This window comes from Oncorhynchus mykiss, chromosome 1 (assembly GCF_013265735.2).
Source record: "Oncorhynchus mykiss isolate Arlee chromosome 1, USDA_OmykA_1.1, whole genome shotgun sequence".
In the NCBI taxonomy this organism is placed as follows: Eukaryota; Metazoa; Chordata; class Actinopteri; order Salmoniformes; family Salmonidae; genus Oncorhynchus; species Oncorhynchus mykiss.
The window spans coordinates 33,356,277-33,428,365 of NC_048565.1; the positions used below are offsets into that span (position 1 = coordinate 33,356,277).

The 72,089-nt window shown below is 45.6% G+C and overlaps 2 protein-coding genes across 5 annotated transcripts in view; both read left to right on the forward strand.

Annotated features, from left to right (window-relative positions):
• The first annotated feature begins 15,191 nt into the window (after window positions 1-15,191).
• On the forward strand, window positions 15,192-46,500 carry LOC118964465 (protein piccolo-like). Its single transcript, XM_036976108.1, has 8 exons — window positions 15,192-15,340; window positions 18,104-19,343; window positions 19,916-20,878; window positions 32,899-33,867; window positions 34,550-35,950; window positions 42,030-42,947; window positions 43,083-44,693; window positions 45,163-46,500. The coding sequence occupies exons 2-8, from the start codon at window positions 18,312-18,314 to the stop codon at window positions 46,300-46,302; spliced, it is 8,034 nt and encodes a 2,677-aa protein (XP_036832003.1). The 5' UTR covers window positions 15,192-15,340; window positions 18,104-18,311; the 3' UTR covers window positions 46,303-46,500.
• Window positions 46,501-65,241: 18,741 nt separating this feature from the next.
• The window catches only part of LOC110532225 (protein piccolo), a 59,847-nt gene continuing 52,999 nt past the window's right edge, over window positions 65,242-72,089 (forward strand). For 2 of the 4 annotated variants that reach the window (XM_036976084.1, XM_036976089.1), the window contains exon 1: window positions 65,242-71,722. In XM_036976084.1, the coding sequence (XP_036831979.1) occupies window positions 65,482-71,722 (6,241 nt within the window). In that variant the 5' untranslated portion in view covers window positions 65,242-65,481. The remainder of the gene's footprint in view (window positions 71,723-72,089) is intronic. The other 2 variants (XM_036976091.1, XM_036976094.1) reach the window with 1 other exon arrangement.

The window sequence follows — 72,089 nt, forward strand, 5'->3', positions numbered from 1 at the left end:
TAGAATTAGTTACTTATTAGGTAGGCTATATATCGGTGTGTGTCAGATGCTGCCCCTCATCTCTGATTCTCCGCTGGGTGCACAAAATCAAATGTGCCTATAGGCTATTTAGTGTGGTGTCAATCAAACAATGCTTAGCCTATAGGCTCCAGGCTACAAAGTGCATGCTCAGAGAAGCACAGAGCTAAGTTACAGTATATTTCTAAGATATCTGCTGTGATGGTGAAATAAAACTAGGCTGCATTACACACTGCAATGGATAGTCCAACTCTGAGCCCTGGTCTGCTCTGCTCTTGCTGATAAAAAAATTAAATAATGTTTTTGTGTGCTGCCTAACCAATGGCTGTGCTGTGTAGGCCTACAGTGGCAATTCAAGAAGAGTTCAAGAATGTTCTGTTCAGTTTGAGAAATAGAGCACGAAGATGAGAAGGCGGACCGGGGGTAAACTTTGATAGCTTGCTACTACTATAATTGGTTTGATTAAACACAATATGTTTCTTGACTATGATGTAATTATCAGAGTTACTGACCTCACAATAAGCCAGGTTCAAGTAACTTACATTGTGGTGCTGAAACTTGAAGCAAGCAGTTTAAATCGGAAATGGACAGCTCATGGTGCTGAAAGTAAGCAAACTTGAAGGGGGCATAATTCATTTAAACTGTCTTCATTTCAATTAGTCTTTAATAACAACAACAGTGCTTTGTGTTGGAGAATATTTCTTCCTATGAAATAATAAGTGACGATTTTAGCATGTAAACTTGGTGGGGCAAAAAAAGAAAAAGTGGGATGCAAAGCCACTACACAACACAACACTAAACAATACATTAATATAACTATAACGGTGACAAATGGTGCCCACAAACTGTTAGGGCCTACATAAAGCTGTCCCAACAACAGTCCCAACATCTTACCATTTCTACACCTGGCTATCAGAGGAGCCTTGTCTGGCAGGGAAACAATTCATTCAGCCTCGTTTATGCCTTTTTTTAAACATAGCTGATGTGGCTGACTTGCTTAAACAAATGTGTCTTCTAATGTCAATTGATATGTACTAACTATGGAATAAGGGGACGACAAGCGTATAAGAGGCAATCCGTAATTTCGATTAAGACATTATTGAGCGAGCTAGGACGGACATAGTCAATATAACTATTTGTTTAGCACTTATGAAATGTACAGCGACAGAATTCAGAACATGGGCCGTTCTTACAGTGTTCTCCCTGTACACAAAGTCAAAACCGTAGGCTAAATAAAGGGGGCTTATAAGCAGACAATTAAAGCTCTTACAAAATTTGATGATTACATTTCAGAACAGTAGGCGAAATTAAGAGGGGTAAGTAACAAAATGACAAAAGTCAAGTTTTCACAGTTCCGAGTTAACAGTTGTTTTGAGTGTCGGCACAAATCATGCTTCATTGACATTATGGCCAATGTTGAATGTTTATCATCTAAAACTTGGAAACAAGACACCTGAACCCAGATTTGGGACCACACAGCCACTCCACTGAATAGCAGGCTAGATATTGCTTTGCAATGCTTGCAGTTAGCCACTGTCACTGATTACTCCCAAACCACTTATTGGTGAATTTGTGATTTCCGACTTGTTGTCTAATGTTTATGTCCAATGGCCGGTGAGCACCGGTACATTTTATCTATAATTTATTTTAATTATTTATCTTCATATGACAAGGATTAAAAAGGATTTACCAGTAGATTGTCAACTTGATTCATGATGATGACTGCTAGCTAAAATTTGAAAGTATGGCGTTGACATGATCAGTCCAATCATAGCTACCGTAGATATAACGTGAATTGACGTCATTTTATCTGTGGTCAATGACCTTGAGCCTTCTTTGATGGGCACTTCTAATGTCACTCTATGGCTGCACCCAAGGGGCTTGAATTTTCGAGGTCTCCCTTAGACTTGGCGGTGACGTACTGTCCCCACCAGTGACAGAACACTGAGCTAATCATGGCGCAACTAGAAAACATTACCAACACCTATGCTTCGTATTTTCCATTGGCTGCCCCACCACCACAGAAATTACTGAGCTAGGCTGAAACACCTTCATTTTGGAGCTGCCTTACTCAAGAAAGCAAAAAAGAAACCGTGTTAGTATTTGGCTTTATTAAGTCAAATATTATTATTTATTTGTTTACATTGTTTGCAAACTGATATGTGACACATATTGATGCCAATATAATATGCCGTTTTTTATTTGATTTTTTAGCAAAAAATGTATGGCTCAAAACAGAGCCCCACCTGCCCTGAATGATGGGTCACCACTGCCTGTTTGACAGATTTGTCTGTAAATTCCTCCACCCACCATGCACTCTTTCAATAGCTTACCTCCCTGTCAGTGAAGGGCTGTTGAGTCAAGAATCGAATTGAGGGGGTATGAGAGGGTATGACATAGGCCTACCTTTTATTAAGGAACACGGCAAAAAGCACAGACCGAACCCTTGTTAGCTTAAGATTTCCGATTATAAAGGCATCCGATTATAAAAATGAATCTATTACAGAGCTTTGGTCCGTGATGCATTATACTAGAAACAAGCTGTAAAATACGTGGGAAAGACATGACTCTGATGCATATGGGGATGTCATTGCTTCGTTTCTTTGACATTCAGAAGCTGATCTAAACTTCTATAGCCGATGAGACAAAAAGTGACTTTGCATGGGAAGTGTAATCTAATTATGTCATTATCAATTGATTAAGCTGTTAACTTTCTATACAATAGATGATGTTTAAACTCAGACAGCACTAAGGGAAACATCGGTACAACTACTCTGTCTGGGGAGGAAAGGTAGGCCTAACTTTTGAAAGTACCATTCTCAGATTCCTAATGGCTCTCAGATGTAATTATCTGTAAACAGGGACAGTTTCATTGCAAACAAGACACACTGATTTGGCATTGGAGAAATATGATAAGATAAACAAACATATAGGCCTATCTCTCTGTCCATTCTTTGCCTGTAAGTTAATTTAATTAATGTATGTGGTATTAAAAAATATTCTGCTAATATGTAAAATTATATAGAAGTGCATGAAATCTTTATAAAAAGGCTGTTTTCTTGGACCTGCAAATAAAATGATAGATTCATGCAATGCTTTTTTATTATGAAGTAAATATTTGAACCCCTACTCTTATCCACTGTGGTCTGCAAACCCACAACCTTCTGGCCTGCAGTCCTGTGTGCTATCAAAAATCCTGCGTTGCCATGTAAATGTTTACAGGACAAAGAGCAGTTTCTAAAACTGCATATCTAAGGCTCTGGTCTGTCCATTAAGTGAAGGTAAATGGTAGACATGTTCTCTGCTATCCTCTTTGTTTTAATTGTTATTTTTGGTATAGTTTTTCTTTTTTCAAGTATTCAAGAAGAGTTTAGGTAAAATATATTTTGCTGACAGGATACATTTTAATTTCAGAGAGGTCTGATTTTATCCATGTAACCCTTATTATCAATAACGTTCACTCCCTTACACTCCAAACATACTAAAACCAGTAGTATTCATGTTAGTATATGTACTGTAACTATAGCCTAGGGTCTTACAGAATGACATGTACAGCTGAGAACACAACTATATTGCGTGGTGCCAGTGGCAGTAAGTAGAATTAGTGGTAGTAATACTTAATCCCGCTCCTCCTTCTAAGCAGCTGGAGCAGAAGCAGCATTACACTGTACAATCATCCTCAGGCCTCTTATGCTCCGTGCATTCTCTCTATCCCTCTTCTCTCCTGCTAGAGATCACTAATGATTTCCTGCCAGCTCCTGATTCGTTCATGTGGTCGAGAGGAGATTAGGGGGCTTGCTCCACATTATCACCTGGATTCTCCCAGGAAAGTAGGAGAAGAGGGGGAGCGGAAGAGATTGGGATGAGAGGGATGGAGGGAGATATGATTGAGGGAGGAGGGGACAGTGAAAATGGCTAGTAGGATGCTGGCCCTTTAAGAGTATGTTTAATATGGCAATAATAATTGGTCATTGTTCAGGAAAACATTAGCAGGGGCATGAGACTGACACTTTTCACTTCCTAAAAGTGAAGTAGAGGGACAGGAGGAAAATACATTCCACTGGCACTGTAGCAAAGCTTGGTACTTTTAACCAAAGCCTACACTTTTAGAGTTAAGGGTAACTCAAGGAACCCTTGAGCTTGCTAGTAAATGCTGCAAAATGTGCACATTTTGGTTGTTTGGAGGGGATCTTGGAGGAACCGTTAAAGGCCCTGTGAGGTCAAAAAAACTGATTTACCTGTGTTTTATATATACACTGAGGATACAAAACATTAGGAACCCCTGCTCTTTCCATGACATATCAATCAATCAATCAAATGTATTTATAAAGCCCTTTTTACATCAGCCGATGACACAAAGTGCTATACAGAAACCCAGTCTAAAACCCAAAACAGCAAGCAATGCAGATGTAGAAGCACGGTGGCTAGGAAACACTCCCTAGAAAGGCAGGAACCTATGAAGGAACCTAGAGAGGAACCAGGCTCTGAGGGGTGGCCAGTCCTCTTCTGGCTGTGCCGGGTGGAGGTTATAACAGAACTAGAGAGGAACCAGGCTCTGAGGGGTGACCAGTCCTCTTCTGGCTGTGCCAGGTGGAGGTTATAACAGAACTAGAGAGGAACCAGGCTCTGAGGGGTGGCCAGTCCTCTTCTGACTGTGCCAGGTGGAGATTAAACAGAACTAGAGAGGAACCAGGCTCTGAGGGGTGGCCAGTCCTCTTCTGGCTGTGCCGGGTGGAGATTATAACAGAACTAGAGAGGAACCAGGCTCTGAGGGGTGGCCAGTCCTCTTCTGGCTGTGCCGGGTGGAGATTATAACAGAACTAGAGAGGAACCAGGCTCTGAGGGGTGGCCAGTCCTCTTCTGGCTGTGCCGGGTGGAGGTTATAACAGAACTAGAGAGGAACCAGGCTCTGAGGGGTGGCCAGTTCTCTTCTGGCTGTGCCGGGTGGAGATTATAACAGAACTAGAGAGGAACCAGGCTCTGAGGGGTGGCCAGTCCTCTTCTGGCTGTGCCAGGTGGAGGTTATAACAGAACTAGAGAGGAACCAGGCTCTGAGGGGTGGCCAGTCCTCTTCTGGCTGTGCCAGGTGGAGGTTATAACAGAACTAGAGAGGAACCAGGCTCTGAGGGGTGGCCAGTCCTCTTCTGGCTGTGCCGGGTGGAGGTTATAACAGAACTAGAGAGGAACCAGGCTCTGAGGGGTGGCCTCTTCTGGCTGTGCCAGGTGGAGGTTATAACAGAACTAGAGAGGAACCAGGCTCTGAGGGGTGGCCAGTCCTCTTCTGGCTGTGCCGGGTGGAGGTTATAACAGAACTAGAGAGGAACCAGGCTCTGAGGGGTGGCCAGTCCTCTTCTGGCTGTGCCGGGAGGAGGTTATAACAGAACTAGAGAGGAACCAGGCTCTGAGGGGTGGCCAGTCCTCTTCTGGCTGTGCAGGGTGGAGGTTATAACAGAACTAGAGAGGAACCAGGCTCTGAGGGGTGGCCAGTCCTCTTCTGGCTGTGCCGGGTGGAGATTATAACAGAACTAGAGAGGAACCAGGCTCTGAGGGGTGGCCAGTCCTCTTCTGGCTGTGCCAGGTGGAGGTTATAACAGAACTAGAGAGGAACCAGGCTCTGAGGGGTGGCCAGTCCTTTTCTGGCTCTGCCGGGTGGAGGTTATAACAGAACTAGAGAGGAACCAGGCTCTGAGGGGTGGCCTCTTCTGGCTGTGCCAGGTGGAGGTTATAACAGAACTAGAGAGGAACCAGGCTCTGAGGGGTGGCCAGTCCTCTTCTGGCTGTGCCGGGTGGAGGTTATAACAGAACTAGAGAGGAACCAGGCTCTGAGGGGTGGCCAGTCATCTTCTGGCTGTGCCGGGTGGAGGTTATAACAGAACTAGAGAGGAACCAGGCTCTGAGGGGTGGCCAGTCCTCTTCTGGCTGTGCAGGGTGGAGGTTATAACAGAACTAGAGAGGAACCAGGCTCTGAGGGGTGGCCAGTCCTCTTCTGGCTGTGCCGGGTGGAGATTATAACAGAACTAGAGAGGAACCAGGCTCTGAGGGGTGGCCAGTCCTCTTCTGGCTGTGCCAGGTGGAGGTTATAACAGAACTAGAGAGGAACCAGGCTCTGAGGGGTGGCCAGTCCTCTTCTGGCTGTGCCGGGTGGAGATTATAACAGAACTAGAGAGGAACCAGGCTCTGAGCGGTGGCCAGTCCTCTTCTGGCTGTGCCGGGTGGAGATTATAACAGAACTAGAGAGGAACCAGGCTCTGAGGGGTGGCCTCTTCTGGCTGTGACAGGTGGAGGTTATAACAGAACTAGAGAGGAACCAGGCTCTGAGGGGTGGCCAGTCCTCTTCTGGCTGTGCCAAGTGGAGGTTATAACAGAACTAGAGAGGAACAGGCTCTGAGGGGTGGCCAGTCCTCTTCTGGCTGTGCCAGGTGGAGGTTATAACAGAACTAGAGAGGAACCAGGCTCTGAGGGGTGGCCAGTCCTCTTCTGGCTGTGCCGGGTGGAGGTTATAACAGAACTAGAGAGGAACCAGGCTCTGAGGGGTGGCCAGTCCTCTTCTGGCTGTGCCAGGTGGAGGTTACAACAGAACTAGAGAGGAACAGGCTCTGAGGGGTGGCCAGTCCTCTTCTGGCTGTGCCAGGTGGAGGTTATAACAGAACTAGAGAGGAACCAGGCTCTGAGGGGTGGCCTCTTCTGGCTGTGACGGGTGGAGATTATAACAGAACTAGAGAGGAACCAGGCTATGAGGGGTGGCCAGTCCTCTTCTGGCTGTGCCGGGTGGAGGTTATAACAGAACTAGAGAGGAACCAGGCTCTGAGGGGTGGCCAGTCCTCTTCTGGCTGTGCCGGGTGAAATCTATGATCTTGTCAAGAGGTGCGTAACTGGTGGCATGGAAGTCAAACGCAGGAGAGCCGAACTTGGTACATTTCCGGAGCCGTTTAACGTACATAACTACCAGCATACAAAAATAACAAAACACATGGGCACAAAAACCCGAATCGCACCAGTCACATAAAGCACACATACACTTACAATTAACAATTCCCGACAAGGACATGGGGGAAACGGAGGGAACATATACAACATGTAATTAGGGAATTGAAACCAGGTGAGTGCCACAACCAGACAAAACAAATGGAACATGAAAAATAGATTGATGATGGCAAGAAGACCGGTGACATCGACCGACGAACACCGACCGAACAAGGAGAGGAACCGACTTCGGTAGAAGTTGTGACAGATCTCTTATTGATGTCACTTGTTAAATCCACTTCAATCAGTGTAGATGAGGTGGAGGAGACAGGTTAAAGAAGGATGTTTAAGCCTTGAGACAACTGAGACATGGATTGTGTTTTTGTGCCATTCTGAGGGTGAATGGGAAAGACAAAATATTTAAGGGCCTTTGAACTGGGTATGATAGTAGGTGCCAGGGGGGGCAACTCTACAAATTTAACATGATGATTGACATTATTCTAACAGGTGCTAAAAATAACTATCTGAAAGCCACGCCTCCAATAAGCCACCCCTTTACACAGGGGTTCCTCAAAGACCCCTTTCAGAGGTGTTCCTCAAGGAACCTTTTTGAACTGGAAAGGTAATCCCTGTGTGGCAATTTTTACAACCCCAAAAGGTTATTCCAGGCTCCTTTACTTCTAAGAGTGTAAGATGGCTACATCCATCACATTTTGTTAGTATGGTGGTACTGTTAAACAAGAAATATCAAAAAATTAGTCAAGAATTAAACAAATTAAATATTATACCACAATAGAGGCATGCATAATTCACCTTTACTTGACCAGAGGTGAGGGGTCCAATACTGTCCAAAATAGTGAGGCTCTGTTTTAAAATGCATTCCTAGAATTTCTAGGAATTAATTTTATTCATATTCCTGACAGATTCATTCCATCTTTATGGCATCAGTGAAACAGTTCAGTGTCCCACCTGGTCTCAGTGTCATGGTCTTGTTACTCATCTACAGAGTACTGTTCCGGGTCCATATTTTCCCCTCCTCAGGGCAGATGTAAATTTAATGACGCTGGCAAAGTGTATGTGATCAGGTTACTGTATTGATTACATAGTGACCCTGCTCCGCTCTGCTCTGTCAGAAACTCAGAGACACAGAGACTCAGAGAGACCAACCAGGAGCAGCACTAGTAGCAGGCATCAGCTCCATGCAAGTTACAGCACCACACCGCTCTATTCCAGGGAAAGACATGCCGGGCAAAAACTGCTTTGCCTTTCTGAAAGGCAAACATCAGAGGTAAGATACGATAACCTAAGTGTTTTGGTCGTCGACACAATTGTGGTTAGCAACAACAACAAATATGTTACACGACACAGAACCTGTACACGGCAGGTGACTATTCAACTATTGATTGGGAATGGGTCATTCAGAACTGAATCACCAAGAATAAAGTGTATGTTTTAAACAACTTTATCTCACAAGCTCACATAGCTGCACTGCTGTCAAATAATGTTTTGCTGGTTTGAAGTTGCAGTCTGACTTTCTGTTGATGTGCTGTTGAGTCGATGATGATAGCCAGCTTAATCCTCAGACAGACTTTAATTAAAATGGGAGAGTGAAAAGGAGGGGAAGAGAGATACAGGCAGTGAGTGAGAGAGAATGTGAGAGAGAGAGAAACGTCTTTGTGCTTCATGCTTGAGTGAGCAGTGAAACATTGCTAGTGTAGGCTGGGTTGTGGATCACAGAGGCTGTTTGCCAGAGATGTGCCCCCATGTCCATAACATACTGGGATGACTCTAAAATGGCAGCCAGGTTGATGTAATGACTAGGCCTCAAAGGAAACTCTCTCCTCTCTGTGTCACAGTTATGTGATATGCACTGTAGCTAAAAACTGTAGAATGCAGGAAACTTTAAACGTTTTGTGCATTTGATATTTTTAAAAGAATTCTGACTATTGTAATTTCCACTTTGAAATTTCTAACCTGATTTTCCCTTATGAAAAATGTATCAACCCCAATAAAAATGTCCATTAATTACAATCTACATAAAAAATCATATTTCCTGTTGCTGCAGATGTATTTTCCTGTTGTAGCGACCTGGTTCGAACATCTATATGGAATGGCAAGGCCTACTGCTCATAATTATGTGATTTTGTCAGAAAATGTGTCTGGTAATAGACCAATTTTACTCGGACCTATATCATAAATGCAAATTTCACAGATGAGATATCATTCATATTCCAAACATGAAGACTACTGCTATAATTCCCCATTGCAACCAGCCTTGTGTAAGATAGCAGAACAACAGTCAAACTGACAGTACAGTGACTAATGTCTATTAGTTGTGTACAGTAACAGATGAGGGTGACATTTTGACCCCAGGCCTGTAAGAGGGTGTTATTTAATAATGCTGAAGAACGGAAGTAATTTCAGCCCGAGTGAGCAGGGCAAAGCTTCATCCCCAGATGATTTTGTGTGTGTGTGTGTGTGTGTGTGTGTGTGTGTGTGTGTGTGTAAGAAATATCTGGCCCTTTCCATAGAAAGAGAGAGAGAGAGTCGAGCTTCCTGCTGATCTCACATGACACAACATTTCTTCATGCCCACTCACCACTTGCTCTCCGTCCCTCCCACACACACACACACACACACACACACACACACACACACACACACACACACACACACATACATACACTCCACTCACAATGATGGACTGTGTTTGTGTGTGTGTGTGTGAGTGAGAGTGTGTGTTTGAAATCCTTGCTAAATCCTGTCCCCTGCTGATAGAGTCAGTGGTGCTTTATTATCATCCTCATAGCAGATGAGTGGTCTATAAAGGCTGGGAGCTGGTTTGCCCCTTGGTGCCACATCTCTTTCTTCACAGCTCGCTGGTCAGGGTGCCATATACTGCTCTAAGCTTCAGTACAGCTGAGATAGTCAGGTGCCAGATATTGCTCCTAGCTTCAGAATAGCTAGTGTTTTGTGTAGGTCTTCCCATCACTACCATGGAAAATGTTTCACTAGACTCACCATTTGAGGTATTTGTATGTATTATGGATCCCCATTACTCTTCCTGGGGTCCAACTAAATTAAGGCAGTTATATCAAATTTTAAAAAACATTTAATTTCACAACACATTAAGTGCGTGCCCTCAGGCCAATACTTCTACTACACACATCTACAACACAAAATCCATGTGTACGTGTGTATATAGTGCATATGTTATCATGTGTGTGTGTATGCATGTGTCTGTATATGTGTCTCTTCACAGTCCCATCAGTTCCATAAGGTACATTTTTATTTTTGCAGCCCTTTTGATTTCAGAAGCTGCTTGATGAGTGTAATAAACAAGCAAAAAGAAGACTGATGTCCTAGACTCAGCATTACTTGAGTATTTCCTCTGAGTAACCCCACCTGAGCAGAGAGAGAGAGAGAGATAGTGGAGAAGGCCTTCTGTCACCCACAGCCCATCATAGTGACACTGGGCCAGAGAGGATAGCCCAGCAAGTCTCCTCTCATTACATCTGCACTCTGAAAAAAAAACGAATCTGGGACAGGTGCCAGTGTGCCAGCATGCCTAGGTCTGTAGAGGAGAGGAGGGAGAGTCTAGACTGGAGGAGTTCTAGTGTATGTAGTGCTGGGGCCCTGTGGTTGTTGTCTCTTCTTACCACTGAACACTATAATGTTTCTTCTCCTCCTATTACAGTATGTATTTCTCTGGACTAACCACATTTGCTGACGCTGAAGAGCCGTGTCTCTCACCTAAGACCCAGGAGGGATTGTCTATTTTAAAAATGCAATAGATACCAAAAAATTGGTCACAGAAATAGAGGTACTGTAGATTCTAGATGAGCTGTATTGTGGGCCTGTGGGTGTTCTACTTCACTAGTACTTGATGCCTGTGTGAATGTGATGATGGGCCCAGAGATGGCCCATATTATGCTCACTGTGTAAGCAAGCCATATTAGGGGTGCTGAGGGTGTTGCAGCACCCCCTGATACATTTATATTATTTCAAAAACAATATTAATAATAAAATACAAATATTACTCTTGTGTGAACTAGGACTTTATTACTCCTGTATAAGTAGGAAGAAAAGTTGCTAAAGACAGACAGACTGTTAAAATGCGTACTTAACGCCCCACACTTAAAACATGTTGTTGCATGCTCTGCAGCATTTGTTGCGGCTGAAGTCTAGTCAATTAGGCCTACATGTCGTGATTTTTCAAACGCCATTTGAGAATAATCATTCGGGGACTCGTGTCCAATCGGGTTTCGATGTGACAACACAATCCAGGCATTCTGTAACTTAGGACAGTAAAGTTGTTGTCGATATTTTTCCTGGCAGGCTGGATGCTTGTCTTACTCATGACTTCCGTGTTCTCTCCGGGTTGCCTGCTGGGTGTGCTTGCGCGTGGTTAATAGTTTAGGAATGAGCCTATCCATTGTCACTACCGCGATGGGTGAGTTTACTTTTTAGAGAATATGTCATTCTTATTATACGGTTTGTCACGTTTTCTTTAACTGATAAGTAGGCCTACCTGTTGTAATTTGTCAGGCAAACATTCATGTATTGTGTCGTTTTGTGCCAACAACATGGTAAATAAAGTAAGAGAAAAGTGGGGATAACGTTAGCTTAAGCCACCATATATGGGGACAGTATATTTCACTAGCACGGGCTTCCTGAGACGGAGGCTATTGAAATCAGTTGGAGAACAGACTCCTGCATGGAAGATTAATTTAAAGTTTAAGCCAAAAATGTTTTTGCTACAAGTGAAGTGAGAAGCGACACTAATCCAAAGTATATTTTTTGTAAAATATATCATTTATATTTTTTTCTTCTTTGGTCTTGAGCACATGGATGCAGTAGTCAATGATTATTATTTGCACATGTATTCAATCAACCCTGCACCTATTGGAAATAACCCACTGGGCACAAACATAATTTCAGAATCATAAACACAACCTACTCGGTCTAGGTTTTAATGTCTGATATAAGAGCCCAAGCATGATATAATATAATTATCTGCCTGACCAAAAGGCCAACCAAATGAGCGAGATAATAATATGATCATTTAATTGTTCTTTTCTTTTCTTCATTAGGATCCCCATTAGCCGACGCCAAAGGCGACACCTAGTGTCACGTTCTGACCTCTATTTCCTTTGTTTTTGTATTTATTTAGTATGGTCAGGGCGTGAGTTGGGTGGGCAGTCTATGTTTGTTTTTCTATGTTTTGGTCTAGTTCTATGTTCGGCCTGATATGGTTCTCAATCAGAGGCAGGTGTTCGTCATTGTCTCTGATTGGGAACCATATTTAGGTAGCCTGGGTTTCACTGTGTGTTTGTGGGTGATTGTTCCTGTTTTTGTGTTTGCACCAGACAGGGCTGTTTTGAGTTCTCACGTTTCTTGTTTTTTTTCGTTAGTTTGTTCATGTATAGTGTCGTCAATAAATACAATGAACAACCACCACGCTGCGCTTTGGTCCGCCTCTACTTCACAAGAAGAGAATCGTTACAGAATCACCCACCACAACAGGACCAAGCGGTGTGGTAATGGGCAAAGGAGAAAGCAGCAGCAGGAGCAGCGCGAGGAGGTATGGACATGGGAGGACGAATTAGACGGTAAAGGACCTTGGGCTCAGCCAGGAGAATATCGCCGCCCCAAGGAAGAACGGGAGGCGGCGAAAGCGGAGAGGCGCTGGTACGAGGAGGCAGCGTGGCGTCGTGGATGGAAGCCCGGGAGTCAGCCCCAAAAATTTCTTGGGGGGGGGCTAACAGGGAGTATGGCTACGCCAGGTAGGAGACCTGAGCCAACTTCCTGTGGTTACCGGGGGGCTAGAGAGACCGGGCAGGCACCGTGTTATGCTGTGGAGCGCACGGTGTCCCCAGTGCGGGTGCACAGCCCGGTGCGGTACATTCCAGCTCCGCGTATCGGCCGGGCTAGAGTGGGCATCGAGCCAAGTGCCATGAAGCCGGCTCTACGCATCTGGTCTCCAGTGCGTCTCCTTGGGCCGGCTTACATGGCACCAGCCTTGCGCACGGTGTCCCCGGTTCGCCTGCATAGCCCAGTGCGGGCTATTCCACCTCGCCGCACTGGCAGGGCGACCGGGACCATTCAACCGGGTAAGGTTGGGCAGGCTCGGTGCTCAAGAGCTCCAGTGCGCCTGCACGGCCCGGTCTATCCGTCACCACCTCCACACCCCAGCCCTCCGGTGGCAGCTCCCCGTACCAGGCTGTCTCTCCGGCCCATCCGTCCAGAGCCTTCCTCCTCTCCAGCTCTGCCGGAGCCTCCCGCCTGTCCGGCGCCTCTGCCGGAGCCTCCCGCCTGTCCGGCGCCTCTGCCGGAGCCTCCCGCCTGTCCGGCGCCTCTGCCGGAGCCTCCCGCCTATCCGGCGCCTCTGCCGGAGCCTCCCGCCTGTCCGGCGCCTCTGCCGGAGCCTCCCGCCTGTCCGGCGCCTCTGCCGGAGCCTCCCGCCTGTCCGGCGCCTCTGCCGGAGCCTCCCGCCTGTCCGGCGCCTCTGCCGGAGCCTCCCGCCTGTCCGGCGCCTCTGCCGGAGCTTCCCGTCTGCCCGGCGCCTCTGCCGGAGCTTCGCGTCTGCCCGGCGCCATCGGAGCTTCCCGTCTGCCCAGCGCCGCCAGCGCCGCCCGTCTGCCCAGCGCCGCCAGCGCCGCCCGTCTGCCCAGCGCCGCCAGTGCCGCCCGTCTGCCCAGCGCCGCCAGTGCCGCCCGTCTGCCCAGCGCCGCCAGTGCCGCCCGTCTGCCCAGCGCCGCCAGTGCCGCCCGTCTGCCAGGAGCCGCCAATGCCGCCCGTCTGCCAGGGGCCGCCAGTGCCGCCAGTCAGCCAGGGGCCGCCAGTGCCGCCAGTCAGCCAGGGGCCGCCAGTGCCGCCAGTCAGCCAGGGGCCGCCAGTGCCGCCAGTCAGCCAGGGGCCGCCAGTGCCGCCAGTCAGCCAGGGGCCGCCAGTGCCGCCAGTCAACCAGGGGCCACCAGTGCCGCCAGTCAGCCCAGCGCCAGCGCCGCCAGTCAACCAGGGGCCGCCAGTGCCGCCAGTCAGCCAGGGGCCGCCAGTCAGCCAGGGGCCGCCAGTGCCGCCAGTCAGCCAGGGTCCGCTAGAGCCCCTCCGCCCGGAGCAGCTGTCCCTCCGCCCGGAGCAGCTGTCCCTCCGCCCCGAGCAGCTGTCCCTCCGTCCCGAGCAGCTGTCCCTCCGTCCCGAGCAGCTGTCCCTCTGTCCCGAGCAGCTGTCCCTCTGTCCCGAGCAGCTGTCCCTCTGTCCCGAGCAGCTGTCCCTCTGTCCCGAGCAGCTGTCCCTCTGTCCCGAGCAGCTGTCCCTCTGTCCCGAGCAGCTGTCCCTCTGTCCCGAGAAGCTGCCCCTCTGTCCCAAGCAGCCCCTCTGTCCAGTGGGGTCATTGAGAGGGGTGGGCATGGTGAGTAAGCCACGGAGGCGGACAATAAGGCGGACTGAGACAATGGCGAAGTGGGGTCCGCGTCCCGCGCCAGAGCCGCCACCGCGGACAGACGCCCACCCAGACCCTCCCCTATAGGTCAAGGTTTTGCGGCCGGAGTCCGCACCTTTGGGGGGGGGGTACTGTCACGTTCTGACCTCTATTTCCTTTGTTTTTGTATTTATTTAGTATGGTCAGGGCGTGAGTTGGGTGGGCAGTCTATGTTTGTTTTTCTATGTTTTGGTCTAGTTCTATGTTCGGCCTGATATGGTTCTCAATCAGAGGCAGGTGTTCGTCATTGTCTCTGATTGGGAACCATATTTAGGTAGCCTGGGTTTCACTGTGTGTTTGTGGGTGATTGTTCCTGTTTTTGTGTTTGCACCAGACAGGGCTGTTTTGAGTTCTCACGTTTCTTGTTTTTTTTCGTTAGTTTGTTCATGTATAGTGTCGTCAATAAATACAATGAACAACCACCACGCTGCGCTTTGGTCCGCCTCTACTTCACAAGAAGAGAATCGTTACACCTAGTCATACTGGGGTCTCAAAAAGACATTACAGACAAAATTGTTTACAATTTACATACATTTAAAACATGGACATTATTGATGAGAAATGCAAACATATGGCGCATGCATGCGATATATGTATTTTTTTATCGTTTAATGTGTGGCTGCCGGGGATAAGTCGCCGTGTGCCTTTAATTGAAATGTTCCTGCATGATGTATTGTGATTAACTGGCTGTCAGATGGCAGCGCATGCGTATGCAGAGAGGCGGAATCAGTGGATGCTGTAGACTTGCGTTGCTCTGTGCCCGCCATCCCTCCGCAGCCAGGCAGACCGCAGAAACTGACAAGAGTAGCCGACTGACGGAGGGCTGAGCCAAGATGGGACGAGACATCTGGTACGACAGAGCCAGCACAACAACAGGTAGCATTTGCGTCTTGTTTTTCAGTGAACCGTGTGATGTACATACATCTGTTTGATAAAGTGCCCGCGAAGGGTGAGGAATACTGGACTGAATTATCCTCGGGAATGCCTCTGGCAGGGGGTTTCTTTATGGTGTCCACAGGGATGATGGCGGTTCCGTTTTTTTTATGTTTTTTTTTATTTTTTTACAATAGCTAGACTACGAGATGGGGGCGAATGCAGGTGTAGGCTAAGGGTGCACATTGCTTCGTCCCGCAACGAGACATTGTTTACAGATGTCTCGTTGCGGAAGCTTCCGTAGCCTGGCGTCATTTGGCTCGCTGCGGAACAAGCAAGGGCGCACCGAGCGAAAAACGGCTGAGCGAGGGGGTTCCTCCAACTCAATGCCGGGAGGATCGAGGTTTCAGAGCTGTCATATTTAAGGTCTGGTAGCCTACTGGTAGCCTACTCCACTATGCGGATTGCATCGTGTATACTCAAGTAGAGTTGCAGCTAATACAGCCTGTCTGTTTGACTTACCGACTGATGCAAAATCACGACCAGGCGCGGAGGAGATAATAGGTTAGACCACCCGTGTATCTATTTAAACTCGCATTGGCGACTGCCATGTCATTACTATAATGTTTTAATCTGATATCTAGGAAATTATATAAATATGTATTTCCATATCAGAGTTTAGTTCTCATTCATCATTTGTTGTCACCTGTCCGAATGTGCCTGCGGTTTCTCCAGAGAGCACCAGATTGTGTGTGTATGTGTGTGTTTCCGCTTTAAACCAGACTTTGGATTTAATTTCCTCTACGGTAATACTGGCTGTTGGGTGAAAGCATTCATTCGCCATTTAATGGGGCTACAGAGGTCACACGTTTTATAGTGGCAACAAGCCTATGGGGAACGTGATATATTCCTGTGTAAATATGAATGTGGTTATAACCTCAGTACTTGAATTTGGTATGCAGTCTCCGCCTCCCATGACTGTGTAGGACCGTGGTCTGTATTGTATTTCTGGTTGAAAGGGATCTCTCTGGCTTGATTATGTATGAAACCGTGATGGCTCTATGCTGCTGTCCATGGTGCCGAAAGCCCAACAACAGCCCATGCTGAGTAAATCAAACCGAGACGCAATCATTAAAGCCTCAGCTGAAAGCACGCGACAATTTAATTTGCACATGATCATCGTTTTCAGCTGAGATATCGGTCGACAGTAACTTGGTTTTAATTTACATCCGTGTGCCACAGAATGTATATTCATATCCATTATGTAATTATTTAAAATATCAGTTCATAAGACACCACATGCTGTGATAACATGTTTGCAAAGAAAAGCATAGGTACACTGTCGAGATTCTTGACAAGGGTCATATTACATTATGCTTTTGTTTTACACCTTTCATTCCCTACATTTGTTTATTGTATTTTAGTTAGTATGTTGCCAATTTTAATATCCAAATGTAAGATGTAGGGTACTCACTATTCAGCATGTTGATGCAGCATGTGAGAAGAGAAAGGTGTATCAGGGTGCAGAGCGGTAATAACAAACAGAACTCAGAGACATTAATGGCATTATGTGACCTGTGTCCTCATTACTTTCCAATATATCCTGAGATGTTGCTATTTGTTTACCATCCTCAGCCTGCCTGGGGCAGCATGTTTAATCAGAATATTGTTAATGCTCTCTCTTTCCCTCACCCCACCTCCCTTCCACACTTTCTCTCTCCCTTACCCCTTCTCTCTCAATTCAATTCAGTATACTTTATTGACATGGAAAGTCAACACTTACATTGTAAATGTATACATATAGCGATGGTGAAAGACAGGAATATGCTAGACTGTTTGTAATTAAGCATTAATAATGATAGTGATTGTCGTATTAACAGGAATTACAACAAATAATAATAAAGAATAGGCAAATATAAGTAATCACACTATACTTCTCACTGGCTGTCCCACAGGTTGTGGCACGAGGCCACACATTTGGCTGCTAAAACACAGCATTTTGGTTTGCAGATCTGTCTCTATCACTTCCTGCGGGCAGCATGAGCACAGCCTGTCCTCTGGGGACAGCCAGGTTTGCCTGTGATGACTGGTCTCCATGGCCAGGCTGTGATCAGTGTTTTTCCTACATTTTCTATCATTCACAGTGGTCAGATAGTCTGCCACCTTGCACTGTTTGTTTAGAGCAAAATATATTTTTTTTGTGGTTTCTTTCCAATAGGTGATATATTTTATTTGTGCCCTGTGATAATTTGGTTGGCTTGGTAGTGGTTAGTGAATTGAGACTCAGGACCATCTCGCTGAGAGGACTTTTCTCCGTGGTCACCTCTTGGCAGTTGAGGGCTTTGTAATGGTAGGAGTGGTGGGTCAGTTTTTCTCTACTCTGAGAATGCTCTTACAGAATTACAGAATGTAGGATTTCAATTGGGTGTTTGTCCCATTTGTCAAATACTTGTTTTGTAAGCAGACCCCACATTTCGCTCCCATACAGTGCAATTGGTTCTATTATTGATTTGAATATTTTGAGCCATATCCTAATTGGTATGCCTAATTTTATAGATATTTTAATGGCCTAGAAAGCCCTCTTTGCTTTGTCTTTCAGTTCATTCATGGCCAGGTTGAAGTTCCCAATGGAGCTGATTTTTTGTCCCATATATGTCTTTGTGTGTGTGTGTGTGTGTTCTATCGGTGTGAATCTGTGTGTTTCTCTCTCTCACACACCGCTCCCCTCCCCCCCTCTCTCTGTCACCCTCTCTCTTGTCTCTGTAGGAAGTCTGGTGTAGAAGCTGAACCAGAAGAGAGCCCAGGCAGCAGTAGTAGCAGCGATAGCAGTGGTGGGGCGGTAGATGCCCTCCCCTCAGCCCCAGGCCCAGTTCCTCCCCAGGCCCCTGTAGGAGAGAAGAGAGAGGACAGCTCCTGCTTTGACAGCTCTGTAGACTCCAGCGAGGAAGAGGAGGACAAAGAGGAGGACCCTGCCATGTTCTCAAACTTTCTAAGCGGGGCCAACCCCCTCAGCTCTGTCTCCTCTGCTGTCAGAGGAGGTATTTTTGGGGACAATGGGGAGGTTGACAAACAGAAAGCAGGCCCTCAGCATCCTGGGTCAGTTCCTGGCCCTGGGAATGCCCCACAGCAGCAACAGGGAGGACTCCAGCTGCAGGGGAACGGTCAGGCTGGTCAACCAGCCAAACCTAGCGGGCAGCAAGCCCCCGCTAAGGGTGAACCACAACAGCAAGGACCTCCTAAGGGTGGTCCACAACAGCAAGGACCTCCTAAGGGTGGTCCACAACAGCAAGCCCCTCAACAACAAGGACCTACAAAAGGTGGACCACAACAACAAGCCCCCCAACAGCAAACCCCTGCTAGGGGTGGACCACAACAGCAAGCACCTGATAAAGGTGGATCACAACAACAAGGGTCACCTAAGGTTGGCGCTCAGCCACAAGTGTCCCCTAAGGGTGGACCACAACAGCAAGGACCTGCTAAAGATGGACCCCAACAGCAAGGGTCACCTAAAGTTGGAGTTCTGCCACAAAATCCTAAGGGACCCCAACAGCAAGGACCTGCTAAGGGTGGACCCCAACAGCAAGGGTCCCCTAAGGTTGGAGCTCAGCCACAAGGGTCCCCTAAGATTGGCACTCAGCAGCATGGTTCCCCTAGGACTACACCACAGCAGCAGGGTTCCCCTAGGACTACACCACAGCAGCAGGGTTCCCCTAGGACTACACCACAGCAGCAGGGTTCCCCTAGGACTACACCACAGCAGCAGGGTTCCCCTAGGACTACACCACAGCAGCAGGGTTCCCCTAAGACTACACCACAGCAGCAAGCCGCTGGTAAAGCTGGGCATCAGTCTAAAGCCGGACCTATGGCTGGAGCTAAACCCCTGTGCCCAGTGTGTAACACTACCGGACTCAACCTACACTCCAAGGAGCCACCCAACTATAACACCTGCACACAGTGTAAGACTGTCGTCTGCAGCTTCTGTGGCTTCAGTCCTCCTGACTCTGGCGTAAGTAGAGCTTAATTCCAGAATATACAGTATTTAATACTTTGTTATTAATTTATCATTATTAAACAGTAGGACAAATATTTATATTTTTGACCTAGGATCACCTTGTAGCATTTGTATGAATGACATTCTGTGTCAAATTTGTTTTGTCTTTTTTTGTAAAGTGGAGAATTGAGCATGCTTGAGTCTGGCAAGTGTGGTTTGATAAGTCAGTGTATTAACTCTAGTTACCACTTAGCAGGCTGCTTAAACAGAGTAGACTGATTTAGTGGCAGTTCATTCAGCATGAGGCATTGCCCACTGCAGTCATTCACAGAATATGAAGGTAGTGTTGTACGGTAAAGGCAGTAGCAGTAGATAAAGACACAGTGTTACTTTAATATTCACATCTTTTTTTTTAATGATAAGTCATAACCTTCATTATTTTGTATATAGTATGTACCTAGTATGGATTAAGGATTAAGGAAAAAAAACATAGATATATTGATTGCATTTAACAGTTTTTTCTTTGTTCATCTGTGAGAAAACCAAAAACCTTTATATTATGCGTAAAGCTGTGATTTCTATTGTAGGGTAAGGAGTGGCTGTGTCTGACCTGCCAGATGCAAAGAGCACTCGGAGGCTCGGACCCACCTGGAACCCCAAAGATGAAACCCCAGCCTTCACCCAACAAAGCCTCTATATCTCCTGCACCACAGAAGAAAGACACCTCTACACAAGGCTCCATCCAGAAAAACCCTATTACATCACCAACACAGCCACCCAAGGCAGAGACTGCTAAAGCAGCAGACCCTCAGACACCGGCTAGCCCAGTACCTGCCCAGAATGCACCACAGGAGAACCGGAGAACATCAGGGCCTCAGAAACCGCCAGAGCAGCCAGGCCAACCTGGGCATAAGCAGAGTAATGCCACCCCATGCACACAGGAGGAGCCTGGGAAGCCTCAGCAAGAGCTTCCAAAGGATGGAGCCTCTCCTGCCAACGTTGTGCCACAGCTACAGGCTCAGGCCCCCAAGCAAGAGTCAGGGGGCTTCTTTGGCTTTGGTGGTCCTAAGTCTCAGCCTGCTTCCTCAAAGGCTGAAGATTCAGTGTCTGGTAAGATGTTTGGCTTTGGCTCCTCCATCTTCAGCTCTGCATCCACTTTGATCAACTCAGCTGTTCAGGATGAGCCCCACACCACACCACCAGGTTCCCCGAAGGTGTCTGCAGCAGCTCAGGCCTCTCCCAAGATGCCTACTACAAAGGAGACCAAACCACCTGCTGCTCAGAAAGCAGAGGAGAAGAAAGCAGAGCAACCCCAACAGGCCAAGGTCCCCCCATCAGTACAGGTCAACATGGACAAACCCCCATCAGAGCCTCCAAAGGGAACAGCATCCTACCAACCATCTCCCAAAGCAGGCCAGTCCACCTGTCCACTCTGCAAGGTGGAACTCAACATGGGCTCCAAGGACCCTCCCAACTACAACACCTGTACCGAATGCAAGAACACTGTCTGCAACCTCTGTGGTTTCAACCCCATGACAAATGTTACTGAGGTAAAATGGCTATATCGTTTTAATTCCGCTGTGGCTGTATTTATTGATGAATATTTGAAAACTATTTTCACATCTACAGTCGTTCTATGCTCTGGTAATGCTTTATGTAGACCACTTGGTTGTGTCACTATAGGATTTACAAGATTCTAGAGGTCTTCATGGATCCACCTGTACCCGAATACCCAAGACCTGATCCAGGACCCGAGCGGGTCCGGATCCAGAATTCTAAATAATGTCACGGTTCTGGGTCAGATCTGATAGGATTGTCTCGGGTATGTGTAATTTTAACTGACTTGTCCGGAAAGACCCGTACAGATCCGAACGCAACTGCTACAGTTGAGATAATTGTATAATTTATGCTGCTGCTCTTGCTTTTCACAAGAGTGTCGCTTGTTGTTGGCCAATCATAAGTAATCAAAGCGGCAATAGGCTACAGTCACAGAGCCTCTGTATGTGGAAAAAGTTAGGAGATATCTAATCAATGGAAGATAGAATTAAAATGATGGAATTAAAAGTTAAAGGAGAAGGATAGGCTTCAACGACCAAAAGCCAACAGGTAGGCTGCTATTTAATTTTCTGAATGGATTTATTGTTGTTTGTGACTGTGTAGGACAAGGAAGTTCATGCAGCCTCAATTAACCTAGCTAGCTAGCTTAACTAGCTTCTCCCAGTTTAATGCAGTCAAGACAGGTACTACGTCATCATATTGGATGATAAATAACCTTGCTATGGCAGCTATTAGTCTACTAAAGCACGAGTCAGATTGGTTGGTTAGTGTCTCTCCCTCTCTCCCTCCTACCTGCACCCCATGTCACTCGCTCACATTCACAGTAGCCTACACACACAGCACGACCCATGTTAGAGCGCCATCTCTCTCTACCTCTTCTCCCACGTACTTTATCAGCTCCGGTTGATAAAGTAGCTTAAAAATGGACTTTTCTGCTGCTTCCCCCACTTGGATCGAACCGGGTCTGGATCCGACCAGGTCTATACGGAACGGGTCTAATTGTCCTCACGTCCATTTGGAACGGGTCTCTATATTTAAAAAAATATTTATGCATATCAGGTCCGGATGGGAAAGTCCCATGTCCATTTTGGAACGGGTCCATCTTTTTGGAACGGGTCCACTGTTCAAATTACTTCAAAATTGACTGCATCAATATAGTGCAATGTAATGCTATGTAATATAAATGAACTGCTATCACTTTACTACACGCAATTAAATCTTAACATTTGATGCTGACAACTTATTAAGTTACATTGCATTCAATGCATTGAGATAGAAACTGGGTTTCAGGAAGGATAATGTATACAGGCCCTACATCACACTAAATTCAGATTTCTACACAGTGGTCACTGTCACTCAGACTCACTCATCACTCATATGATGGTTATAAAGTAAAGTATTTTTAGGATATTATGATCTCTATGAGAGTTGTAATGGGCTTGCTTAACAGGGCAATCTGTGATTGCTACATCAATATTTGGAATTATAAATTCATGATATACAGTGCATTTGGAAAGTGTTCAGACCACTTTATATTTTCCAAATGTTGTTACGTTACAGCCTTATTTTAAAATGGTTTAAATTGTTTTATTTCCCTCATCAATCCACATACATTACCCTATAATGACAAAGCAAAATCAGGTTTTTAGAAATGTTTGCAAAAAATATAAAAATAAATATCACATTTACATAAGTATTCAGACCCTTTACTCAGTACTTTTTTATAGCAGCTTTGACAGCAATTACAGCCTTGAGTCTTCTTGTTTATGACGCTAAATGCTTGGCACATCTGTATTATGGGAGTTTCTCCCTTTCTTCTCTGCAGATCCTCTCAAGCTCTGTCAGGTTGGATGGGGAGTGTTGCTGCAAAGCTATTTTCAAGGCTCTCCAGAGATGTTTGTTCAGGTTCAAGTCCAGGCTCTGGCTGGACCACTCAAGGACATTCAAAACTTGTCCCGAAGCCACTTCTGCGTGGTCTTGGCTATATGCTTAGGGTCTTTGTCCTGTTGGAAGGTGAACCTTCACCCCAGTCTGAGGTCCTGAGTGCTCTGGAGCAGGTTTTCATCAAGGATCTCTCTATACTTTGCTCCATCTTTCCCTCGATCATCCCCACAACATGATGCTGCCTTTGGCAGGTCAATGAAGAGGGCAGCAAAATGTTGCCTTTTATACGTACAGTTAACCACAGAATTTATAACTAGGGATGCATAAAATATACTGTTATGACCTGGTCTAAAAACAGACTGATGTACATTTAGAATACATTTCAAAGATAAGAAACATATTGGCTGAGAATTAATTGAGGATTCTAATATTTTAGCTTGGCAATAAAGTTTAGAAATAAGGCGATAATTATTTCGGTCATAACGGTCACCACCTTTGTGAAGGGAGAGTACATTTGTGAAGGGAGAGTACATTTCCTCTTAACCCCTTAAACCACTTGAGTGTTGCTTTAGCAGTATGCTTAGGGTCATTGTCCTGCTGGAAGGTGAATGTCTGTCCCAGTCTCAAATCTCTGTAAGATTGAAACAGGTTTCACTCATTAATTTCCCTGTATTTAGCGCCATCCATCATTCCTTCAATTCGGACCAGTTTCCCAGTCCCTGACGATGAAAAACATCCCCACTGCATGATGCTGACACCACCATGCTTCACTGTGGGGATGGTGTTCTCGGGGTGATGCGAGATGTTGGGTTTGCACCAGACATAGCGTTTTCCTTGATGGCCAAAAATCTAAATTTTAGTCTCATCTGACCAGAGTACCTTCTTCCATATGTTTGGGGAATCTCCCACATGCCTTTTGGCAAACACCAAACATGTTTGCTTATTTTTTTCTTTAAGCAATGGCTTTTTTCTGGCCACTCTTCCGTAAAGCCCAGCTCTGTGGAGTGTACGGCTTAAAGTGGTCCTATGGACAGATACTCCAATCTCCGTTGTGGAGCTTTGCAGCTCCTTCAGGGTTATCTTTGGTTTCTTTGTTGCCTCTGATTAATACCCTCCTTGCCTGGTCTGTGAGTTTTGGTGGGTGGCCCTCTCTTGGCAGGTGCCATATTCTTGTTGTGGTGCCATATTCTTTCCATTTTTATAATGGATTTAATGGTGCTCTTTGGAATGTTCAAAGTTTCGTATATTTTTAACCCAACCCTGATCTGTACCTCTCCACAACTTTGTCCCTGACCTGTTTGAAGAGTTCCTTGGTATTCATGGTGCTGCTTGCTTGGTGGTGCCCCTTGCTTGGTGGTGCCCCTTGCTTGGTGGTGCCCCTTGCTTGGTGGTGTTGTAGACTCTGGGACTCTTTCAGAACAAGTGTATACAGTGCCTTGCGAAAGTATTCGGCCCCCTTGAACTTTGCGACCTTTTGCCACATGGTTCAAACATAAAGATAGAAAACTGTATTTTTTTGTGAAGAATCAACAACAAGTGGGACACAATCATGAAGTGGAACGACATTTATTGGATATTTCAAACTTCTTTAACAAATCAAAAACTGAAAAATTGGGCGTGCAAAATTATTCAGCCCCCTTAAGTTAATACTTTGTAGCGCCACCTTTTGCTGCGATTACAGCTGTAAGTCGCTTGGGGTATGTCTCTATCAGTTTTGCACATCGAGAGACTGAAATGTTTTCCCATTCCTCCTTGCAAAACAGCTCGAGCTCAGTGAGGTTGGATGGAGAGCATTTGTGAACAGCAGTTTTCAGTTCTTTCCACAGATTCTCGATTGGATTCAGGTCTGGACTTTGACTTGGCCATTCTAACACCTGGATATGTTTATTTTTGAACCATTCCATTGTAGATTTTGCTTTATGTTTTGGATCATTGTCTTGTTGGAAGACAAATCTCCGTCCCAGTCTCAGGTCTTTTGCAGACTCCATCAGGTTTTCTTCCAGAATGGTCCTGTATTTGGCTCCATCCATCTTCCCATCAATTTTAACCATCTTCCCTGTCCCTGCTGAAGAAAAGCAGGCCCAAACCATGATGCTGCCACCACCATGTTTGACAGTGGGGATGGTGTGTTCAGCTGTGTTGCTTTTACGCCAAACATAACATTTTGCATTGTTGCCAAAAAGTTCAATTTTGGTTTCATCTGACCAGAGCATCTTCTTCCACATGTTTGGTGTGTCTCCCAGGTGGCTTGTGGCAAACTTTAAACAACACTTTTTATGGATATCTTTAAGAAATGGCTTTCTTCTTGCCACTCTTCCATAAAGGCCAGATTTGTGCAATATACGACTGATTGTTGTCCTATGGACAGAGTCTCCCACCTCAGCTGTAGATCTCTGCAGTTCATCAGAGTGATCATGGGCCTCTTGGCTGCATCTCTGATCAGTCTTCTCCTTGTATGAGCTGAAAGTTTAGAGGGACGGCTAGGTCTTGGTAGATTTGCAGTGGTCTGATACTCCTTCCATTTCAATATTATCGCTTGCACAGTGATCCTTGGGAAATCTTTTTGTATCCAAATCCGGCTTTAAACTTCTTCACAACAGTATCTCGGACCTGCCTGGTGTGTTCCTTGTTCTTCATGATGCTCTCTGCGCTTTTAACGGACCTCTGAGACTATCACAGTGCAGGTGCATTTATACGGAGACTTGATTACACACAGGTGGATTGTATTTATCATCATTAGTCATTTAGGTCAACATTGGATCATTCAGAGATCCTCACTGAACTTCTGGAGAGAGTTTGCTGCACTGAAAGTAAAGGGGCTGAATAATTTTGCACGCCCAATTTTTCAGTTTTTGATTTGTTAAAAAAGTTTGAAATATCCAATAAATGTCGTTCCACTTCATGATTGTGTCCCACTTGTTGTTGATTCTTCACAAAAAAATACAGTTTTATATCTTTATGTTTGAAGCCTGAAATGTGGCAAAAGGTCGCAAAGTTCAAGGGGGCCGAATACTTTCGCAAGGCACTGTATATATACTGAGACCATGTGACACTTAGATTGCAAACAGGTGGACTTTATTTAACTAATTATGTAACTTCTGAAGGTAATTGATTGCACCAGATCTTATTTAGGGGCTTCATAGCAAAGGTGGTGAATACATATGCACTTTTTTAAATTTCACTTCACCAATTTGGACTATTTTGTGTATGTCCATTACATGAAATCCAAATAAAAATACATTTACACTTCAGGTTGTAATGCAACAAAATAGGAAAAAGCCAAGGGGGATGAATACTTTTGCAAGGCACTGTAGCACACCACATATAGTAAATTGTTGAAATGAAAACAAAGATTCACTAGAAGTTGACAGGTTTACTGTTGATTCAGCTGGAGACTGGCAGAGGGAAGAGAAGTTGATTGACTGACCAGGGTCAATTAAACCACAGTTTCTCTCAAATAAAACGCCTGCCGAGATAAAATGAGGATTAAATGCATCACTTATTCCTTCCTTCTCAGTTATGATGCCAGATTCAGAAAGAACTTGCTTAGGCAGGGAAGAAGAGGAATTTGTACTCTTCAGTTAACATACTGTTATTCAACATTTAGAAGGATCACCAGCAGAGTCAGCTATGGAGCTTAAAAAATAGCTTGATTTAGCTTTCTATTTTTCGAGATAGTAAATTTGTTTCTCAATTCACTCAAAGATTGCCAGTACACTACATAGTGCTAACATTTCCTTGCTTTGGCCCAGGCCTGATTTCTCATCGAATGAGCTCATCTGAAGGGTTAGACCTATCTTTACTCTGAATTGTTTAAAAGGGGCGCGTTTATCTGCCAGGGGAATAAATATGGAAGAGAAATGTTCTAGAGCCAACTCAGTGTCAGGAATACAGGAGATCGTGGTTAAATCTGAGTAGAACATGTCATGTTAAAACCCTTGAGGAGAAAACATTAACAAATGTATCTTCTTAATTAAACGATGATTAGTATTTTGCTGTTTCTTATCTCTAATACATACTATGGGACAATGATCACTGAGATCATATGCAAATACTCCATTAGACAAATATTTCCGGGTTATTATTAAGAATTAAATCAATCAATCAGATGTTACCAGGATTTTTCCCATTTAGGCCGTGTGGGTTTTGATATCACTTGAGTCAGATTCAAATCAATGCATATACTCTGAAATTGATTTGAGGCTGGGGATAGCCTATCCAGATTCAAATCCCCTAAAATGACCAACTCCGAGGACGAAAAAGATGCTTAACACTCGAATATAGCAACAACAGCATCCGCCATGGCAGTAGGGGGGCGGTAAATCCCAGCAACAAATACATGTGTATTCTGGTTTACGGACACATCGACAACCAGGAGCTCAAATTTCTTAGGAACAGAAATATTTCAAGACTGGGAAGCCATGAAATTAGATTTGACATATATGTCCACTCCTCCCCTTTCTGTCACATCTAAATACATTATAATCATTTACTTCAATGTATTTATCAGATATATAACAATTTAACCATGTTTCAGAAAGAACCAGAATGTCAGGACACGAGCCCTGTACCCAAATATCAATTGTGTCCATTTTTTAAATCATACTTGGCACATTTAGGTGCATTAGCCTAAGCCCCCTATGAGATTTAAAGTCATAGGAGGTATTCAGCTCATTCCCATAAGAGCTAACAGGCATTTTCAGCTATTTGTTGAGTGAGCTGAGACTTTGCCAAGGTCCTTGGCCAACCACGTGAGAGCAAAGCAGACTGAGCATTTGACAGACCTCCCTCAAGTCGCTGGATGAAGGGACTGGGGGGGGAACTGGGAAAGCAATGCTGGCAGAGCTCAGTCCACCCTGATGAAACTCCTGCCAAAGGAGTGGAGCTGCTGCAGGGGATGGGAGTGGCTGCCAATGCTCCATTCTGGGTGTGCACAGGAGTCCTTGGGGTGGCTCCTGTTGCAGGGTTGTGGCTGCCATGCCATGAAACATAAAATTAGATAACAAATCTACCTGTAATAGAGCATGCTGGGAAATATGATAATGATTGGGATGGTTTTGGTTCAAAGTGATCTGCACCAGTTTCAGGCCAATGTATTTGGGTAAAACTAGACCCTCAAAATAAGGCCTTGTGAAATAAATATGGTATGGTGTTAAAGATTATTACATTTTGAATGATAACATATTTGCTTTTGATCTCACTTGGTGAAGTCCAGAGAACCTAAAAATAGATGAATGCAACAACCATGTCTCTGTCACTAACACATATAATTATGGGTGGTAACTCTACAATTTGCTTGAAAGGCAAGGCACTCAGGGAAAAATTTGAATAAGACTTTACACTAAGCAGTAAGTGTGTTAATTTAACACTGTTCCAGTGTCTATTTAGGTCCACAGACTCAATACTTAGGCGTTGAATGTACTTCCGGCGCCGACAGAGATGGCCGCCTCGCTTCGCATTCCTAGGAAACTATGCAGTTTTTTTTTGTTTTTTTTTTGTTATTTCTTACATTGGTACCCCAGGTAATCTTAGGTTTCATTACATACAGTCGGGAAGAACTACTGAATATAAGAGCAATGTCAACTCACCATCAGTACGACCAGGAATATGACTTTCCCGAAGCGAATCCTATGTTCTGCCTTCCACCCAGGACAACGGAATGGACAAAGACGTTGTAAAAGAGGGAAACGTAGCGGTCTTCTGGTCAGGCTCCGGAGACGGGCACATCGCGCACCACTCCCAAGCATACTACTCGCCAATGTCCAGTCTCTTGACAACAAGGTTGATGAAATCCGAGCAAGGGTAGCATTCCAGAGGGACATCAGAGACTGTAACGTTCTTTGCTTCACGGAAACATGGCTCACTCGAGAGACGCTAACGGAATCGGTGCAGCCAGCTGGTTTCTTCACGCATCGCGCCGACAGAAACAAACATCTTTCTGGTAAGAAGAGGGGTTGGGGGCGTATGCCTTATGATTAACGAGACGTGGTGTGATCACAACAACATACAGGAACTCAAGTCCTTCTGTTCATCTGACTTTGAATTCCTCACAATCAAATGTCGTCCGCATTATCTACCAAGGGAATTCTCTTCGATTATAATCACAGCCGTATATATTCCCCCCCAAGCAGACACATTGATGGCCCTGAACAAACTTTATTTGACTCTTTGCAAACTGGAAACCACATATCCTGAGGCTGCATTCATTGTAGCTGGGCATTTTAACAAGGCTAATCTGAAAACAAGACTCCCTAAATTGTATCAGCATATCGATTGCGCAACCAGGGCTGGTATCCTTGGATCATTGCTATTCTAACTTCCGCGACGCATATAAGGCCCTCCCCCGCCCTCCTTTCGGAAAAGCTGACCACGACTCCATTTTGTTGCTCCCTGCCTACAGACATAAACTAAAACAAGAAGCTCCTGCACTCAGGTCTGTTCAACGCTGGTCCGACCAATCTGATTCCACGCTTCAAAACTGCTTCAATCACGCGGACTGGGATATGTTCCGCATTGCGTCCAACAACAACATTGACGAATATGCTGATTCGGTGAGCGAGTTCATTAGAAAGTGCATTGATGATGTCGTTCCCATAGCAATGATTAAAACATTCCCAAACCAGAAACCGGGAATAGATGGCAGCATTCGCGTGAAACTGAAAGCACGGACCACTACTTTTAACCAGGGAAAGGTGACCGGAAACATGACCGAATACAAACAGTGTAGCTATTCCCTCCGCATGGTAATCAAACAAGCAAAGCGTCAGTATAGAGACAAAGTAGAGTCACAATTCAACGGCTCAGACACAAGAGGTATGTGGCAGGGTCTACAGTCAATCACGGATTACAAAAAGAAAACCAGCCCCGTCACGGACCAGGATGTCTTGCTCCCAGGCAGACTAAATAACTTTTTTGCCTGCTTTGAGGACAATACAGTGCCACTGACACGGCCCGCAACCAAAACCTACGGACTCTCCTTCACTGCAGCCGACGTGAGGAAAACATTTAAACGTGTTAACCCTCGCAAGGCTGCAGGCCCATACGGCATCCCCAGCCGCATCATCAGAGCATGCGCAGACCAGCTGACTGGTGTGTTTACGGACATATTCAATCAATCCTTATCCCAGTCTGCTGTTCCCACATGCTTCAAGAGTGCCACCATTGTCCCTGTTCCCAAGAATGTTAAGGTAACTGAGCTAAACGACTACCGCCCCGTAGCACTCACTTCCGTCATCATGGAGTGCTTTGAGAGACTAGTCAAGGACCATATCATCTCCACCCTACCTGACACCGTAGACCCACTCCAATTTGCTTACTGCCCAAATAGGTCCACAGACGATGCAATCTCAACCAAACTGCACACTGCCCTAAGCCATCTGGACAAGAGGAATACCTATGTGAGAATTCTGTTCATCGACTACAGCTCAGCATTTAACACCATAGTACCCTCCAAACTCGTCATCAAGCTTGAGACCCTGGGTCTCGACCCCGCCCTGTGCAACTGGGTACTGGACTTCCTGACGGGCCGCCCCCAGGTGATGAGGGTAGGTAACAACATCTCCACCCCGCTGATCCTCAACACTGGGGCCCCACAAGGGTGCGTTATGAGCCCTCTCCTGTACTCTCTGTTCACCCACGACTGCGTGGCCATGCACACCTCCAACTCAATCATCAAGTTTGCGGACGACACTACAGTGGTAGGCTTGATTTACCAACAACGACGAGACGGCCTACAGGGAGGAGGTGAGGGCCCTCGGAGTGTGGTGTCAGGAAAATAACCTCACACTCAACGTCAACAAAACAAAGGAGATGATTGAGGACTTCAGGAAACAGCAGAGGGAGCACCCCCCCCCCCCCCCCCCCCCCCCCCGCTATCCACATTGATGGGACATTAGTGGAGAGGGTAGTAAGTTTTAAGTTCCTCGGCGTACACATCACGGACAAACTGAATTGGTCCACCTACACAGACAGCGTCGTGAAGAAGGCGCAGCAGCGCCTCTTCAACCTCAGGAGGCTGAAGAAATTCGGCTTGTCACCAAAAGTATTCACAAACGTCTACAGATGCACAATCGAGAGCATCCTGTCTGGCTGTATCACCGCCTAGTATGGCAACTGCTCCGCCCACAACCGTAAGTCTCTCCAGAGGGTAGTGCGGTCTGCACAACGCATCACCGGGGGCAAACTACCTGCCCTCCAGGACACCTACACCACCCAATGTCACAGGAAGGCCATAAAGATCATCAAGGACAACAACCACCCGAGCCACTGCCTGTTCACCCCGCTATCATCCAGAAGTCGAGGTCAGTACAGGTGCATCAAAGCAGGGATCGAGAGACTGAAAAACAGCTTCTATCTCAAGGCACTAACATTGTGTGGCTGTGTGGCTGCTGCCAACACACTGACTCAACTCCAGCCGCTTTAAAAATGGGAATTGATGGAAATTGATGTAAAATATATCACTAGCCACTTTAAACAATGCTACTTAATATAATGTTTACATACCCTACATTACTCATCTCATATGTATATGTATATACTGTACTCGATACCATCTATTGCATCTTGCCTATGCCCTTCTGTACCATCACTCATTCATATATCTTTATGTACATATTCTTTATCCCTTTACACTAGTGTGTATAAGGTAGTAGTTTTGGAATTGTTAGGTTAGATTACTCGTTGGTTATTACTGCATTGTCGGAACTAGAAGCACAAGCATTTCGCTACACTTGCATTAACATCTGCTAACCATGTGTATGTGACAAATAAATTTGATTGGATTTGAATTTGATTTTACATGTTGATTATTATTTATTTTTTTACACTGGATAATTTGCTGTGCATCATGATGGCCTAAACTAGGAGTCCACAGAATGGAGAGCTTGCTGAGTTCATGATGGCCTAAACTAGGAGTCTACAGAATGGAGAGCTTGCTGTGTTCATGATGGCCTAAACTAGGAGTCCACAGAATGGAGAGCTTGCTGTGTTCATGATGGCCTAAACTAGGAGTCCATAGAATGGAGACCTTGCTGTGTTCATGATGGCCTAAACTAGGAGTCCACAGAAGGGAGAGCTTGCTGTGTTCATGAGTAGAGCAGGCTGACTATATAGACCCACCTCTTTTATAGTGATTAAGATAATGTAGGTGTCCATCTGACAGTCTTTGCAGCACAACAAGGGGAAGTTGGGAAGAGTTTCACCTCCGACTTGGTTAACAGCACATATCTCAGAGCTGATGAGATCCGTTAGTGTTATCATTGCATTATGCAGACCAGTGACTCCCTTACCATCACAGAGGCCTTGTATCATTACAAGAGGCAGTGGGAGGTATGGTAAACTGTTCCACAAGCTTTACTAATGGCCTTTTGTCTGATAGACAGCATTATGTGCTTCCCTCAGGAGGACTGTATCGCTATCAGAGAGCAGATAAACAGATTAAAACACAGAGTTCATGTATGTTTGGAGACCTGATGGTCCCCTGCCCATTTACAGTAGAGGACATTTGAATTGTGAGTGCAGGCAGTGAGTTGTAGGACACATCATTTATTTTAAGACTGGTGTTCAGCTCCCTCCTAAGTGAGAGTCCCTCCTAAGTGGGAGTGTGAGTGTCTCCTAGCACAAAGGTATAGCCTTTTACTATTGGCTAATGGCTACTGTATAATAATATCAAGCAATAATTGCTTAATAACACAAAAAGGTGTAATTAGCGAAGATGGAATAATTATGAACAATTTATTTTACACAATGGGTGAACACTGTCCTCTTGGACAGTTAAATTCATAGCTAAATTTCCTTGAGGACACTGACATTGAGATCGTCTTAGACTTGACACAACACATTAGAAATATTTAGTTACTGATGTCTAGCGGCAGCTTGAATTGTAAATAAGCTTGGGCTTCTCTACAAAGACCTAAAACTATCTTATGATGACAGGCACAGAACATTGTGAATATTGATTTGTTTACTGATTATGTGGAAGTTGAAGTTCACAAGTACCCATTATCACATTTGCAAGTATCGGTTGACAAAGGCATATTTAGTGTTTCTGATTGAAATCATGGTACTAAATCATATTTAACCATGTTGGATAATGTGATTTGACCATTTTTACGCTGTCCTTTTCTTTCAGGTGAAGGAGTGGCTGTGTCTGAACTGCCAGATGAAGAGAATGGAACCCACAGGACCTCCCATGATGAAACCCCAACCTTCTCCAAACAAAGGTTCTGCACCTCAGAAGGCCACTGTCACACCCATCTCTACCCAAAAGAAAGACATTCCAAAACCAGGCTCCCCCCAGAGAAAACCTTCTACATCAGCAACAGAGCCACTCAAGGCAGATGTTGCTAGAGCAGCAGACCTTCAGAAACCAGCCAGCCCAGCACCTGTTCAGAAGGCACCACAGGAGAACCGGAGAACATCAGGGCCTCAGAAACCACCAGATCAGCCAGGGCAACCTGGGCATGAGCGGAGCAATGCCACCCTGTCACAGCAGGGGCCTGGGAAGCCTCAGCAAGAGCCTCCAAAAGGTGGGACATCTCCTGCCAAAGCTGTGCCAACACTACAGGCCAAGCCCGCCAAGCAGGAGTCAGGGGGCTTCTTTGGTGGCTTTGGTGGTCCTAAATCTCAGATTTCCTCAAAGCCTGAAGATTCAGTGTCTGGGAAGATGTTTGGCTTTGGATCCTCCATCTTCAGCTCTGCATCCACTTTGATCACCTCAGCTGTTCAGGATGAGCCCCACACCACACCACCAGGTTCTCCGAAGGTGTCTGCAGCAGCCCAGGCCTCTCCCAAGATGCCCCCTACAAAGGAAACCAAACCACCTGCTGCTCAGAAAGCAGAGGAGAAGAAAGCAGAGCAACCCCAGCAGGCCAAGGTCCCCCCATCAGTACAGGTCAACGTGGACAAACCCCCATCAGAGCCTCCAAAGGGAACAGCATCCTACCAACCATCTCCGAAAGCAGGCCAGTCCATCTGTCCACTCTGCAAGGTGGAACTCAACATGGGCTCCAGGGACCCTCCCAACTACAACACCTGTACCGAATGCAAGAACACTGTCTGCAACCTCTGTGGATTCAACCCCATGCCAAATGTTACTGAGGTAAGATTGACCAAATATCACTTACTTACTGTGTGAACAAATCAGTTCTGATGTATTATTATTTGGAGAAAGATAACTTTATTTTATATAAAAGTTCAGAGAGCCAATTAATCTCCACACGGATAATCTTAGTCATTCTGAAATTATGTTATCTTTTAGATTTTAAATGTCTATTAATTTCGATGTATTTCGGTTCCAGATATAACCTTTAGACATTGCACCGTTGGTCGGTTCATAAATTGTTCATTCTCTCTTCTTACAAATTTAAACAACTTGTCTGACATGTTTTTAGCCTACATGGAAAGATTGGTATTTCACTTTACTAAAGAGAGACAAATCAAAGTCTCAATTGTAGTGGTTATGGCTATTTAATTTCCTGACTTGGTCTTGACTCATAATAATTCTACCAACACTACCAACTAAGGAATAGAAGTGGAAGTGCAGAGTGCTTTGCATATGCAATACACCTAATACTTAAACTGCAAGTCATGTTGAAGCTCAAAACTGCAACAATGATGTATCACAGAGTGCTGGATGATTTATGTCTCAGAGAGTAAGGAGAAATGTCTGATGATATCACAGCAGAAACATTTGCTTGTGCTGTTTTCCATCATGCAGATGTATAGCTGTATATGAAATTGATTAAATTCTGTATTCCTCTCACAATGGAAAACATTTTCAGGTGAATGTGTGGCTGTGTCTGAACTGCCAGATGCACAGAGCACTTGGAGGAATGGAACCTCAAGGACCTACCATGATGAAACCCAAGCCTTCCCCCAACAAAGTCTCTGCTCCTGCTGCTCCTCAAACGAGAGACACACCAACAGCATCTGGTCCTCTAAAAGTGGCCACTGCACCAGCCTCACCCAACAAAGAGTCAGTGACTCCAGCCTCTCAGCCTGTCCCCTCAAAACCTGAAGAGTCAGTGTCTGGGAAAATGTTTGGCTTTGGTTCCTCCATCTTCAGCTCTGCATCCACTTTGATCACTTCAGCTGTTCAGGATGAGCCCCACACCACACCGCCAGCTTCCCTCAAGGTGTCTGCACCCTTTGCGCTTCAAAAGCAGGAGACTCCCACACCAACTGGTGCCCAAAAAGGTGCACCAACACCAGTGTCACCCAAAAAAGAGGCTCAAACACCAGCCATAGCCCCAAAGAAAGACACCCCAATGCCAGCCTCCCCCCAAAGAAAGCCAGACTCCCCCACAATGACTGCAAAGCAGGACCAGAAACCTTCAAGTCCTTTAAAACCAGTAGACCCATCAGGGGCTAAGCAGGGGAGTGCTGCACAACCACAGCAGCAGAAGACTCCACAAGTCCAGCCTCAGCAGACCCCAGCAAGTGCACTGAAAGCAGAACCTGTGAAGCCTCAGCAGACCCCATCAAGTGCACTGAAAGCAGAACCTGTGAAGCCTCAGCAACAGCCTCCTAGAGTTGGGACCTCTCCAGGACTGGCTCAGAAGACACCACAGGAAAACCGGAGAACATCAGAAGTTCAGAAACCACCACAGCAGCCCAGCCCTGGGCGTAGGCAGAGTATTGCCATTCCGTCCACACAGCAACACCCCAAGCAGGAGTCAGGAGGCTTCTTTGGCTTTGGTGGTCCCAAATCTCAGTCTACCCCTTCAAAGCCTGAAGATTCAGTGTCTGGGAAGATGTTTGGCTTTGGCTCCTCCATCTTCAGCTCAGCATCCACTTTGATCACCTCAGCTGTTCAGGATGAGCCCCACACCACTCTGCCAGCTTCCCCCATGGTGTCTGCACCGGCCTCTCCCAAGATGCCCCCTGCAAAGGAGACCAAACCACCTGCTGTTCAGAATGCAAAGGAGAAGAAAGCAGAGAAACCCCAACAGGCCAAGGTCCCCACATTATTACAGGCCAACGTGGACAAACCCCGATCAGAGCCTCCAAAGGGAGCAGCATCTTCCCAACCAGTTCTCAAAGCAGGCCAGTCCACCTGTCCACTATGTAAGATGGAACTCAACATGGGCTCCAAGGACCCTCCCAACTACAACACCTGTACCGAATGCAAGAACACTGTCTGCAACCTCTGTGGATTTAACCCCATGCCAAGCGTTACTGAGGTAAGAAATTACTATTCTGGGAATTCATTTAATAAACGTAAAACAATTATGGCTACTCTTGTCAAATTGCCTTTGCCTACCAATGTTTTATTCAGTTGAAAGTTTCAATAATAGGGACATTTAAGGTATTTGTATTGAGTGCTTTAGTTACACGAATTGTAACATATCAATTCAACTTAAATACTGTATAATATTCAAGCAAGATACTTAGAAAAACGATGTCGTATGCAGACTGAATATTCAGATGGAAATATTCAGCATTATAAACTGGATGGTTCGAGCCCTGAATGCAGATTGGCTGACAGCCGTGGTACAGTGCCTTGCAAAAGTATTCGGCCCCCTTGAACTTTGCGACCTTTTGCCACATTTCAGGCTTCAAACATAAAGATATAAAACTGTATTTTTTTGTGAAGAATCAACAACAAGTGGGACACAATCATGAAATGGAACGACATTTATTGGATATTTCTAACTTTTTTAACAAATCAAAAACTGAAAAATTGGGCGTGCAAAATTATTCAGCCCCCTTAAGTTAATACTATGTAGCGCCACCTTTTGCTGCGATTACAGCTGTAAGTCGCTTGGGGTATGTCTCTATCAGTTTTGCACATCGAGAGACTGAATTTTTTTCCCATTCCTCCTTGCAAAACAGCTCGAGCTCAGTGAGGTTGGATGGAGAGCATTTGTGAACAGCAGTTTTCAGTTCTTTCCACAGATTCTCGATTGGATTCAGGTCTGGACTTTGACTTGGCCATTCTAACACCTGGATATGTTTATTTTTGAACCATTCCATTGTAGATTTTGCTTTATGTTTTGGATCATTGTCTTGTTGGAAGACAAATCTCCATCCTAGTCTCAGGTCTTTTGCAGACTCCATCAGGTTTTCTTCCAGTATGGTCCTGTATTTGGCTCCATCCATCTTCCCATCAATTTTAACCATCTTCCCTGTCCCTGCTGAAGAAAAGCAGGCCCAAACCATGATGCTGCCACCACCATGTTTGACAGTGGGGATGGTGTGTTCAGCTGTGTTGCTTTTACGCCAAACATAACGTTTTGCATTGTTGCCAAAAAGTTCAATTTTGGTTTCATCTGACCAGAGCACCTTCTTCCACATGTTTGGTGTGTCTCCCAGGTGGCTTGTGGCAAACTGTAAACAACACTTTTTATGGATATCTTTAAGAGATGGCTTTCTTCTTGCCACTCTTCCATAAAGGCCAGATTTGTGCAATATACGACTGATTGTTGTCCTATGGACAGAGTCTCCCACCTCAGCTGTAGATCTCTGCAGTTCATCCTTAGTGATCATGGGCCTCTTGGCTGCATCTCTGATCAGTCTTCTCCTTGTATGAGCTGAAAGTTTAGAGGGACGGCCAGGTCTTGGTAGATTTGCAGTGGTCTGATACTCCTTCCATTTCAATATTATCGCTTGCACAGTGCTCCTTGGGATGTTTAAAGCTTGGGAAATCTTTTTGTATCCAAATCCGGCTTTAAACTTCTTCACAACAGTATCTCGGACCTGCCTGGTGTGTTCCTTGTTCTTCATGATGCTCTCTGCGCTTTTAACGGACCTCTGAGACTATCACAGTGCAGGTGCATTTATACGGAGACTTGATTACACACAGGTGGATTGTATTTATCATCATTAGTCATTTAGGTCAACATTGGATCATTCAGAGATCCTCACTGAACTTCTGGAGAGAGTTTGCTGCACTGAAAGTAAAGGGGCTGAATAATTTTGCACGCCCAATTTTTCAGTTTTTGATTTGTTAAAAAAGTTTGAAATATCCAATAAATGTCGTTCCACTTCATGATTGTGTCCCACTTGTTGTTGATTCTTCACAAAAAAATACAGTTTTATATCTTTATGTTTGAAGCCTGAAATGTGGCAAAAGGTCGCAAAGTTCAAGGGGGCCGAATACTTTCGCAAGGCACTGTATATCATCCCGTATACCACTGGTATGACAAAACATGTATTTGTACTGGTCTAATTGCATTGGTAACCAATTTATAATAGCAATAAGGCACCTCAGGGGTTTGTGGTATATGGCCAATATACCACACCCCCTCGTGCATTATTGCTTAAATATACAGTGCCTACGGAAAGTATTCAGACCTCTTGACTTTTTCCACATTTTGTTACATTACAGCCTTATTCTAAAATTGATTAAAATGTTTATTTTCCTCATCAATCTACGCACAATATCTCATAATAACAAGGCAAAAACAGGTTTTGGCAGCAATTACAGCATCGAGTCTTCTTGTATATGACTCTACAAGCTTGGCACACCTGTATTTGGGGAGTTTCTCCAATTCTTCTCTGCAGATCCTTTCAAGCTCTGTCAGGTTGGATCGGGAGCATTGCTGCATAACTATTTTCAGGTCTCTCAAGAGATGTTATATCAGGTTCAAGTCCGGGCTCTGGCTGGGCAAATCAAGGACATTCGGAGACTTGTTCCGAAGCCACACCTGCATTTTCTTGGCTGTGTGCTTAGGGTCGTTGTCCTGTTGGAAGGTCAACCTTCACCGTAGTCTGAGTCCTGAGGGCTCTGAAGCAGGTTTTCATCATGGATCTCTCTGTACTTTGCTCCGTTCATCTTTGTCTCGATCCTGACTAGTCTCCCAGTCCCTGCCACTGAAAAACATCTGGATGGTGCCAGGTTTCCTCCAAACGTGACGCTTTTCATTCAGGCCAAAGAGTTCAATCTTGGTTTCAGATTAACTCTAGAGCTCTGTCAGAGTGACCATCAGGTTCTTGGTCAGCTCCCTGACCAATGCCCTTGTATCCTGATTGATCAGTTTGGTCAGGCGGTCAGCTATAAGAAGAGTCTTGGTGTTTCCAAACATCTTAAATTTAAGAATGATGGAGGCCACTGTGTTCTTGTGGATCTTCAAGGCTGCAGAATTGTTTTGGTACCCTTCCCCAGATCTATTCCTCTACACAATCTTGTCTCTGAGGTCTACAGGCAATTCCTTCAACCTCATGGCTTGGTTTTTGCTCTGACATGCACTGTCAACTGTGGGACCTTATATAGACAGGTTTGTGCCTTTTCAAATTATGTCCATTCAATTGAATTTTTCACAGGTGGACTCCAATCAAGTTGTAGAAACAGCTCAAGGATGATCAATGGAAACAGGGTGCACCTGAGGTCAATTTCGAGTCTCATGGCAAAGGGTCTGAATACTTACAGTTCAAGTGAGAAGTTTACATACAATTAGTTTAGAGTCATTAAAACTCGTTTTTCAACCACTCCACAAATGTGTTGTTAACAAACTATAGTTTTGGCAAGACGGTTAGGACATCTACTTTGTGTATGAGACAAGTCATTTTTCCAGCTCTGTCAGGAGGAATGCGGCAAAATTCACCCAACTTATTGTGGGAAGCTTGTGGAAGGCTACCCGAAATGCTTGACTCAAGTTAAACTATTTAAATGCAATGCTTTCAAATACTAATTGAGTGTATGTAAACTTCTGTCCCGCTGAGAATGTGATGAAAGACATAAAAGCTTAAATAAATCACTCTCTACTATTATTCTAACATTTCACATTCTTAAAATAAAGTGGTGATCCTAACTGACCTAAGACAGGGAATTTTTACGAGGATTAAATGTCAGGAATTGTGAAAAACTGAGTATAAATGTATTTGGCTAAAGTGTATGTAAACTTCCGACTTCAACTGTATCTAAATAAGGTATTTCTGTTTTTTGTTTTTTATATATTTGCAAACATTTGTAAAAACCTGTTTTCGCTTTGACATTCTAGGGTATTGTTTGAAGAGTAATGAGGATTTTATTTAATCCATTTTAGAATTAGACTGTAACGTAACAAAATGTGTAAAAAGTCAAGGGGTCTGAACACTTTCCGAAGGCAATGTTTATATATTTTTTTACAAATCGATTCTTGGAATCAAATATCAAAATATTATTGTTGAAAAATAATGTTGCGATATGTAACTGTATCGGTTTATTCCCCACACCCCCATCCCACATACAGTGTTAGGTTCTAATTCTCAGAGTAAAAAACTCTACGGACACTATGAAAGCTTTACCAAGTTTTTTCTGCCCAGAGGATGAATACAGCTGCATTAGACAAAGGATCTTTCCACCACCACAAGTATATACAGTGCCTTACAAAAGTATTCATCCCCCTTGGAGTTTGTCCTATTATGTTGCAATACAACCTGTAATTTAAATGGATTTTCATTTTCATTTCATGTAATGCACATACACAAAATATTCCAAATTGGTGAAGTAAAAAATAAAAACGTTACTTTTTTTTTTTACGGAAAAGTGGTGAGTTCTTGTGTATTCACCCCTTTGCTATGAAGTCCCTAAATAAGAGCTGGTGCAACCAATTACCTCCAGGAGTCACATAATTAGTTAAATAAAGTCCACCTGTGTGCAATCTAAGTGTCACATAATCTGTCACATGATCTCAGTTTATATACACCTGTTCTGAAAGGCCCCAGAGTCTGCAACACCACTAAGCAACGGGCACCTCCAAGCAAGCGGCACCATGAAGGCCAAGGAGCTCTCCAAAAAGGTCAGGGGCAAAGTTGTGGAGAAGTACAGATCAGGGTTGGGTTATCAAAATTTACGGAACTTTGAACATCCCACAGAGCACTGTAGAATCCATTGTTAAAAAATGGAAAGAATATGTCACCACAACAAACATGCCAAGAGAGGGCCGCCCACCAAAACTCACAGACCAGGCAAGGAGGGCTTTAATCAGGGAGGCAACAAAGAAACCAAAGATAACCCTGAAGGAGATGCAAAGATTGGAGTGTGTGTCCATAAGACCACTTTAAGCCGTACACTCTACAGAGCTGGGCTTTACAAAAGAGTGGCCAGAAAAAAAGGCATTGCTTAAAGAAAAAAATAAGCAAACATGTTTGGTGTTTGCCAAAAGGCATGTGGGAGACTCCCCAAACATATGGAAGAAGGTACTCTGGTCAGATGAGACTAAAATTGAGCTTTTTGGTCATCAAGGAAAACGCTATGTCTGGTGCAAACCCAACATCTCTCATCACCCCGAGAATACCATCTCCACAGTGAAGCATGGTGGTGTCAGCATCATGCAGTGGGGATGTTTTTCCATCGGCAGGGACTGGGAAACTGGTCCGAATTGAAGGCATGATGCATGGCGCTAAATACAGGGAAATTCTTTAGGGAAACCTGTTTCAGTCTTACAGAGATTTGAGACTGGGACAGAGGTTCACCTTGCAGCAGGACAATGACCCTAAGCATACTGCTAATGCAACACTTCAGTGGTTTAAGGGGAAACATTTAAATGTCTTGGAATGGCCTAGTCAAAGCCCTGACCTCAATCCAATTGAGAATCTGTTGTATGACTTAAAGATTGCTGTACACCTGCGGAACCCATCCAACATGAAGGAGCTGGAGCAGTTTTGCCATGAAGGATGGGCAACAATCCCAGTGGCTAGATGTGCCAAACTTATAGAGACATACCCCAAGAGACTTACTGCTGTAATTGCTGCAAAAGGTGGCTCTACAAAGTATTGACTTTGGGTGGGATGAATAGTTGTAAATGCTCAAGTTTTCAGTTTTTTGTCTTATTTCTTGTTTGTTTCACAATATGAAATATTTTGCATCTTCAAAGTGGAGGCATGTTGTGTAAATCAAGTGATACAAACCCCCCAAAACATACATTTTAATTCCAGGATGTAAGGCAACAAAGTAGGAAAAATGCCAAGGGGGTGAATACTTTCGCAAGCCACTGTATACTCCAATGTAGGCACTTCCCCCTTCTCTCTAATCCTAACATCAATTGTGGTATGACAGGAAGATGAAGTAAAGGGGTAATAAAGCATAATTTCTCCCTTAAGGGGATCTAGGTCAGATCGACCTCAACCCCTCATTTGCCCAATTCACAGATGTCCATCCGTATCCCCTATAGCAATCCTGTGTCTTCCTCCTGTCCACCCAGCACATTCCAAAGCCATCTGGCTCCTACAGATAACCATTAACTTCTGATGTAAAAATTAGTCTCTAGGATAGAAATGTCCCAAGTTTAACCCAGAATCCAACAACAGTATGTATCTAACACAACACTACACTTTCAGATGAAGGAGTGGCTGTGTCTGAACTGCCAGATGCAGAGAGCTCTTGGAGGAATTGAACCCCCAGAACCCCTCATGATGAAACTGTATCCCAACAAAGTTTTTGCACCTCAAACAATCACTGTCACACCTATTGCAGCTCAAAAGGACATTACAACACCTGCTGCATCTGTGAAGACAGACAGTCCAATCCCAAGCTCCCCTCAAAGGAAACCAGTTCCCCCTGCAGCTGAGATATCAAAAGCTGAAGCTACTAAAGCAGCAAGCACTCAAATGCCGGCAAGCCCAGCTCAGATGGCATCACAAGGGAACCGGAGAGCTTCAGAACCTCAGAAACCACCACAGCATCCCAGCCAGCCTGGGCGTAGGCAGAGTAGTGCCATCCCAGACACACAGCAACACCCCAAGCAGGAGTCAGGAGGCTTCTTTGGCTTTGGTGGTACCAAATCTCAGTCTACCCCCTCAAAGGCTGAAGAGTCAGTGTCTGGTAAGATGTTTGGCTTTGGCTCCTCCATCTTCAGCTCTGCATCCACTTTGATCACCTCAGCTGTTCAGGATGAGCCCCACACCACACCGCCAGGTTCCCCAAAGGTGTCTGCACTGGCCTCTCACAAGTTGCCCCCTGCAAAGGAGACCAAACCACCTGCTACTGAGAGAGCAGAGGAATCAAAAGCAGAGCAACCCCAGCAGGCCAAGGTCCCCCCATCAGTACAGGCTAAAGTTGACCAACCCTCATCAGAGCCCCCAAAAGGAGTAGCATCCTCCCAACCAGCTCTCAAAGCAGGCCAGTCCACCTGTCCACTCTGCAAGGTGGACCTCAACATTGACTCCAAGGACCCTCCCAACTACAACACCTGTACCGAATGCAAGAACACTGTCTGCAACCTCTGTGGATTTAACCCAATGCCACATGTTACTGAGGTAAATGAAATTGCAAGCACGTGGTATTTTATGTTCTTGTTTATTTCAAAAAATCCATTGAACACAGTCTGTTATTTTCAGTTTGATTATCATAGTTTACTCTTAAATTAAATTTGACTGAATATGTTTTTTCAGGTGAAGGAATGGCTGTGTCTGAACTGCCAGATGCAGAGAGCTCTTGGGGGAATGGAACCCCCAGAACCCCTCATGATGAAACCCCAACCCTTACTCAACAAAGTTTCTACACCTGTTGCACCTCAAAAGGAGCCTCCGGCAACTCAAAAGGAAAAGGAGACTGTCATACCTGCTGTAGATCAGAAGAAGGCCGCATCCACACTCCAAAAAGAAGAGACAACCACTCTTGCTGCACCACAAAAGGAGACTCCATTACCAGCCTCATCCAAAATGGGGGAGACACCAGTTAGAGCTTTAAAGCAGGACACTCCAACACCAGATTCACCACAAAATAAAAAATATCCTACACCACCAGGTGTTTCTGTAACAGATGAGGTCCCAACCACAGCTTTGCCTGTCAAGAAGGACATTTCTGCCTCAGCCCTTATCAAGGAGGAACCAACTTCTGCCTCCCCTCTCATCAAGGAGGTCACTGGTTCACCTCTCACTAAGGGGGCACCAGCCTCACCTCAAAATAATAAGGAACATATACTACCAGGGTCACAAAACAGAAAGGTGTCCCCAACACCAGGTTCAACCCAAGATAACTATGCTGGACAATCAGGTTTACCTCTGAAGAAGGAAGCACCATTTTCAACAGCAGTAGAGACTAAAGAGGTCCAACTTCCAGCTGCAGTTATAAGCAATGAGGCACCTGTTCCAGATTCACTCAAAACAAACGAGGCAACAACACTTGGCTCCGCAATGAAAAAAGAGCGTTCATCTACTGAGATCTCGATTGACAACCAGAAACCTGCAATTGTTCAAAAGTCGATGGAGCCACCAGCCACACCTACAAACAAGCAGAACAAGGTTGTTCAACCCTTACAGCAGCCAGAAAAGAAAATGCCTGCTGCACAGCCTCTGGCACAAGTACAGCCCCAGGAAGCTCCAAAGCCAGACCCCAAAATCACTCCCCCAAAGCAGGAGCTTGGGAAACCAGCCAGTTCAGCACCTGCTCAGAAGGCACTAGAAAACCAGGGAACATCAGAACCTCAGACACCACCACAGCAGCCCAGCCAGAGTAGTGCCATCCCATCCACACAGCAACCCCCCAAGCAGGAGTCAGGAGGCTTATTTGGCTTTGGTGGTCCCAAATCTCAGTCTACCCCCTCAAAGCCTGAAGAGTCAGTGTCGGGTAAGATGTTTGGCTTTGGCTCCTCCATCTTCAGTTCTGCATCCACTTTGATCACCTCAGCTGTTCAGGATGAGCCCCACACCACTCTGCCAGCTTCCCCCATGGTGTCTGCACCGGCCTCTCCCAAGATGCCCCCTGCAAAGGAGACCAAACCACCTGCTGTTCAGAATGCAGAGGAGAAGAAAGCAGAGCAACCCCAACAGGCCAAGGTCCCCACATTATTACAGGCCAACGTGGACAAACCCACATCAGAGCCTCCAAAGGGAGCAGCATCTTCCCAACCAGCTCTCAAAGCAGGCCAGTCCACCTGTCCACTCTGCAAGGTGGACCTCAACATGGGCTCCAAGGACCCTCCCAACTACAACACCTGTACTGAATGCAAGAACACTGTCTGCAACCTCTGTGGATTTAACCCCATGCCACATGAAACAGAGGTAATTAAACTGTCTATTTTTCATCAAAGTAATTTGGCTACTCTAACATAAATGTTGCACTTTATTTTACAACAGTTATTTAAGAATACTAACTATGCATTGACAGTGTCTATAGTTGCCAGTCATCACTTTTATCTGAGTTGTAAGATAGGATAACAAGCTTTGATGGAGCTCTTGTTATAACTATTGGCTTTTCTCCAAATGGTCTAATATTTGTTTATGATCTTCCTGGAAGCAAATTGTAATCTGGAAGAATTGTATTAATACAGTCTGATATAAATGATTCATTTGATTTAACATCTTCAGATTTAGAGCATTATGTCAGTAGTTTTACTACATGTTTGTAACATCTACTATGAAGCATTTAAATAGCAACTAAGATAAGAGCATCTGTAAGTCCTCAGACTGCAATACAATTCTACAAGATTGTTTGTTGAAAAAAATGTCCAATACTGTTATTTTATTTCAGGTAAAGGAATGGCTGTGTCTGAACTGCCAGATGCAGAGAGCTCTTGGAGGAATGGAACCCCCAGGACCGCCGATGATTAAATCCCAACCCTTGCCAAGCAAAGTCTCCACACCTGCTGCATCTCTAAAGCTGACCCCAGCACCAGCTAAACCCCAAAAGGAGGAGATTCCAACACCTGCGGCTGCCCAAAAAGAGATTCCTCCACCCACTGTACCTCAGGAGACACTAATACCGGCTGGAACCCCATCAACAGCTGCAGTCAAAAAGGAGGAGACCCCAGCACCAGGATCCCCACAAAACAAACATGCTCCACCTGCTGTGGCTGCAAAGGACAAACAGGAACCTATAATTGTTCAGAAACCAGTGGAACAAACAATTCCAGTGACACTCATACCCAGTGGTGCTGCTACACCTGCACAACAGCCAGAAAAGCAAACTCCTCCACTGCAACAGCCTGATGCTAAGCCCCCACCACAACTGCAGCACCAGCAAGTTCCAAAGATAGACCCCAAAACTGATCCCCTAAAGCAGGAGCCTGGAAAGCCTCAACAACAGCTTCCAAAAGGTGGGACCTCTCCTGCCAAAGCTGTATCACAACCACAGGCCAAGCCCCCAAAGCAGTCAGTGGGCTTCTTTGGCTTTGGCGGTGCTAAATCTCAGCCTTCTCAGTCAAAGCCTGAAGAGTCAGTGTCTGGGAAGATGTTTGGCTTTGGATCCTCCATCTTCAGCTCTGCATCCACTTTGATCACCTCAGCTGTTCAGGATGAGCCCCACACCACTCTGCCAGCTTCCCCCATGGTGTCTGCACCGGCCTCTCCCATGATGACCCCTGCAAAGGAGACCAAACCACATGCTGTTCAGAATGCAGAGGAGAAGAAAGCAGAGCAACCCCAACAGGCCAAGGTCCCCACATTATTACACGCCAAAGTGGACCAACCCCCATTAGAACCTCCAAAGGGAAAAGCATCTTCCCAACCAGCTCTCAAAGCAGGCCAGTCCACCTGTCCACTCTGCAAGGTGGAACTCAACATTGACTCCAAGGACCCTCCCAACTACAACACCTGCACCGAATGCAAGAACACTGTCTGCAACCTCTGTGGATTTAACCCCATGCCACATGAAACAGAGGTAAGACTGTGAAAATATGTTAATTACATTTGATTATGTTTATAACTTAAACATGTTTCAAGGCCTCTGTAATCCCCAATGCCGCGTTGAGCAGGTGTAATTTCTCGTGCACTATTCAGAAAATGCTAACCCCATAGGCACATGGCAGAGGTTGATATACTCACTAAACTGTTTTATTATCCAGCCTTAGACTAGTTATGTTGCTTCTAGAGGAGCCAGGTCTTATAGTTTTGCATTGTGTCGTGTCTTTACTATCATTAAATTGAAGACTTATAGTTTTTATCAAAGATTCTCTGTAATTAGTATTACGCGATCAACTTATTAATCATGTAAATGTAATTAACTAAGAAGTCGGGGCACCAAGGAAAAACATTCAGATTGCAAAGTTATAATTTCCTAAAATAACTTTTCAGATATTTTATCTGATCAATTAGTCTTCTGATTAATGAATTATTTACTTTACCTCACGTTAGTCTCATTCCAAACGTCGTAAATTGTTGGTTATCTGCACGAACCCAGTCTTCACTATGAGTCATCCATACATCAATTGTCTTAAATCATTTATTTATTACTAACTAAGTATTTCACTGAAATGCATAAACAAACAGTAAATATGGTTACAAGAAATGATAGGAGAATGTGCCCTAGTGGGCTAAACCGGCATGGCGGCTTGTTAGACAAAAGGGGAAGTGGGGGTCGACTAAGAAGTCACTACAGAGTGATAATTATAACAATTGAAATGTGAATCCTTTGCACATGAAGGCTCACTCATTCGGGAACAATTGCAATCAATATATATTTACACTCAGTGTGTCGTCTTGATCGCTGGTGAAAAGTTTGTTTCTGTTGGAGAGTTTCGTCCCCTTTCTCACTCTTTTCCCTCTCTCCCACTCTAGTCTCTCTCTCTCTCTCTCTCTCTCTCTCTCTCTCTCTCTCTCTCTCTCTCTCTGTCTTGGTTAGAGGGGATAGTGCAGAGTGAATTTCATTCATTTGTTATAGAATGGATGTTTCGCGGTTGTCATTCTTCACGTTCAATGATACCGAATTCCTAGCTTCAGACTAGTAATTCATATCAAAGACTTGTTCTTATTCTGTCGGTATCGATAGTCTAAGTGTTTAACCATGTGGTATGGTTAAAAGATTCAGCAATGGTCTACAGCCTTTGTCACCTCCTAATGGAGAAAAACATGGTCTGCTGATAATTTCTCAAAGTTGGGTTTTATTCGGAATTGCAGAAAGGGGCTGTCTCAGGACGCCTGACCATAACTGGGCTCAGGGGCGGTCCTCTGATTTAGTTAACTCCAATTCCCTTTTTGAGTTTTCCTTCATTAAACAGTCCAAAATCACATTGTAAAATTGTGTAAACAGTATCATACTCACTCATTCATCTTATACAACAATTAGATGTAAACCTCATATCTGAGGCTATTATATAAACAGCGTTATGGTAAGGTGGCCACACCGTCTCCCATGAGCTTCCCCAAGTTGTAACAAATGGACCAGTTCGTAGCTGGATTCTTCACAGATTTTTTATACTTTCTCCGGAACATGAAATTTGTTCATACCTCAAGTTCTGTGAGGTGGAAGGAATTAATCTGTTCTCTATGAAAATGTACTCTCTCTGTACTGTGTGTCCATGAGGAGATCCTCAGGAATGTACGACGTCTCTCTGACCAGAGCAACCTAGTTGAAGGAGGAAAGGGGGAGGCGGGGAGAGGGGGATGGGGCTCGCCACACCCAAAGAGGCAACGTCATGTCAATGGGTTTTTAGCTCAAATCCAGGTCCAGACCATGCAGACCAATTTTGGATTTGCATTTGCTACACAGGTCTTCTTATTGTCTTACATTGGATGAAAATGTATCAGTAGTAAAGCACCAGTGTTTGATATATCTCCCTTTGCTTGTGCTGTGATATGTGACGCTGTAGTCTACTCTATCAAATGTTTACTGAAACAGTGACTCAGTAACAGCGTAGGTCATTACAGGTTACTTGTGGTGATTTTACCTGCTGATGACTAATAATAACAGGCCTTGGCTTCCTGCTCAGACAGCTCACAGCAGTTCACCCAGCTGCTGGGGACGGATTGAGGGGTGGAGGCTGACAGGGCTAGGGCTGGCAACATGGATCCTCTCTGCTATATGCAGTTAACCTCCATTTTCACAGCCCGGTTTTCAGTGTTGTTGTGTTTCGCTCAAGACTTTCTAAAGGCTTAGTGGGTAAAGGGCCAATAAAAACATTAGCGGCCAGCAGGGACTAGTGGTGCAGTTTTCAAGAACCTTGAAATGCTAAGTGATTGGCACCCATTCCAGCCAAACAGACTTGTGTTTAAAAAAACACTGGCAATAGAATTAAATGTGCTGACGAGTTCATTCTTCTTTGGGGCAGAGCAGTTTATATTTGACAAAATATAGCATTTTCTCCACCATGTTTTGAGAGGGAGATGGATTTCAAAGTATGAGACCTCTACAAATGAGAGACTGATCCCTGCATTGGAAATGTGTGGAAAAGGATTGCCTGGAGAGCTGCCCAGACAATGCATTAGCACTGAGGTCTAAGTACAATGGCTCTATGTAATCTTTTGAGGGACCTCAAACAGTATTAAAACCATAGTCTAATGCACTCTGTGTGGGTGATGGCTGCCTGCCTCTTCCTGGGACATCCCTCTCATGGTTAGGTCTCAGTGGATGTGACATTACATAACGGCTCATGCGAGGCGATGTCTCAGCCTCGGCGGTCGGGCATCACTGAAACTGTATTAAAGTGATTAAGAGTTGTGCAACAGCATTAGCGAGATGGGATCTGCTGCTGCCGCTGGCTGGGGACTCCAGCCCCCGTGAGAGATGGCAGGGCCCTGTGATATGCTAATAGGCAGAGGTGAGCTGGATTAATTCCAACACAACACAGCATCAGTACAGCAGCAGCATGTGTCTCCTGCGGCCATCTGCTCCCCTCAGGGATCACTGGCTCCCTGCACTTCAACAGTTTCCTTTCAATTATACTCCACACGTTTGTTTGCTGCTAATAGTGGTGCACGTCTGTGTTGAATTTTAGTCACCAACACATTGACGCATGCTGGCATGTTGGGTGCTGCTCTCGCCTCTCGGTCACCTATGGGTTAACTAGTGTTAATTAAGGAACACCCTATTTCCAGGCTGGCAATGAAGAGTACTTCCCTTACAGCTAGCATTAGTCTTTCCCATTGGTTGTTCACTCGCAGGTGTGTGAGCATGCGATAGCATATGTGATTGAATGACTGAGTCCAACTTCGGCACTCATCCATGAGTACGTCCTAAAGGTTAATGAGGTGTATTATTATCATTATTATCATTATTTTTGTTGTTGGTTCCTCAAATTATAGCCATATCATATCAATATTCAGTATTATTATTGTTTCCTCATATTATCATTTCGATAGCATAAACTCTCCACATGGGACGCAAATAGCACCACTCTGATGTCAGTGTTCATACAGTGGGCTAGCTAGCCGATACACCAGGGTTCCAATGTAATAACATCTCTTAGTCACACAACTGGAGACCTTTTCTAAAGGTCATCTTTTGATGCTAATGCCTTTGTATTAAAATGGTGGGTTATTTTACACAAGCCTCCACAGGCAGGACACAAATATCGCCAGATTAAACCTGAAATGGTTGAATGGAAACTCAAAGATTTATGTAGCCCACTTAATTTATTTTGTTTGTTTGCTTTGGTTGCATTCTAGGTAATATATGATTATCAGTATTTGTTGCAGGTGACATACTGCATTTGCCACATTCAGCATTTTAATTTGTGTGCTAGTTGAATGTTGAATCTCACTAACAGGGCTATGAGAGTAGACCTCTCTGCTGTGTCTGAGCTGTTATGCTGTGGTGCTTCTCCCAGAGACAGGTTTTCAACCAGGCTCAGCCTAGCTCATACAACACTATGGCAGAATAATGCTCCATTTTATGAGGCTCTTACATAATCGACTCTCCTTCTCGTGTCTTTCATGGAGAGCAGACAATGCAGCCTGAGGTGTGGGTTGTGGGATACAGGGACACCGGCTACTACTGTATGTACACCACTCAACACACGCCTGTGTAACACTGAAGGACGATGGCTGGGAATGTGTAACTGCAGGGGCAGCTGACCGCCACATTGTCATACTGCATTGTGCTTCTCTTGAACCTTTTTTTCAGATTGCCAGACATGCTGCCAAAGCCTTTTTAGTGTCTACAGAATAATAAAAAGCAGTGGTTTGGTTAGAGGACAGGAGAGAGGGAGGAGCATTAGAACTAGATGGGCAAACGCCAGTAGCAAGTCTGTTCATTTCCCCTCTCTCATTTCTACTCTAGCTGATCTTATGAAAAAGGCTGAGTGCATGTTCTGTTATCTAGGACACCTGTGTTCCCTCCCTGGGTCTGTATACAGCTGTTTGCAATTGGACCACTATACTGGCTGCTTGGTTATAATGTTCCATACAGGGTAATATAGAGAGAAGCATTATTGCTGGTTGGCAGTCTGATAGTACAGATGTGCTGGCACCACCAATAGCCTCTGTATAAAAGGACAGTGCTATAACTTATTTTCTCAAATAAAAAGGACTCCTCAAAGATGTAAACAAAAAAAGCTGCAAGTCGTGGTCCACGTCTACCTCATAACCTTTAGGCCTAGCTGTAAGGCAGCAATCATCACACCCACCTCCACATCAAATGAAATGTTATGTCACATGCTTCAGAACAGGTGTAGACTCACAGTGAAATGCTCCAAGGTTATTAACCAAGGTCAGTGGCTTAATCTGTGGTACATTTGCTGTACTCTCAACTAGGAATTTCTAAATGTTGAGATGTGTTCCACTGTAGGCCCTGGTCCAGGCTGTTGCTGCTGCGATAAGGAGAAACCCCTTGGTGCATCCTTTCAACTCTTCTTCACAGACTGTGTGTTTCACAAGGTTCTAGCCAAGCTCTTTCATGTGGGGTTTATAACCATAGCACTTTATTTTTCAGTGTGTTTGTCTCAAAGCTCAAGTCACATTTATTTTAGACTTCTGAGGCTGTATGTTTGAAAGGATAGTCTGCAGAGCCAATCTGATTGAAAGGTGCGACCTTGCGCTGTCTTGGACCTGGTCTTCCTCAAATGATAGTAACCTTGATACAATTAGTGCTATGTAGAATCTCACTGCTGTAGCCTACTTTCCAGCTCAATTGACTCAGAGTGTAAGGTTGTTTAACTGGCGGTAGAGAAGTCAGAAGAAGGAGAGAAATAACTGTGTTTCCAACGGTGCAGTTTATTTACAAAAAACCCCACCGGAAAACAGAATAATAATAAAAATCAATGGGTAACATAACCCGACACACACCAGTACAGACGTACACATACACTTACAATAAACAATCACCGACAAGGACATGAGGGGAAACAGAGGGTTAAATACACAACATGTAATTGATGGGATTGGAACCAGTTGTGATGGAAGACAAGACAAAACCAATGGAAAATGAAAAATGGATCAGCGATGGCTAGAAGGTCGGTGACATCGACCGCCGAACACCGCCCGAACAAGGAGAGGGAACAACTTCGGTGGAAGTCATGACACAGAGTAATATCTCTGTTACTTTAGGGCAGTTGATCGGTGTGTTGTGCATAGGAGCAGTTCCTAGCTGTGATGTGCATCCTTTAAGCTAAAATATCCCTTCAAAATGGGAAAGTAGTGCTGCTTGCTATTATGAAGGGGGTCTCGGCTGTCAGTTGAAGGAGAGGGAATAGAATCTCCCACTAGAGACCTGTCCCCTTTCTTTCTTTCTTTCTCACTGCGGTGACGGTCTGCGCCAATATTCTGGCGCAGCATGGACGGCGTCCCATGTTTCCTCCGCGTGCCGGAAACAGTCATCCACTGCAGGAGCCTCGGTCTGACTCTGATGCCAAGAAGCCAAAACTGGCTGATACCCCAATACACACTGGAAGGGAGAGAGGCCAGTGGAGGAGAGGCGAAGCGAGTTCTGGGCCATCTCTGCCCAGGGCACGAACGCTACCCACTCCCCCAGCCGGTCCTGGCAATGGGACCTCAGAATCCTACCCACATCCTGGTTAACTCTCTCCACATGCCCTTTACTCTCGGGGTGGAAACCTGAGGTAAGGCTGACCGAGATCCCCAGATGTTCCATGAACGCCCTCCAGACCCTTGACGTGAACTGGGGACCCCGATCAGACACTATATCCTCAGGCACCCCGTAGTGCCGGAAGACGTGTGTAAACAAGGCATCCGCAGTCTGTAGGGCTGTATGGAGACCGGGCAATGGGAGGAGACGACAGAACTTAGAAAAACGATCCACAACAACCAGGATCGTGGTGTTACCCTGTGAGGGAGGAAGATCGGTCAGGAAATCTACCGACAGGTGCGACCACGGATGTTGTGGAACGGGTAAGGGTTGTAACTTCCCTCTGGGCAGGTGCCTAGGAGCCTTACACTGGGTGCACACCGAGCAGGAGGAAACATAAACCCTCACATCCTTAGCCAAAGTGGGCCTCCAGTATTTCCCACTAAGACAGAGGAGTGTGACGTATGGGCCCAATAGATCAGACGGTCGCGGACAGCAGACGGAACGTACAGACGCCCAGCTGGGCACTGGAGGGGAGCGGGCTCTGCACGTAACGCCTGCTCAATGTCCGCGTCCAGCTCCCACACTACCGGCGCCACCAGGCAGGAAGCCGGGAGTATGGGAGTGGGATCCATGGGCCGCTCCTCTGTGTCATACAGCCGAGACAATGCATCTGCCTTAACGTTCTGGGATCCTGGTCTCTAGGAAAGGGTCAACACAAAACGAGTGAAAAACATGGCCCACCTTGCCTGGCAAGGCTTCAGTTTCCTCGCCGCCCGGATGTACTCCAGATTGCAGTGGTCAGTCCAGATGAGAAAAGGGTGTCTAGCCCCCTCAAGCCAATGTCTCCACGCCTTCAAGGCCTTGACGACAGCTAACAGCTCCCGAGTAGAGGTCTAATTGTAACAGGAACCCCTGGCAGTTGGCAGCACTCCCGTTGTACTCCTGTGGCAAGGAGAGACGGATCCCACTGGGTTCAGGCGGGAAAGGGGTGCTCATGGGAGACCCCGGTTGTTCTGGTGGAGGCGCTGGAAGAACTCCCTGTCTCTCCCAGAGGTCCATTGTCTGGACAACGCGGTCCATGGCGGCACCAATATGGTAAAGTATTACTGCATGCTCCTGGACGCGCTCCTCCACTCCTATGGCCGGGGTACCGATTCCTGCTGACTCCGTAGTTCGGGTCGGTGATTCTGTAAGGGTGTTTAACTGGTGGCAGAGGACCTGGTCTTCCTCAAATGATAGTAACCTTGATACAATTAGGGCTATGTAGAATCTCACTGCTGTAGCCTACTTTCCAGCTCAATTGACTCAGAGTGTAAGGGTGTTTAACTGGCGGTAGAGAAGTCAGACGCAGGAGAGAAATAATCAACGGCGCAGTTTATTGACAAAAAAACCCACCGGAAAAGAGAATAATAATAAAAATCAATGGGTAACATAACCCGACACACACCAGTACAGACGTACACATACACTTACAATAAACAATCACCGACAAGGACATGAGGGGAAACAGAGGGTTAAATACACAACATGTAATTGATGGGATTGGAACCAGTTGTGATGTAAGACAAGACTAAACCAATTGAAAATGAAAAATGGATCAGCGATGGCTAGAAGGTCGGTGACGTCGACCGCCGAACACCGCCCGAACAAGGAGAGGGAACAACTTCGGTGGAAGTCATGACACAGAGTAATATCTCTGTTACTTTAGGGCAGTTGATCGGTGTGTTGTGCATAGGAGCAGTTCCTAGCTGTGATGTGCATCCTTTAAGCTAAAATATCCCTTCAAAATGGGAAAGTAGTGCTGCTTGCTATTTTGAAGGGGGTCTTGGCTGTCAGTTGAAGGAGAGGGAATAGAATCTCCCACTAGAGACCTGTCCCCTCTTTCTTTCTATTTACTCCTCTCTCTCTCTTCTGTCTTCAAAGGAAAATATGTTGACTTGTCATTCCTCAGATTTCAGAGAGAGAGCAGGGCCTGGGCTCATCGTCTTTAGAATGAAGCACTCTGCTTATTGCAGATTAGTGGGTCAACACGCTCTATTATCAGAGGTCCAGATTGATGAGAAGTGTGAGCACTTCGGGGGCTGCTAAAAGAACACTATATTAGCCAGCTTCAGCCGTTGCCAAAGGCAGCTGCCAGGAAATCAATAAGGAACCTACCAGCACGAGCTTCTATAAGAATAGAGTTTCTCTGATGGCCTGAAATATACAGCTACTAACACAACCCACTGAACTTTTATTCAACTCACCTCTCGGATGGGATGATATCAGATGTAAATCTCCAGTATTTCTGTACGCCAGCTTCTAGGGGCCTTGGCTAACGCACTGTGTGCTTGTGAATAGAGTAATGCAGCCAAGCTATTGGTTATGTTTTGTTTATGTTGACATGTGGACATGTTTACGGAAATAGTTCATGCTTGCTTACAGCAGCAGTGTGTTGGACCTAGAGTCTCTCAGGTTTCACATTTGTTTTAAAGAGCATTCTTTGCTGAGTTGCACACCTGTGTTATTTGATATCGATGCCTATTGATGTTGTAGCTGAATAAGATGAATGCCTCTTGTCGCTCAAGCCACTGTAAATGCTGTAACACACACTGTAAAATATGCAGAGGGGGCAAAACGTCATTGTTTCAGCTGGTTGATTGTTGGTCCAATGCATTAAAGAGAATGTGTGATTTAGTGTAGAGCTCAGCAGATACACAATGGTGGTGTTATATCTCTAGCTGGTATGGGGTCCCTGTGTGTCAATATAGCAGCTTCCTGAGAGCTGTCACTCTGAAGGCCTTGTTAATCCAGCTCTGAGACTAATCACAATTGACGACTCCCCCTGATCTCAACACAGAGCTCCTGCTCAAACTTATTAAAGGAATGGATGATGGTAGGCCCAGGAGTCAGGAGTCTCTACTGGAGTGGAAACCTAGTAACAGCCATATCATTACAAGATTCACCTCTCGAAACATTGTGTCTTCAACTCTGGCAAACACATGTATCTTGATCCTTCTAAACTCCCATTACTTGTATGTGTTGACATGATGTAGTGCCGATGTGTTGGTGTAATAGTAGTTGCTAAATATGACAACTTTACCTCATCTTACGGATACATACACGTAATCTATAATATATTGGATGCTTCAGCTTGGACTGAGGCCAGTATCCCAGCTGGAGAGGTGTGAGAGACTAGTCCATGTTTAGCCAGGGAGAGAGGAGAAGTACTTGGAGGCAGGGTAGTGTAGAGAGGAAAGGGACTGGGTGGACAGGGTAGTGTAGAGAGGAAAGGGACTGGGTGGACAGCGTAGTGTAGAGAGGAAAGGGACTGGGTGGACAGGGTAGTGTAGAGAGGAAAGGGACTGGATGGACAGGGTAGTGTAGAGAGGAAAGGGACTGGGTGGACAGGGTAGTGTAGAGAGGAAAGGGACTGGGTGGACAGGGTAGTGTAGAGAGGAAAGGGACTGGGGGGACAGGTAGTGTAGAGAAGAAAGGGACTGGGTGGACAGGGTAGTGTAGAGAGGAAAGGGACTGGGTGGACAGGGTAGTGTAGAGAAGAAAGGGACTGGGGGGACAGGTAGTGTAGAGAGGAAAGGGACTGGGTGGACAGGGTAGTGTAGAGAGGAAAGGGACTGGGGGGACAGGTAGTGTAGAGAGGAAAGGGACTGGGTGGACAGGGTAGTGTAGAGAGGAAAGGGACTGGGTGGACAGGGTAGTGTAGAGAGGAAAGGGACTGGGCGACAGGGTAGTGTAGAGAGGAAAGGGACTGGGGGGACAGGTAGTGTAGAGAAGAAAGGGACTGGGGGGACAGGGTAGTGTAGAGAGGAAATGGACTGGGGGACAGGGTAGTGTAGAGAGGAAAGGGACTGGGTGGACAGGGTAGTGTAGAGAGGAAAGGGACTGGGGGACAGGTAGTGTAGAGAGAGGAGAGGGAATGGGGGGACAGGGTACTGTAGAAAGGAGATGGACTTGGGGGACAGGGTACTGTAGAAAGGAGATGGACTTGGGGGACAGGTAGTGTAGAGAGAGGAGAGGGACTGGGGGACAGGTAGTGTAGAGAGAGGAAAGGGACTGGGGGGACAGGGTACTGTAGAAAGGAGATGGACTTGGGGGACAGGTAGTGTAGAGAGAGGAGAGGGACTGGGGGGACAGGTAGTGTAGAGAGAGGAGAGGGACTGGGGGGACAGGGTACTGTTGAAAGTTGATGGACAGGTAGTGTAGAGAGAGGAGAGGGACTGGGGGGACAGGTAGTGTAGAGAGAGGAGAGGGACTGGGGGGACAGGGTAGTGTAGAGAGAGGAGAGGGACTGGGAGACAGGGTAGTGTAGAGAGAGGAGAAGGACTGGGTGGACAGTGTACTGTAGAAAGGAGATGGACTTGGGGGACAGGTAGTGTAGAGAGAGGAGAGGGACTGGGGGGACAGGTAGTGTAGAGAGAGGAGAGGGACTGGGGGGACAGGGTTCTGTTGAAAGTTGATGGACTTGGGGGACAGGTAGTGTAGAGAGAGGAGAGGGACTGGGGGGACAGGGTACTGTAGAAAGGACGTCCCACGGAGCACCATTAAATCCATTATTAAAAAATTGCGTAACTCGTTAAAATGGAAAAGGTTCCATGTGACAGAGCACACTTGGTTGGGGTAGTGTGGAGAGAGGAGAGGGACTAGGTAACCGGGTACTGTAGATATGCTGTTCAGGGTACACAGAGGCCTTCCTCAGCCCTCTGAGTGAGCTGTTGTTTCATCTTCCTGCAATGTTTCCTCCACAACCCCTGCCAAGTGTGCTCTGTCACATGGAACCTTGTCCATTTTAATGAGTTATGCAAATGACCTTGTGTTGTAGTTCATTGACAATCCAAGGACATCTCAATCTAAGATGTAATGGTGGGAATAAAATAAATATAATAAGGACGCATAATAAAACAAGTAAGAATAAACATGATGATTTCGCCTTCACCCACAATCATGTTGTGGGTAAAGACAGTGCTGAGGTACAGTGCATTGCAAAAGTATTCATTACCATCACTCCACAAATATCTTGTTAACAAACTATAGTTTTGACAAGTCGGTTAGGACATCTACTTTGTGCATGACACAAGTCATTTTTCCAACAATTGCTTACAGACAGATTATTTACCTTATAATTCACTATATCACAATTCCAGTGGGTCAGAAGGTTACATACACTAAGTTGACTGTGCCTTTAAACAGCTTATGAAATTCCAGAAAATGATGTCATGGCTTTAGAAGCTTCTGATAGGCTTATTGACATCATTTGAGTCAATTGGAGGTGTACCTGTGGATGTATTTCAAGTCCTACCTTCAAATTATGTGCCTCTTTGCTTGACATCATGGGGAAATCAAAAGAAATCAACCAAGACCTCAGAAAAATAAATTTGCTGCAGGAGGGACTGGTGCACTTCACAAAATAGATGGCATCATGAGTTAGGAACATTATGTGGGTATATTGAAGCAACATCTCAAGACATCAGTCAGGAAGTTAAGGCTTGGTCGCAAATGGGTCTTCCAAATGGACAATGACCCCAAGAATACTTCCAAAGTTGTGGCAAAATGGCTTAAGGACAACAAAGTCAAGGTATTGGCATGGCCATCACAAAGCCCTGACATCAATCCTATAGAAAATGTGTAGGCAGAACTGAAAAAGCGTGTGCGAGCAAGGAGGCCTAGAAACCTAACTCAGTTACACCAGCTCTGTCAGGAGGAATGGGCCAAAATTCACCCAACTTATTGTGGAAAGCTTGTGGAAGGCTACCCGAAACATTTCACCAAAGTTAAACAATTTAAATGCATTGCTACCAAATACTAATTGAGTGTATGTAAACTTCTGATCCACTGGGAATGTGATGAAAGAAATACAAGTTGAAATAAATCACTCTTTACTATTATTCTGACATTTCACATTCTTAAAATAAGGTGGTGATCCTAAGACAGGGAATTTTTACTAGGATTAAATGTCAGGAATTGTGAAAAACTGAGTTTAAATGTATTTGCCTAAGGTTTATGTAAACTTCTGACTTCAACTGTATACACCTGTTCTGAAAGGCCCCAGAGTCTGCAACACCACTAAGCAAGGGGCACCACCAAGCAAGTGACACAATGAAGACCAAGGAGCTCTCCAAACAGGTCAGGGACAAAGTTTTGGAGAAATACAGAACAGGGTTGGGTCCCCTCAATACGGTGCAGCTGCTTGCCTATGGTCCTGTAGCCCATCCCAGCCTTGTGCAGGTCTACAATTTTTCCCTGATGTCCTTACACAGCTCTCTGGTCTTGGCCATTGTGGAGAGGTTGGAGTCTGTTTGATTGAGTGTGTGGACAGGTGTCTTTTATACAGGTAACGAGTTCAAACAGGTGCAGTTAATACAGGTAATGAGTGGAGAACAGGAGGGCTTCTTAAAGAAAAAGTAACAGGTCTGTTAGAGCTGGAATTATTACTGGTTGGTAGGTGATCAAATACTTATGTCATGCAATAAAATGCAAATGAATTACTTAAAAATCATACAATGTGATTTTCTGAATAAAATTTACAGACCTCTACATGCTTTGTAAGTAGAAAAACCTGCAAAATCGGCAGTGTAACAAATACATGTTCTCTCCACTGTATATTATTTAGTGTATGGTATATATAAAATAAGATTAAATTGAGAATAGTCTGATGGGTCAGAATATTATCACTTGGCAATGATGTCCAGCATGTGCACTCTTTTTCAAACCATAGTTGCATGCATCATATAGCCTAGCCCATAGGCCTATATGTTTTTATAAGATTTGTAGAACCCCTGGAACAGGGTTGGAGAGCCCATAGCCTACAGAGCTTAGTAAAACGTGTTCTTATGAGCCCAGTCATTGCGCAATCGTGTGTCAAAACAGAGTTCCAGATTTCTCATGCTGCTATACTTCTTCTTCGGGATTGGGTTGGCAGATCAAATCCAACTTAAAGGTGCATACACCGTCACCTACTGTCATAAAATGTGAGGCCAGTCACTACCTACCAACATTAAATTCTTTATTATTCCTGTTCCTAAAAGCAAAAACTTGCACCACCAACTAACCCTACACCTATATACCAACAACTAACCCTACACCTATATACCAACAACTAACCCTACACCTATATACCACTATTTCATATAAATTAAAATCACCCTATTAGCTCTTCTGCAGTAAATTATTGTACACCCAGGTACTTCTCTGCAGCTGCCACCTACACTCATTAAACCCCACTACTCCATTCCACTACTTTGACCCTATCTACTCCTGCACCACACCAAATGCCTGGGAGGACGGGACATCACCTCTCAACACACCCTGTAACTCTTCTGAAGTCAACTATCGTATTCCTGCTATATTAATTGCTCAATTTTTTTAATGAAGCACATTAATCCACTTTACAACCGGGGTAGACTACCTGGCAGTGGAGGCTGGTGGAAGGAGCTACAGGGCCTTCAGAAAGTATTCACACCCCTTTACTTTTTCCACATTTTGTATTGTTACAAAGTGGAATTTTTTTCAACGATCTACAAAAACTACTCTAAACTAAAATTCTAACATTTGTAAAACAATTTTGAATAATATGAATGTATCTTGATTAGATAAATATTCAACAACCTGAGTCAATACGTTAGAATCACCTCAAAATGATTCAAGCTCTGCCAAGTTGGTTGCTAATCATTGCTCGACAGCCATTTTCAAGTCTTGCCATATGTTTTCAAGCCCATTTAAGTCAAAACTAACTTGGCCACTCAGGAACATTCAATGTTGTATTGGTAAGCAACTCGAGTATATATTGTCCTGCTGAAGGCATCTGTTGGAAAGCAGACTGAACCAGGTTTTCCTCTAGGATTTTGCCTGTGCTTAGCTATATTCCCTTTCTTTTTATCCCCCCCAAAAAGTCCCTAGACCTTGCCAAGGAATAGCTTATCCATAATATGATCCAGCCACCCCTATGCTTGAAAAGATGAGTGGTACTCAGTGATGTGTTATGTTTGGGGCAAATCTAACACATCACTTTGACTTCAGGACAAAAATTATATTATTTTGCCACATTTTCATTGCAAATTGGATGCATGTTTTGGAATATTTTTATTCTGTATGTAACAGTGTTGCTTCTGTCCCTCTCCTCACCCCTACCTGGGCTCAAACCAGACACATCTACAACTGCCTCCCACAAAGCAGTGTTACCTATTGTTCCACAAAAGCCACAGCTACTTCAAGGTCTCAAAGCCAGTGACATCACCAATTGAAACACTATTAGCGCGCACCCTGCTAACTAGCTACCCATTTCACATTGGTTACACTCACCCCCCTTTTGACCGCAGCAACCAGTGATCCAGGTCAGCAGCATCAATGTAACAGTATAGCTTCCGTCCCTCTCCTCACCCCAACCTGGGCTCGAACTAGAGACCCTCTGCACACAACAACATCTGCCTCCCACGAAGCATCGTTACCGATCGCTAGATAACAATGCTTCGAGGGTGACTGTTGATGTGGGCAGAGGGTCCCTGGTTCAAACCCCTTAACTATCTCATGTTTTGATAATATGAATAAGAATGTAGTCCATTGAGTTTGGAAATCAGTATGTCAATTTCTCCCATAGTTCCCATTTTAAATATAAAAAATATGCATAGAGATTCACAACACTATAACATTTGAATGTTGTAAAATGCTGCCCTGCCTGGACACTCACATTCAAATCATTTTCACCTTTCATCGCTCCCATTTTGTCACGGCTTTCTTCCTGGGAAGGAGAGGCGGACCAAAACGCAGCATGGTTATAGTTCATGGTTCTTTAATAAGAAAACTCAAACATGAACAAACTACAAAACAATAACCGTGAAAACCATAACAGTCCTAACTGGTGCATAAAACACAAAATACCCAAGGAATATGGCTGCCTAAATATGGTTCCCAACTCTGAGACAACGATAAACACCTGCCTCTGATTGAGAACCACTCTAGGCAACCATAGACTTACCTAGACAACTAAACTGAACACAACCCCATTAATCAAATAAAACCCCTAGACAAGACGAAACACAATAAATCACCCATGTCACACCCTGGCCTAACCAAAATAATAAAGAAAACAAAGATAACTAAGGCCAGGGCGTGACACATTTTCAATCAAAAACTATAAATTAGAGATTCACAAGACTAACATTTGAATATTGTAAAGTGCTGCCCTACCCTGGCTGGCAAGGACTCTCAGGTGAAGCCATTGCATGTATAGTGTGGACTATCCTTTTCTAAACGTATGAAACATCAAAACATTCTAGAAAACCTTGCTATCACAACAGCTGTTCACTTTACTGTGATTCTGAAAATGATTTTCTGAATCAGCTGATGATTGTTGAAACGTTATAGGCTACAGCCTATACGCAAAAGGCTACAGCTCGTTTCACAGCTTCCCCATGCTTCACAGCTTCCCCTGAAAACTTGACGGTATTGTAGCCTCACGCAGACTAAAGAATAATGGAGGAAGGTGTTTGCTTATGCTGCAGTGTTCGGAGTGAAATATTATGCGTTTCAGCGGTGCTTCGTCATTTTACAGAGTAATTGTTTGATTGACTATATGCTTATCATTTAGTAGGTCTATTGGTAATTGTTAATTACACTATACACATAACATATGCTTGGGTTCCACCTTGTCATCCCTGATCTACTTGCCTAAATAAGTGAATGCTAGAACATTGGTCGCCAGGATTAGCTATTTGTATCTAGTCTCTTAATAATTGCAGAGCGGTGCAAGTTAGACACGTGTTCATTATAGTCATACTAAGTGGTGACGCAAGGCTCGCTATCTTGACTAGATCCTCTAGAGACTCACCGGGCCTGTTGCATTTATTCACATAATAATGGAGTCAGATTAATGAATGTAGTTTATTACATATTCAACATAATGGTTGGATCATTTCCATCCAACTATAAATGGTGACCCCTCCTCAGTTGATGGGGATTTCTATAGCCAACTACAAGCATACATAAAATCAACTATACAGTAATCATAGGAACAATAATGTAACGTGTACGCCCGAAGTCGGGAAGCAAGTACAGGGAGTGAATTTAATTTAAAAAATGAAACATGAACCAAAACAAGTAACACGAGCCGTGTACAAACAGGAACTGAATCAATAAAGCCTGGGGAAAGAACCAAAGGGAGTGACAGATATATGGGAGGTAATCAGGAGGCTGATGGAGTCCAGGTGAGTCTCGTGAAGCACAGGTGCGCGTAACAATGGGGACATGTGTTGACATTGAGTGCCAGAGAGGAGGAGCGGGAGTAGACATGACAGATAACAGGGAACATGAAACAGTTAGGCTACATCCTCAGTGTAACGAAATGGGAATTCCATTTACCGTGGGTGCATTTTTAAATATACTTTTTATTTTGTGTGGTTTCAGTATAGCCAAGTGGTGGGCAGTGTTTGATGGTGCAGTACGCCTGAGCTATTGTCTTGCAGCGAAGCTGGCCTCAATGTGAGGTCAGAAAGAGCGCATTTCCATTTCAGTATCTGACAAAAGCACCTAATGGATCTGCTGCTATCATAATTAACTTGTTTTTTATTCTGTGCTGACCTTGCACTGTGACCATATGCTTTGTGAAGTATTAAATCATTTTGTCACCCCTGTTGAGAGATGTTATGGAAACACTTATAAACCCTTTCTAAAGATATTGGAAATCCGAGTGCATGTGGACATATTTGACTGTTATGTGTCTATTCTAAGCATTAGGCTATGTAGCAAAGGGTTTTTTGTTAGTTCTGACCCCTGACCACAAATGTTCACACGGCAAGGGCGTGGTAGTGGAGGTATTTTGGGCTTGTTTCTGGGAACACACACGGGATCCCTGGCACATCTGGGTGTGGTTTGTACTACATTGCCTAAGCTTGGCCATGACAGAAGGTGGGTTACATCACTCGCTAAAGCTCCCATCAGCACGTGACATCCCCATGAAATATGATTAATATACGTCACTGGTCTCTGAGCCAGCACTAATCCCCTTGAGAAAGTGTGTGTGTGTCACCATTGACTTTCTTGAACAAGCAGTACATATTCTTCAACGAGTCATGATCTAGGAAGCACACTGAATCATCTTTGTCGTCCTCATCAAAAGGCAATGGAGAAAAACACACAATCAAAATTGGATCCAACTACAGGGTTATGTAGCTAAACAAATGTTGCATGCGTGCATTTGGGTGTGTGCAGTTAGCTATCTTTATTCCTGCAAATATATACATCTTTCAATACGTACACTAATGTGTACAGTAGAGCATGTGTTTATAAGTATCATTTAAGTGTTGTGTGTGCATGAGGGTTTATCTGTGCAAGCGTATGGTATATCCTAATATCTCACACACACATGGTGATTGAATAGTACACCACTGGCGGGATAGTACACCACTGGCGGGATAGTACACCACTAGCGGGATAGTACACCACTGGCGGGATAGTACAACACTGGCGCCCTGCTCTAGGCAGAGTTTACTGATAATGCTTTTCTTCTCAACTGGCCCAAAATAAATGGAGCAAAAAGTCAATGCTGATGTTGAGTGATTTCATGTAAATAGCAATAAGATTCCCTGTAAGATATGATTTGTTTTCTGACAAGGTAAGACATTTGTATGTAATGACATCAATACATTTTGCTGCTTTTGTATCGGTGATGAATGCTGTTCAAAAATCAATATTATGGAGGTGAATTATTTTTCCTCTATTGTATTTGGAACAAAGCCATGTGTTGGCTTGGAATAATGCCAACATGGTCTGTAATAAGCACTTGCCACCTGTGCGTTGTCCCCTCTATTGACAGAAGTAATAGATGATCTGACTACTAACCACTGTGTGTTGTTCTCTGTGTTGACAAAAGGAATGGCTGTGTCTGAACTGCCAGACACAGAGAGCTCTGTCGGGTCAGCTGGGAGACATGGGGATGATGGCCCAGCCACAACTCACAATGACTGGTGCCCAGCCCACACCACAGCCTGTAGCCACATCCACCAGGACAGAGCCCCTGTTTCCAGCAGCAACCACAACTGAGGCCCAGGCTGTTCCTCTCATATCAGAGCCCATTCCACATACACTAACACCTGCTCTTGCACTAAAGGAGCTGGAGCCAACGGTGAAAGTCTCTGAGGCTGAAGCTCCCAATGCGGTCGCAAAGGCTGAGGCTCCAAAGACAGAAGTTCTCAAGGTGAAGATTGCCAAGACAGAGGCACCAAAAATGGAGTCTTCTGTGGCAGAAGTTCCTACAAATGAGCTGCCCAAACCAATGCCACCTAAATCTGAACCACCCAAGACTCCAGTGGTAGCTGCTCCTGTTGTCTCTGTCCCAATGACTGAGGCCATGACTGCTCCTGCTCCTCTACCCACCACAGTCGCTACTGCCATTGCTGTCACTCCAGCCACTGCGAAGGCTCAACCAGCAGAGCTACCTAAACCAGTAGAGGAGAAGGTTGAGAAGCCAGCAGAGAAGGATGAGAAGCCACTGAAGCAACAGAATCCAGTACCTGTCACAGTGCCTGAGAGGGTAACTCCACAACCAGTCCCAACAGCTGATACTATCAAGAAAGAGGCTGCTCCATTGGTTGAAAAGGTGGATGATGTCCTTCCTGAACCTCAGCAGATTCTCACTGAGAAGGAGACTGGGGAGGCAAGCATTTGTTCAACAGTTTGAATCAATGTATTGTTGTTTGTGTTTGTTGTTAACATAATTCCTATAATCTTTAGTCAAGATTGTGATTCCATACAAATACAGATTGCTGCCATAGTTCTTAACTGTTCACACAAATAGAATTTGCTCCAGGAGCCATAAACTAAAACAGATAGCAAAGTGTGTGAGACATATGTTTTTATTTGTCCATGCATAGGACAAGCACATTTTAATGTGATGCTTTTTTTCATTTTCAGGAGGAGAACGAGCCAACTGCAGACTCCCTCCTAGCAGACCAGGTAGTAGTTGAGGTACCGTCCAGCCCAGCCAGTCCATTTGAGGCTGACACCAAGACTGAGGACCATAGTATCAAGTCCCAGGATGGACCAGATATACTTCCTATATCACAGGGCTCCTACAGCTCAGAGGAAGAGCTGAAGGAGTTGCAGACAGACAGAAATGTCCCTATGATTGACACGACCGCTGACACAGCCATGCCTTCCAAGGAAGAGGTGAATGTGGAGAAGAGGCGTCTGAATTATGTACAGATGGAGGAGAGCAGTGGGAGCGAACCCTCTCCCTCGCCCCAGGTCCAGAGACGGAGGTTAAGTGCGATAGCAGTCAGCACGGCAGCCTCATCCAGCAGCGAGGACTACAAAGCAGACAGCCCAGCAGTCAGCCCAGACTCATCTGTGGATGAGGAGGAGTTCATCCGCAGGCAGATCATGGGGATGACAGGAGAGGAGGAGATGTTTCTCTCAGAGGAGGAAAAAGATGAGAAAGAGAGCATAGAGGAGGAGACCAAGGAGGCTGAGGTAGATAACGAATCAGGCAAATCCAAACTTCTACTAAAGAAAGGCATTATGGATAATGAAGACAGCCCAGCCAGGAGACCATCTCCAGGATCTGAGGCTAAAACCACTGCAGATAGGTCTGAGCTCACCACCACTGTGTTTAAGAAAGACATGGCGTTACAGAGAACAAAGAGCACGGATGATGGAGATGCTGAGGTGGAGAGCATCACAGAGTCTCTGGAGGATAAATCCAAGGGTGAGGGGTCATCCAGTGTCCAGGTGTCCAGCTTCACCCCTGGAACCTCCCCCACCTCAGCCTCTTCTCTGGAGGAGGACAGCGACAGCAGCCCCAGCCACAAGAGGAGTGGGGAGGGGAAACAGCACCGCAAGGCCAAGCACAGGCAGGCAGGCCAGTCCCTTCCCACCATCGAGGACTCGTCAGAAGAGGAGGAACTCAGGGAGGAAGAAGATCACCTCAGGGAGCAGGAGAAACAGGAGTCGGACCAGCAGCAGGGGAAGAGGAGCTCCAAGAAGTCCAAGAGGGATAAAGACGAACTACAGACTCAGAGGAAATGGGATAAGCCTGTAACCTCGCCCAGTAACCTGTCTCCTATTGAAAACGCCTCGCCCACTGTGGAGATGAGGCAGGCTAGAGAGATGGAAGTGTTTCACAAGTCCTCAGGCTCTGACTATTCTCCTAGCATGGAGTCTGATTCAGAAGCGTTTCACACAGAGGCCAAGATAGCTGTCCCAAAAGGACAGAAGTTCAGTACTGCAGAGCCACTAAAGAATGCAGAGGATATATATGAGGAGATGCTTCAGAAAGCTAGATCTCCTAAAGGAGAGACAGAGCCAGTCCCTGAGATAGAGCCACTCTACGGAGGCATGGCCATAGAGGACTACCTCTATGAGTCCCTAGTGGAGGAGCCTGAAGCTAAACCTAGTTCAGCCCTACCGGAGCAGTCCAGTAAAGACCATGCTAAAGAGCCAGGGAAGAAAAGTTTAAGATCTCCTGAAGAGGTGTATGAGGAAATAATGCTGAAGAAGAAGGAACTGATGTTGATAGAGCAGGAGTTCCAGAGGGCTCAGTCAGCGATGGACACTCCAACTCCAGAAATACATGTGACTGCACCATCCAGTGCTGCAGCTGAGAGCTGCAAAGTTGGTGAGGCAGAGGGAGAGAAGCCTATGTTAGATGCGGATTCTACCTACGTTAAGAGGAAGAAACGTCCTGCTCCACCACGACCCTCTGAACCTCCTAAACGGCCCGAGGTCTACGTTGCCAAGCCAACAGTTCCTCAGGATATGACTATGAGGAGGGCTCTTTTCCCCATACCGGATTTGAAGATCACCCAGTGTTCCTCTGGAGAGGATGAAACGGATGATAGTATAATAGAGGAGTATGGAGTGGGAGTGTCCTCTGATATTACCCCTAGCGATGAGTCTGAAACTAAAGAACAGGTAGAGTCCTCTCCAGTTTCAGAACATACACCAATAATAGAGGCAGCTGAGATTGAACCCATCATTGTAGTGTGTGAGGTTCCCCAGGCGAAAGCTACTCCAGCCCCTGCCCCTGAGACAGTTCTAGCCACCAGTACAACCACCACAACATCACCAATCTCTCCGGTATCACCTCCCACCTCACCAGCAACTCCAGACTCAAGTCTAGCCTCCAATGCTACTTCCTCTTCCTCTTTCCAAGCTCCAAGTCCTCTCTCCTCTGACTCTACTCCAGTGTCCACTCCAACACCAGACCTGGCCAAAGCTGCAGCTCCCTTCGCAGCTCAGCTGCCTGCTGATATCTCCCCTCCTTCTATTGCTCCCATTATGCCTGTTTCTCCAACCACAGTTTTAGTCACAATTCCAGATGTGGTGACAGATCCAACCCAAGCACCAACACCAGCTACAACTACAGTCCATGCTTCTGCTCCACTAGCCCAACCCCAAGCCTCAGTCCCTGCCTCAGTGGTGGTGCACATACCTGATCCGGTTGTAATCCAAATGCCAGACCTGGTTACATCTCCATCCCAGATGTCTGTTCAGGGTCCACCTTCTGTGCAGGTCACAGCACCAACTCCAGTACCAAGCCCAGTACCTTCTGAAGCCACATCTCCGGTCCCAGCTGCTCCCAGTGCAATGTCAACTTCGGCTACAGTCTCTGCTCCAACTCCAGCCCCAGCTCCAGTTGTAGTCCAAATGCCAGACCTGGTTACCATCACCTCTTCAGTTTCACCCCAAGCCCCACTACCTGTGACATCCTCGGCTCCTGCCCAAGCTACAGTGGTGCATTCAGTCCCTGTCCAGACTGCTGCCCCACCTCCAACCCCAGTAGTAGTCCCAGCCATAGGGACACGCCGAATTCAGAGACAAGCCTCCACCAAAAAAGCCCCACCTCCTCCTCCACCTAGGTCTACATCTGTCTCCCTGCCCCAAACCTCAGCAGAGCCTACCTCTATCAGGGCCATCCATAATGTCTCCCCGACCGTGACTACCACAATAGCCATGGGAGCAGCTCTGCCTGTGGTGGTGAATGTACAGTCGCTAGTGGAGGATGTCCGGCCAGAAGGTGTTGCTGGCTCTCAGGTTATGATGACCCCAACCAGACAGGGGCATGTGGTCATCATAGTTCCCAATGTGAAGAACATGTCAGTGCTCAGCCAGACAACCCAAGACCTTGTGGCAAACTCAGTGGCAATAACTACCACCTCTGCTGTGGTTGATGGCAGTAGTCAGATAGCAGCAAGGCCTGTGGTTGTCAGTGTTGCTCCTTTCTATACTGCTCCCTCTGTTCCTGCTGTACACAGCTCAGACACATATATACCTTTGGCAGATACCCCAACACCTCCTTTGCCTCCTCCACCACCCCCTGCCACCTTACAAAAGCCAGCTGTTTATCCCAAAAAGCCTTCCATTTCCATCCCACCTTCAGTCCCAACATCAGTGCCAGTCTCAGCTGCTTTGACAATGGCACAGGCAACTGTAACAACCTCAGACCCCAGTCCAGTACACAAGGCCCCTGCACCCCCTCCAGTCCCCCCCAAGCCTGTGTCCATCCCAGCAGGGCTGGTGTTCAGCCACCGACCAGGGGAGAGTGTCAAACCTCCAGTGTATCCCACTGCCAGCCACACACTTCCCACGACCAGAGAAGTGGTTCCGAAAGCCAGCTCAGCAGAGCCATTCACAGCCACAACACTGCCCAGGACCAGAGAACCTCCCAATGCCCTGTCTCTGAGTCTGACCACCCCAGTGGAATCCAAGATGAGTGCTACCTCACCCAGGTCCCCTCTTTCTCCAAGGAACGCCAAGTGTCTGGAGACGTATGTTGTGATAACTCTGCCCTCAGAGCCTGGCACACCCACAGAGGGAATCACTGTCCAAGCCCCCATCAGAAGAGGGTCCATCCTCCCCTCTAAGCAGACAGGCCCAGGGGTTAGGACCACACCGTCAGAACAGCAGTCACCCATTGAGGCCTTCTCAGCCCAGGACAATGTCAGGAGAGCATCAGTTCCCTCATTGAGGCAGCCACCACCACCAGCAGCAGCAATAGGACCAGTCGAAGTAGCAGCACCCCTAGAGGGAGTCACTGTTCTAGCAACAGCAAGACAGCCTTCCATACCATCAGCTATGCAGCCTCCATACGGTATGGCTGAGGTGGTGACAGTTTCAGCTGGGTCTGAGATGCCTATTCAGGTACACAATGTCCCAGCTCCAATCAAGAAACCGTATAAACCTCCAACAGCCAAGCCATCGCAGACAGTGTCTGTGGTTATGACGATGCCATCAGAGCAACGGGTTCCTGTAGAAGTGTCTGCAACTCAAGCCTCTGGTAGAAGGGCATCAATACCTGCTGTACCTCAGCAGCCACAATATGTGGCTGAAGTAATGGCTTTACCAGCAGAGCTGGACATACCTACAGAGGTTGTTTCAATTGAGGCCATGTCTGGAAGAGCAACAATACCATCAGAAATGCAGCAACCACAAACCATGGCAGAGGTAATGCCATTACAGCAGGAAATACCAACGGGAGCTATGGCCATCCAAATCCATGTAGAAGCTACACCCTCAACCATGCATCAGTCACCATCTCTGATAGAGGTGGTTTCAACTGAGGGTGTCTTTAGAAGAGCATCAATACCATTGGAAATGCAGCAACCACAAACCATGACAGAGGTAATGCCATTACAGCAGGACACACCATCAATACGATCATCTGCACCACAACCACAAGGAGTGGCTGAAGGAATGACTTTTCCTTCAGAGTATGACATGCCTACGGAGGTTATAACAACTGAGGCCACTACCACTAGAAGGACATCCATATCCTCTGTAGCACAACAACCATTCACATTTGCTGAAGTAATGACTTACCCATCAGAGTATGAAACACCCACCCAGGTGGTTACAACTGAGGCTATTTCCACTACAAAAAGAGAGTCTATAACCATGCAGCAGCTTCTAACTATGGCCCAGGTTATCACAATGCCTGCAGAGGCAGAGGTACCTCTAGAGGCATATGCTGCCCAAGTTCAATACAGGAGAGAATCCATCCCCTCAGCAGTGCAACCACCACAGGCAGTATCAGAGGTCCTGAGTTACTCATCAGAGTATGAGACCCCCCTCGAGGTCATTACAACTGAAGCCTACACCAGGAGAATGTCAGTTCCCTCTGGCCAGGAGGTTCCCCAGACTGTCCCCGTGGCTCCAGTCACCATCACCAGGAAGTTCCACCAGGAGTCGATAGAGAGCCAGGAAATCCGTGGGCCTGAGAAGGTGGTGTCCAGCCTGAGCCACGTGTACTCCTCCTCTATCTCCACCTCAGCCCAGCCCCCAGAGAGACTGCCCAGCTTGGTCACTCAGGTGGTCACCACCGAGGTTCAGAGAACCACTGTGTCTGTGGTTCATGAGAGGCTTCCCCAGGCTCCTGCGTCAGACGCATTGGCCATCCTTATCCAGCCAGACCTGGCTAAAGTCCAGCCCTCTCCCAAACAGAACGGGAAGATCTACTCCGGTGATGCCATTGACCTCCGCACCATTAAGGTCGGTGTAAAGATGACCGATTCAGGGATGGACTTGACGCCTCAGGAATCGAGTCGCCAGTCTGTCTGTAGCAACTCTAGTGGCCGACATACGGCAGTGCAGCCAGAGATAGTGAACCTGAGTGCTGAGATCACCCCTTCCGCCACGTTGGCTGTTGTCACTGATAGCATCACTATTGTCACCTGTTCAGCCACCATTGCCTCCTACACCAGCGAGCCAGAAGAAAAGCCTTTAGATCTGCAGGGTTATGTTGCCTCCATGCCTCTCCCTCTTACCACATACAAACCATTCGAGCCTCTGGCACAGATAGTGTATAGGCGTGTAGACTCACCACCTATCGTCAGCACGGTGATAGCCAGAGACACAGAGACACCAATTAACCTGTCCTATGGAGCCTCCACAGTAGATAGCAGGCTTCCAGTGACCATGGCCCCAGCTGTCAGCAATGGGGGAACCATGCTCTCAGAGCTGGCTGGGGCCGTGGACCTGTCCACCTCCAGACCCCTTAGGGCCATGGTGGCTCTGTCCGGCACCAGCCCAGGTGTGGTGACCACGGTTGTAGAGGATGATGGGACGCCCATAGATCTGACAGCTGGGAAAAATGTGTGCTGTGACGTCATCTACAAGCTACCCTTCACAGGGAGCTGTAGGACCCAGCCACCAGTTATTACCCAGCCTGACCACTTCAGCTACAGAGACGACCACTACCAGTATGATCATGCTGGGGTCTATGGAATCAAGGTCTTGAACGGCAAGGCCATGTCTGAGACCAATCTGGCTGATGCAGGACTCTTCCTCTATAATGGAAAGACCGAATATGACTATAACGGAGTCTTGGACAGTGCGGTAGACCTGACAGCTGGTAATATATCCGCAGGTTGGTGTGTTCCTTTTTTACCTGCTTGAATTTGATTTCTGAATGTAAAATTATTTCAGTTATCATTGTTTTCCATTATGATTTTAATGAGCATTTACTGTACTTTTGCATGATTTATGAAATGATCTAGATTTCCATCAATGTTCTGTTCCTTTTGTCTTTTCTTTCTTTTTACACAGATGCATGCGTATGCCTGCGTGTTCTCCCACAATATTTTGGCTTTGCATCGTGCTAGCTGGACAGACTGGAGATGCTTGCATGCTTAGTGCTATGATCTCCCCAAATCAAATCTGCATGGCCTTTATTTTGTACAGAACATGTATATACAGTATGATGTTTTAGTCATTGACTTAAACCTACATTTCTG

What these genes read in the sequence shown, in the direction of transcription:
- LOC118964465 (XM_036976108.1), top strand. Translation starts at nt 18,312, where the DNA reads ATGTTCTCAAACTTTCTAAGCGGGGCCAACCCCCTCAGCTCTGTCTCC. An exon ending in CCATGCCAAGCGTTACTGAG is followed by an intron (nt 35,951 to 42,029) that starts GTAAGAAATTAC and finishes CTACACTTTCAG; the next exon opens with ATGAAGGAGTGGCTGTGTCT. An exon ending in CAATGCCACATGTTACTGAG is followed by an intron (nt 42,948 to 43,082) that starts GTAAATGAAATT and finishes ATGTTTTTTCAG; the next exon opens with GTGAAGGAATGGCTGTGTCT.